Below are 72,089 nucleotides of genomic sequence, written 5' to 3' on the forward strand. Positions count from 1 at the left end.
GTAGCTTAAGAATAGTTTGGGAAATAGGAGTGACAAGTAGTGTTGACACACCATCAAAGTGAGACTGATTGCTTGAATAATTGGTTTGTACCAAATTATATTAGAGTGCCCTCTCGGGTGTGTGCAGGATTATGTGTGTGTCTCGCTTACGGTGGGATAAAGACTGGCCAGGGGAGCTTTGCTGCAAGGGAACTGGCAGATTTGTTTCCTAGCGGGGGATTCGATCTGATTCAGAGAGCAATTCTCCACATCCGCAATTAAATTTTGTAACTTTACAATCACGTTAGAGAAGTGAAGAGAATGAGGGAAGCGCTGAAAGGGGCCAAGAGGTTTTGTTCTGAGCTTGTGATAAGAGGGCTTAAGCTAAGTGAGTTAAATCAGAAATAGCATTGGCACAGCTGTTGTTCCATTAAAAGCCCCCCAAGGAGGCTTGAAAAGGGTGGTCTGAGAGGATCCAGTTTGGGCAATCGGCCAGCAGGCATCCCTGGGTCCTTTACTGCTACTCCAAAGCTCCTACTAAACATGCAACCACCCAACACCTTCATCGTCAATCACCAGCGTGTGTATCTGCTTGTTTAACCTATCATGATATTAACTCCTTCAATACCAAATGTATGTATTTGAACATCTTTTAAGTTTTTCAGAGCACTTTTAAGCCATAAAAATAGCCATTGAAATGCATCTTTTTTCTTTTCTCCCATTTTTACTTAGGAACTGATATTTTCCTGAAACATACTCATGTTCTACTACAGTTTACTAAAGAACATTAAAAAGAAGCAACAAATTTTTTATTTCTGATGAAAGACGGGTGTCTAATCTTTCTGTTGGTACATTCCATGTTTATATACTGTAGCCATAGAACACAATTTTGTATGTGACTTGAAAAAAATCACAAAATGTCAAAAATGACGGTACTGAAGGGGTTGTCTTTTGTTGTCATGCATGTTTTTCAAATGTAGGAGGAAACCATCAAGATTAGAGGTCCAAGTTGAGATTCAAACCCAAAACCTGTTGGTTTAGGATCCATTTATTTTCAAATATCAATGTTCAGTACAATGTAAAAGGCCTTGGGCCACCACTGCCTGTGTTAAATATTGTTTGACATCATAAAAACAATAAATAGAAGGACGGAGGGTAGTTGGTGTGAAAGTTCATGGAGGCGGTTGTTTCCCTGAAGGGGAAAGATGAAAGAAAAAGAAGAAGAAGACAATAAGAAAAATTATGAATAGTTGCGACAAAATCCTGTAATATGTGGTAAATGTTGTCATACAGACCTACCCCCCCATCCCCAAATTGTAATAGCACCACCTATCTGTTCATTGTCCATAATCACAAACTTACTTTCTAACTATCAAATAGACGACCAAACTATATAAACTGTATTGTATAAATACAAACCTCCATTTTTATTTGCTGTTTTTAACAGCCGTGACCGAGTTTTGCAAGTGCCATTAAATGGTCATTATAGCATTGCTATGAAATCTAATGGTGTTTATGACTTTTGCAGCAAACTGTATGTGTGGACATAATACAAAATACAAACTTCATGAAGGTTTTGTAGGAGAGAGGGTGGTAAAGTTACTCACTGGTAATAATAGAATAAGTAATGTAATTTAATTAATCAAGACAATGATTAGAGTTGTAAAAGTCACACATTCACATTTCGGCAGTGATCAACCCTCATGAACAAGAAAGGGAGAAATAAATACATAATTGAACTATGGGGGTGCGGGCTTACTGGAGTTGTCCCCCAAAGAAACTGATTTCACATTTATGCAGTAACTATGTGTATTAGGCATAATAACCAGAATGAGAAAAACATAGTTGTTTGACCTTTCTCTTTTTGAAAATGTCCTCTACATTATATTGGTTATTACACCCAAATTAGCAGACAAGAAAAGTAATAGATATTTGTCCAAGCAATAAAAAACAAATACAAGTGTGATATTTCTATCAGGTATTGCATTAGATTACAAGTGGATCTTGTCGCCTTGCCATAGATCCGATATAAGTGCAAAGTCCTGCAGGAAGATGGGGAGCTTTGCATTGCTTAGGTGAGAGTTACACAGCTGCCGTACATGTCCTGAATGTTTATTATGGAATTTATCTCACCTTTACTGTATGCTGTACTCCATACTAAATCCTTTCTAACCTCACTGCACGGCTCTTCAGTTCTTTTCAGCCACATTGAGCAATTTAGAAAAACAAGCTCATTATGAGCTACACCATTGCGAGTTTACGCTTACTGCTTTTTTCAGTTATAGCAAATGGGAAGAAAATAAATCCATGATTAAACATCCCAGGTAAAGGCAAGAATCTCAAAGGTTTGTGAGCATTTGGCAACCAAGAAAGTTATGTGAAAACTAAAGAACACGGAGAGCGCAGACCCCTGCCAATACAGTAATGTCTTCTTTATCACGGCCATTTGCTGCCAGATCCGTCTGTGATAAGTACATTTCTGTGAAGTAGGATTCCTTATTTACTTTACTTTACTTTATTTAAGAAAATATTTTTGGAGTTTATGTTACTTGTTTATGACCTTCTAAATATATATATATATTTTTTGTTAGAGCACTCTAGACATGAAATAACACCCCTATAGTCAGTTTTACACTTAAATTACCCAATATAGTAGATATAATCAGAGAAAACATGAATTAAATTACCCAATATAGTACTTAAATGACCCAATATAGTAGATATAACCAGAGAAAACAAGCCATTTAAAAACAACAAAACTTGTGCTTTTGTGTGTTGCAATAAATTATGATTGTTATGATTGTGCCTGTTGTGACATCATTCAAACTTGCAATAATGTAACATTTGTTTAATATGCCTGTTGTTTACCAGTACGCCATATTCAACTATGAGACAGGACGATTTATTTCTTAGTATATCATTTAAGAAACTGCAAAAATTCAAACCAAGATGTGATCAGGGACTTATTTGAAATCTATCATTATATGGCGTCCACTCAGCAACACATCTTTGCATGCTATAGCCGTAAAAAGTTAGAACTTCAAAATAAAAGCACAACCGTAAAATAAGGATAATAGAATAAGCGGCAGTCAAATACTAGAATTTATTTTCCAGACATCTTTATTTTCAAATACGAATGTTGACAGTGATGACTCGACATTCCCCTGAGACAATCTTCCTCTTCATGAGCTAGCCGCTCCTTGTAAGGAAAAAGAAATGAAAGATAATATGCAGATTTTGTCCCATAAAATTAAAAATACAACCCCATCTTTGTGGGGTGATCAATAATAAGCCTTATAAAAACACTGCAGCCTGGTGAATTAACATATCGTCCACCCGCTCCACTTGTGCGGGTCAAGTCTCAGCATCTGCGACACATTGAAATGGTGTGAACAGGCCGCAAAAAGTCTGTGATCCAGACGGTGTTTGTCTTTGAAAAGTTAGTCCTCCTACTTTTGTTCTTTGCTCATGCACATGCAGCCTCCCCTGGGGTCAACTCCACTCGGAGAGCCTTAAATCCTGGCTCTCGCACAGACGGCTGAAGATATCTATGTCAGGAGACACATTTATTTCTCCGCATACACGTTCGTATCTTGAGCCCCTGAAACCATAAAAATGCTGTGGCATGTAACGGGAATCTCTCCTTATGAGTAATTTCTTTGTTGGCTACTTATCTTGATTTCCTCTCATGTCGGAATTGGACACTGAGCCTTTAGTATGGAATATATCCCAACTGTAAAAATGATATCTGACTTTGCAGCCTCCCTCTTATCCTTAAGCCATTTCTTGAGAGCGATAAGACTATACTACATTATATAAATATATATAGCTATTTCCTCTATTTCTGTTTCACTTTCATTACTTACATTTTGCTTTCCTTAATTCAAACTCCCCATTGCTTTTGACAACGCTACTGCATGCTGACCAAATACTTTACACAGCCTTTCATTTGCAGGCTTATTTTCAGCCTCGGCAAGTCAACGCTTCTTCTGAACTCCATCTCTGCGTTCCCATTCTCTTCTTCCAAAGAAATATCCATTTAGATGTCTGCAAAAAGGAGTCAGGCTGACATGAAGTGTGCTTTCTAGCATCAGTGCCTCCTCCCTCCTGCTATTCTTATCCCGCCCTGCCCATAACACAATAACTTTTACTTTCAAGATAATCATGCTTTGCTCCCATCCACACGGAGCATCTGGTCCGGCACGTGGAGTGGAGTCCCATTGTTTCTGTGAAGCAAACTGAGCCCGTCTGTTTTTGCGAGAATGGAGGATGTAACCCCAGGCCTTGTGGGGAGAAATGGCAGGAAAAAGAAGGCGTACTCTCAAATATTCGATACAAAGGGATATTTGCATGGGGCTCAGTAGAAATTAAATTACTCAGTCTAGCCATAATGTCTCTGTGAGCACCGAGGGTAGAGCGAGTGCACGGCTGGGGATTAGAGTCTATAATGGGGTTTTGAGGATTGTTGGGATTTCAGATCTGGAGCGATATGGTGCCAGGGGTAAACACCAGGCTGGGGACCGAGGGATTTAGCCAGCAAGAATCCTCCTCCGTGTGGACCTTGTATCACTGTGTTGTAAAGTACATCCATTTCCCACGGTCATTTACTCAAGCATCTCCTGTGGGGATTTGGTTATCCTATCTGAAAGGGCACAGTGGTGTTCTAGTACTGGTCCTGTGCAGGCTGGGTGAGACAGAGGCAGATAGATAATGATTCATTGGTAAGGACAAATATAGGAAGTGACAAAGAGGATAGGATGAGGGGGGGAAAGCAATGGAGTCCTCATGTGACTTGTGTGGATTAAAGGAAAGCGCCAGTGACATTTTTCCTTCCCTCACACGTTAATTCATCAACATCAATTTGCATGGTTTAAACATGCAAAATTAGCTGATTCCAAAAGGGTCATTGTGATGATGTCATCACCATACCATGTCCTGGGGGGTTTGTTTATTCGTGTATTATGATATTTGTCATATATGTCTTTTATCATCGGTATAATGTAATGTGAGCTGCACGGCAAACGAGTGGTTAGCACGCAGGCCTCACAGCTAGGAGACCCGAGTTCAATTCCACCCTTAGACATCTCTGTGTGTTTGTTGGTTTTCCCTGTGTACTCTGGTTTCCTCCCACATTCCAAAAACATTCCAAATTGTCCATAGGTATGAATGTGAGTGTGAATGGTTGTTTGTCTATATGTGCCCTGTGATTGGCTGTCGACCAGTCCAGGGTGTACCCCGCCGACAGCTGGGATCGGCTCCATCACTCCTGCGACCCTCGTGAGGAAAAAGCGGTAGAAAATGACTGAATGAATAATGTAATGCGGGCTGCACGGCAAACGAGTGGTTAGCACGCAGGCCTTACAGCTAAGAGACCCGAGTTCAAATCCACCCTCGGCCATCTCTGTGTGTTTGCATGTTCTCCTTGTGCATGCGTGGGTTTTCCCTGTGTACTCTGGTTTCCTCCCACATTCCAAAAACATGCTAGGTTAATTGGTGACTCCAAATTGCCCATAGGTATGAATGTGAGTGTGAAACTGAAACTGAAAACTAGAAAACGAATGAATGAATAATGTAATGCAGCACTGTTGAAATCCCGTTTGTGGAGAGTTTATAATGCTTGATGTGATTTGTAGACCAACCTATGGGATTTAAATAGGGCATTCTGGGAGTAGCCCAGTTGGGGTTTGATAGCGGGGCTCTTGTGTTGATGCAGGGGGATGACGGGAAGATGCGCTGCTACATTTCAGTAAAAATTGTTACAGGCACAATGAGCATAAAAACCAAGTAAGGCGTCTTTCTGGTTCAAGAAAAATCACTCGGTAACATGCACCATTTTGGTGCGTCTTCCGATAACTTGCATTGCATATTGCAGTATTTGTCTTATTTTGCATAAAAAGCGTTTATTTGTGAAAGCTTACAGTAGAAAAAGCATTTTGTGTTCATTACCCCCCATTAGTTTGAGGGAAGAGCTGTTGTCGAGATCGGTATGATATATACTATAGTATATATAATGAAGCCCTGGACAATATAGAAAATCTATAATGCCCATTATTTCCTATGGGAAATCGTTTAATAATCCCACCTTACATTTTAATTTCACATTGGCATTCATTCGCATTCCCCTGTTGTCCCCCTCTTGATGAACTTAATATTGGCATTTTCAATCCAGAATGGCCATTGGTCACTTCAATTTCCTTCAGCAGGGAGCCTCCGCCTATCCTTTGCTCTGAGGTGGCGATCCTGAGACTTAGCCTTTGATTGGCTCAAGATCACTAAAACCAGAGGCCGCTCTTCCAGTAAGATACTTCCAGCAGACGTTTTTGAAGACAGATGGAGTCAGCGAGCGTGTCAGGACTGCCGGGGAAGAGCTTCACATCTGCCGCTTACAAGGAATCAGGCCACAGACGGTCAGGGATTACACAGTGGAAAAGAGTGAGTCAGTAAGAGTCTAAATTCAACTTCCACCTCTTTGACCCGAAGGTAGCAGCGAGACAAGCGGCAGGGCAGAAAAACCACAGAGGCGGACTGAGCTTGTGAAATTAACAAATTCAACCATGCGGGAAAGGTGGGATTCAACTAGGTCGGGTGCGGATAGCATCTGCACGTGTCTCTCATACGCATGTATTTAGTTAATTAAATCAATGAAAACACACTCAACCATTTAAAATTACATATTTTCTAAACTCATTGAATTATTTTTAATGAACACACTGCACTCGATTAATTGTCAAGTGTGGTGCTCAGAAAGGCATTCAAGCAAACATACTTAGCATTTTTTTTAAAATATAATTTATTGTGTTCATTAAACAAACAGCTTTCTTCCTCTGAGCTTTGACTCCGTGTCCAAATGTCACCCATATTGGCACACAACACATTCAGATGTTTCAGTGAGCGCTAATTTGGATAAGGGTGACTCTAATTAGCAAATAAAGCTTCACTTATTTTGCCATTGCTTTGTGAAGTGCCTAATGTTGTAAAATTTAAGAAGAGATTATTTACACATATTTAGCACAAGAATGTGCTAATTGCAACAGCAGTTCACTAAAATGTCCCACTGGCAAAAATTATGAGCACAAGGTGTCAACATGACAATATAATTAGAATGGAGAAGAAAAGTGTAACTCCAGTTTGAAAAATTACAAACTTTGAGGAACTGCTAAAACACAAAAACATGTTTTATTAAATTAAAGCATACCTATCAACATTTGCATTTTAAAAGGATTTTTTTCCACCAGAACTCTGGTGGAAGACCCGATGCGTATGGTGGCGCTACCTTATTTCACAGCTGTGATTCTTTTCATTTGAATCCCTGACCTGACTTTTTTCCCCAGAAAGTTGATACGGGAAATAATAAAAATGAAAAAGAAAGGACAAAATGTGACGTTTATTTTTGTATCCATGAGGAAATTTGGTATAAAGGCAATCGCCACCATTCCAAAAGTCTTTCTCGTCAGTCTTGCTGAGGTTCACATTTTGAAAACGTTAGAATACATTTTTTTCCTAGGCCTGAAGCAACTTAAAGGGGACCTATTATGCTAATTTATGGCCCTTTGTATTAAGATATGGACTCCGACAGAGCAGCTACACACAATAACCCGCACAATCTTTCTAGATCTTCTAGAATCTGCACTTATTCCAGGTGTATTTTCTTGGATTTCCATAATAGGAAGGAGGAATACAGATTTACACGGTACACAACTTGATATTTGTGGAATATTTTAGGTAGTACAGTAAACCTCGGATATATCGGACTCGGATATATCGGAAATTCGCTCACAACGGACAGATAAAAAAGAACCGATTTTTCTGTAATGCATTTCCAATAAAAATTCATTGCATATATCAGATTTTTTATAACGGATTTCGCCTATTTCTGACGAAATCTCCAGTCCCGTTCCAATGCATTTCCATTAAATTTCCCTCGCATATATCGGATGGCCGCATCGTTATGCTAATCTTGTTGATGTCACTGGCTATTGTCTTTCTCCTGGCTCCAGATTTAGGACAAATATAAAAGTGAGTGACGTCAATAATACTAGCACAGCAGTGAATGAGATCTTAACCTCACTATTGGAAATAACGTAGGCCTGACGGGCGTAACAGGGCCTAGCTTAATTAACAATTTGTTATGCTCAGAGTCCAATAAAGTTAAATTCTCATTACCTTACGTCTCTTTTCATTGCCCAGTCCAGGTACATTGGAAACATACATAGTCAAGGAAGTGCCTTTTTATAACGGATAAAATCCGATTTACGCATATACCGGATATAAATCCGATATATGCGTAAAACGGACATTTTCCGGTATACGCATATAACGGATTTTGCTTCTATCGGACAAAACCAGTGGGAACAATTGAATCCGATATATCCCAGGTTTACTGTATAAGAATATAAGAAACTTTGTATAGTGTCCCACTAGTATACAATCTAGTTTTGAAAGCCTTTGGAATGAGCATGAAAGGGCCCCTTTGAAGACATCACACATAATCAGATCATGGACTTGATCTCAGGGAACCGAGAGAGAACCTTTGAATGTTGAGTAATGGCCACAAGGTCCCAAACTCAGAATGAGTCGCGTGGTTGGGCACAAAGCCAGAAGAACAAGCTCAGAACAGCTACACTGTGACCTCCCCCTCATCACCCCATAGCTCCCTGACCAGAGACCTCTAATTGGCCCGCTTTTGTCCCTCAGACTGTGTGACCCATACCAATTACAGCCCAGTGTTTACATGCTGCTGAGCACACTGGAGAGCCTCACACAGATCAGGCAGAAGTGGAGGTATGGAATTTGGTGATGCAGAGCTCCCTTGCCCTGTACAGTTTTCAAGTATCATTTTATTTCAGGCCACAGTGGTAATTAAGAGTTTGATAGTAATAAACCTACATTTGAGCCAATCTTAAGTCTTGAAATAAACATTTCTCTTGCTGTCAATATGTGATTGGTGGAACGGATGTCATATTGATGCATATACTGTGGGCTTTTATCTGATGCTAGCACTCTTGACTCTCATTCTGCAGACCCTTGTCAAGCCTGGGCGGAACACGGGGGCTGGCTCAACCAAACAGGTTACAAACATTCACACTAATGGACCAATTTAGTACCTGGTGAAAACCCAGGAATGGAAAATATACCAGGAAAATATGCAAACTCCACAGAGATGTCAATTAGAGATTCAAACCTTCGATCTCCTGACTGTGAGGCCGACATGATAACCACTCGACCTCCAAGCTATTTCAAGCACCTTCCGTGACCACATGCATCTACAGTGAGCAGTACATAAAAGCAGTCCATTAATTCCAATAACTAAATAGCTATAATATTTACACAGTGCATGCACATTATTGTACCAGTAATTATATTCAGTGCTAAATATTATGCTTGATGAGATGACATAAAAAGGTTAATTCTTGCATACAACTTTGTACAATTGTCTTGATTTACAAGTCACACATGAGTATTGAAAGTGTCTGATAAATATACAATGCAAAAAAATATGACCCAAAACAGGAAAAGCAGTAGAAAAATGATGGATGATCATAATGGCGGATTTTCTAATGAATAATCTGATTAATCACAACTTTCAAATGAATTAATCACCATGACTTATGCCCTTTTTTGCTGTATTTTATTGAAAGAAAAATAAGTGACAAGCAGGATTATATATATCTGTATGTGTTAATGGCTACAAACTGAAAAATGTAACCAAGTTAAGAGACGGCACACTGGTTTCTTCAATAGGAGACAATATTTCCTGTCTTCAGTTGCTCTTGAACCTGAGCCTCTTCAGTCCTCCTGCTAGCAACATCCTTGCAGACAGAGATTCCGCTACCCATTTTTCTTTGCAGTGAGCGAGGCAAATGACAAATGAGAGAATGGAATGAAACACAGGAAAACACTAAGGGTCAGAAACAGGTCAAAGCTGGCCAACATCTGCACTGAAGAAAAACAACAACCATCGACGAGGGGAGGAATAATGGTAGATCAGAGGGAAGTTGAACAAAAAGACAGAAACAAGGGAGCGGGGTGCACATCGGAAATCTTTACACAAAAGAGACATGGACGTGAAAATGAATAAGCGCAGGCAATCTGTGAGTTGTCTGATCAAGAGGACCGGCGGCCATCTCGCACATGCTGTCAGTGCATGGGAAGAGGACAAGCCTGATGGAGCCTATGATAGATGTGTGGACGTGTGAAGCTGCGGCCTCAGCTGCTGGGCTTAATGAAATGTGTCCCACTACAAGATCAAGCATTCTGATTTAAACACATCCTGCCACGCTATTCCTCTTTTCCCTAATACAGCCAACGCCACCGCCAGGCACCTCTGTTTGTCTTTCCATTTGGGAGGCAGCTCTTTATTCATTTGCAACCAATTCACCATTGCCCGCCTCATCGATGAATGAATCATCACTATTCTGTAAAGGTCTGCACCTAAAAACATGTTGCGTTAGCCGTTTTGTTTTTCCTTGCCATTGTGTTTCTTTTTTAGTTAACAGGATTATCGACTGTACTTCAGCATAACTTTTGCAGGACCATGGAAATATCCTTTAAATATTGGCATGAATAAGGTGTGGATTCTAGGATTTTTGCCCTTTTTGTCAAAATGGGCACATTTTTTTTAATCATGTATCAAGTGATACCTCAAACAGGTGATATGACAAAAATGGCAAAAATCCTAGAATGTCAATATAGTGATATATATAGCACATCAAGTCTTGAACCAGTCATGATAAGTTACGATGGTACCCATTATGTCATTGTATGGTCATATCACCTCGTACTTCGGTACGAGGTACATTATTAAAAAAACACACAAAAAAACCTTAAACTGTATTATGGAAAGCAGGAAGTGAACAAATGTAACAGTTACTGATTGTAAAAGTACCAGATGGAGGGGTAGGATTTAATAAGCTTTGTTTCTTCCTACTCCTTTTGGACATGTGGAACTGGAAACTGATTATGGGATGCACTCAATTGTAATCTGATGCATGTTCAAATGAAATAAAACCATTACCATTGCCATTGCCATTATCATTGCCATTACCATTACCAATACCATTACCATTAAATCCTTCTCATAACAAAATGACTACGAAGGAGCGGCTCTCTGTTTGGTCTGTGAAGACATGCGCATGTTTTATGGTTACTCATTTTTAGCAGTCTTTCTCAACAGCCTTTTGTCCAGATGAAAACAAGAAGTAACAAAACAAATACACATTGATGTGAGGAACTCTACTTTGAGTTATTTTTTCCGGATTACTGAGCTCCTCACACTCTCACTTACGAGGAGACGGAGGAAAATCATTCTGATCGTTTGAATCTATGATCTTGCTTTTTCGTTCACAAACCCAAAGCTCACGACCACAGGTGATTGTAGGAATATAGATCAACTAGTAAATCCAGAACTTTGGCTTCCGGATCGGCTTTCTCTTTACTACCACAGTCAGGTACATGACTGCAGATGCTGCATCGATTTGCCTGTCAATCTCACGCTGCCGCCTTCCCTTACTTGTGAACAAGATCCCAAAATACTTGAACTTCTCCACTTGGGTTAAGATCTCAATCCCAACCCGAAGGGTACAATCCACACTTTTCCGGCTGAGAATCATGTCAAGTTGTTGAAATACTTTGCAGGTTGCTTAAAGACTTATCCTTTGTACTTTATATTTGATCGACTAAATTAACTGTAATTGTAGTTGACTAAGCCTATCCCTGCTGGACTGGTCGCCAGCCAATCACAGGGCACATATAGACAAACAACCATTCACACTCACATTCATACCTATGGACAATTTGGAGTCACCAATTAACCTAGCATGTTTTTGGAATGTGGAACCCGGAGAAAACCCACACATGCACAGGGAGAACATGCAAACTCCACACAGAGATGTCCGAGGGTGGAATCAAACTTGGGTCTCCTAGCTGTGTGACCGCTGTGCAGCCCTTATAAAACCGGAGTACCTGGAGAAAACCCAAGAACACACAAGGAGAACACGCAAACGCAAAGAGATGCCCAAGAGATTGGGAGTTGGAACCCGGGCCTTTCCTATTTCCTAACTGTGTGGCCATCACACTAACCACTCTGCAACTGTGCCGAAGTGTCAACATTAAGATATTAAAATAAAAGCAGAAACAGACTTCTTCACACGTCCATTTATATGATAGTGGATCTTACAGTATTTGTACACGTCAGGTCCAGTTGAAAATATTCCGATATCTGTACTCTGCTTGAACCTTACACCTCATGATCTCCACCAATGCATTTTCTCGCAAGTGTCATGTTTGATGCTAAATGCGCATTTTAATACCCCGAAAGATAAAATGCAAGTCAGTATGACAGGCGTTATGTAGATGTGACAAGCGAATGAGGCAGTTTTCCTATGGTTTTATCATCAGCTCTCATTCCTTGTCGCCTGTGGCATCCACCTTTTGCCGCCTGTCTTTGCCTGCTCACGTTCATCTTTAACACCCCTCCATATCTCCACCTGCCTCCTTTTCTTTGTGCATCTTCCTCCCTCGGGGCTCAATAGTTCTGTTTTTCTGCAGGAGTTTAGGGCATGAGGCCAAGGAGAGTCCTCGTCAGCCAAGCGTTTACAAAAGCTTGCTGCCATGTCAACAAGGACAAACTGCTATTCTCTCTCTCTCGCTCGCTTCTCTCCTTCCCAAATCTCCAAATTCCAACATCATTGTTCACACTTCTACTTGCAGGCACAATTTGCTTTTCTACCTTATTTCTGTGAACATGTAATTTATGTGATTTGTGTGTGCGTGTGTGTGTGTGTGTGCTTGTGGGGTTGGGCTGACAGAAAGCCCAGCTTCCTATCCGGAATAATTGATTTAACAAATTGCCGGCCATGTTTCATTCTGAGGGAGTGACAAGAGCAAAACGGGGAGATGGAGCCAGGAGATTAATTAGGAAACAAAGTCATCTTTATGGAAATTAAATGCGTCCTCTGATGATAGCCTTCCTTTTCCATCAGTCTGCAGGGGTTTGTCCCTTGTGCATGATAAAGGACTGGGAGGCCTCCAAAACATCACAGTGATGACTGTCAACTCCAAAGCTGAGCGCCCAGCCTGCACCCTACGGCACTGCCAGCGCCAGCCCCCATTTTCATGGGTGATGTGTTTTTCGGCTACATCATTGGAAAGCAATGAACCCAAAAAATACAGCTGCTCCTGCAAACAATGCTGGATCCTCTTTTGGAAAAAAAAAAAAGATTGTAACATCGGGGTCTGCATCAAAATTTACTTTATATGATGCAGAGTTGTTAACAGCTTTTGTAAAGAGCATTTTGGAGGGAAGCATTTTGAATTTGATCATGAACAACATCCATCAATTTTATTTTGCATCCATTCATAGTGTTCAGGAACCAATTTTACTTGAACTCTTCAACTAACTACTAACTGTTTAATTCAGTGATTTCCAAATATGCCAAACACTGGTACGCTGAGAACATATTGGATTAAATTGGAGATAAAAGAGAGAAACTAACATGTGCAAATGAAAGTCTAGAGGAAAAAAAAACATACTCATTGACCCACTTATGTTAACTTTTCGACCCTTTGTATTGAGTTGTGGACTCCCATAGAGTAGATTCCCTAGATTTTCCAGAATCTGCGCCTATTCCAGATGTATTTTCTCAGATTTGTGCTTCGCATCAAAACTATTCTATTCTGTGATTGGTCACATTCCCAAATTGCTTCCTAACTACGAACAAACCTTCCCAAGATAGTGGGTTTAAGAGTTGATAATAAAGGAATCAAGTTATTGGAGAAATAATTCAAAAGTGTTTAGGAGCTACTGTCAGCTCATGAGCTACTGGCTGGAGACCCCTAACTTACTCAGAGTAACTCCAACCTCGCCTGCCAAAGGATGAGCACTCACTGTCGCATAAACTTTGTCAGAATCATTGCTGGTGCTGTGGAGCTCGGGAGAACTGGGATGCAATGATGCTCTATTCACCTTGCCTACCCACAGAGCACAACCATTGTCGTTTGTAAGAGACACTGCTGGTGCCGTGGAGCCGGGCGTGAAGGCGCGACATTTATGACCTGCAGACAATCTTGGCACAACATCGGTAGTGGTCATTACACATTTTTTTGCGGCACTACCGTGTTCGAGACAGTGAGCGCTGTGGTTTTCTCCACCTCTGTGGAAGCACAGTGTGTCAGACATTAATGCATCTTTCCCGGTGAGAGCACACTTCTTCTGGCTTCAGCAACAGTTTGGCGGATATTTAATGTTCACAAAAACAGTCCTGTGTGAAATGCTGTTGACAGATGGAAATTTTCTCTTGCTCCACTAACTTCTGCCTGAGCTTGCCTCGTAAACAGAGAAGCAGAGCTTGGGGGAGGGCAGAGAGCCACACCCACAGGGAAGGCCCCTCCTCTGTGACATCACAAAGGAACAGCTTTGCAACGCCCTCTGAAACCATCCCAAACTTCTTTCAGGGCTCACTTCCAAATTTGTCCTCAATTTTCATACACTGTTTTCCTTGTTTATAGAAACTATTATAATATTTATAGAAAAGCAGATAGAAAATGAATGAATGAAGCAATGTCCAACATCAGTTTGATATTAGCTGGCTACTTTGTCTGAATGATGTATGAAATGGTATATATGTATAATATATGTATTTGCCATTTTAACTGGAATTTTGCTAAATTTACAGTATATATTATACTGGAGAAGCACCCAGAGAGCGCAGACCTGTGCCATAGTACCCCCCAAAAGCAATTTCCCTTGTGGATCAATAAAGTCTGTCTAAGTCTAATACTGTGATTCCCACCAACATAAAAAAAATCAACATATTTTGTGTCAGTCTTTGATATCTTGTAGAACCTATGTGAAACTGTATTTTCTGACAATTTATGTGGCATTATGTGCATTAATGTCAAAAAATTGTCCCATCTCACAATGTTAAAGAATCCTTTAAAACTTCCTTGATCCAGACGGTGATTTGGAGCACCCCACAAATTCAATCAGTTCTTCCATGACCAAGTTCTGACAATTCCAGAAAATTTCATCCAAATCCATTAAGAACTTTTCAAGTTATTTTGAACACAAACAGATAAAAAAACTTAACCTCTGCACTGTGTTTTACGTCTCGATTAGAGGAAGTAATAATGGCTTAGTGGTTAGCATATTACACGGCGGTCGAGTGGTTAGCACACAGACACACACAGTTTGCATGTTCTCGCCGTGCATGCGTGGGTTTTCTCCGGGTACTCCGGTTTCCTCCCACATTCCAAAAACATGCTAGGTTAATTGGCGACTCCAAATTGTCCATAGGTATGAATGTGAGTGTGAATGGTTGTTTGTCTATATGTGCCCTGTGATTGGCTGACGACCAGTCCAGGGTGTACTCCGCCTCTCGCCCGAAGACAGCTGGGATAGACTCCAGCACCACTGTGAGGATGCGGTAGCGGTAGAAAATGAATGAATGAATGGTTAGCATGGTGGCCCTCCAATCTCCATTTGGGCATAGCATGGCTTTTCTCCGGGTACTCCGGTTTCCTCCCACATTCCAAAAAATCTACGTTAGGTTTGTTGAAAACCTTATAGGTATGAATGTGAGTGTAAATACCCCTGTGACCCTATGAAGGACAAGCGGCATAGAAAATGGATGAATGGATAATATAATATAATGCTAGCAACCAAATGCTGACCTCCCTCGAAGCAGTTCATATTCCATTGTGTAATGATCCTCACAATCACTACACGTCCTCAATCTCAACTGCCATGCAAGCTGTACAAACATGCACATCTGGCAGACTTTGGCAGCTGTTATTTACAGGTCAGTGTAACATGAAGGTTCCTTGAGTTGATGCGTGGATGGGGCACAAACCTCTGGGCTGTTCACTTGGGAACCAACTGACACGTCAATAAATCAGTTTTGAAAAAGAGTGGCCAGCAGGCAGATAGAAAGGAGCAGGTGATGTGATAGCCATATTCCATGAAACTGTCCTGGTCAAGTTTGTGTGTCTCATGAGGACAACACTCCATCTTTCTTTTGCATATTGTAGCTCTACTCAAAACCTAATTAATGGTAATGGTTTTATTTCATTTGAACATGCATTAGATTACAATTGAGTGCATCCCATAATCAGTTCACAGTTCCACATGTCCAAAAGGAGTAGGAAGAAGCAAAGCTTATTAAATCCTACCCCTCCATCTGGTACTTTTACAATCAGTAACTGTTACATTTGTTCACTTCCTGCTTTCCATAATACAGTTTTTTTTTTTAATAATGCACCTCGTACCGAAGTACGAGGTGATATGACCATCCAATGACATAATGTGTACCATAGTAAGTGTCAATATAGTGATATACGTATATAGCACATCATGACTGGTTCAAGACTCTTCATCCTTGTATTTAGCAAACATCAACTGCTTGTATTGTTTCTTGAATTGGCTCATCGTTGTGCATTGTTTGAGGTCCTTACTCAATCCATTCCATAGTTTGATTCCACATACTGAAATGCTATGGCTTTTTAACGTAGTCCTAGCATATAAGTGTTTCAAATGTACTTCTTCCCTGAGATCATATTTCTCCTCTCTTGTAGAGAAGTATTGGATTACATTTTTAGGTAATTGGTTGTTTTTAGCCTCATGCATTATTTTAGCTGTTTGAAAATTAACTATATCAGCAAGTTTAATTATTTGTGATTTTAGAATGAATTAAATTAAACCTCATCAAATGTGTAAAAGGTAAATTGTAGATATTTTTCAGTTGGTCTTAAGATTTTGATCCGGTCTGTATGTGTATGGTAATGTTGCTTGAGAATCACAGGGCCCATTAGTAAAATCATCATTACTCCCCAATCATCTGGGGTTGCACACCGAGAAATGAAAATGACGATGGTGTAGAGTTTACCAATCCCCAGGGGTCTTGGAGCATCTTCTGCCGCACTGCCTCCCAAGCTGTTAGTGTCTTGCTGTGCCATTTTTACTCCCGCTCCTCTTCCTTTCACTCGTTCCCCCTTGTTCTGTATCTATTTCAGTTTTTTTTAACAGCCCTCTTTATTGTCCCTGCCCACCCGTGAGCTGCACTGTGGTTTTGTTTTGGAAGATCTTTCAAATGCAATTTCTCCCCAGGTAAAGAAATGTTGTGACATCCAACGGGTTGGCGAGACACTTGAGCCCATTGGAGGAGAGAAATGCTTCCGATTTACTCCTGCAGCAGCGTCCCATGACAGCTCGTGTGTGTGGTTCTGACTTTTCCGACTAAAAGACCAATTAGAGACAAATGCAGTGTCCCCAATTCAAAATAAGCTGATTTTAGCTAGTCTGGGAAATGTTGGGGCATTATATTAAGCAAAAGCTGAATTTGGGAAAACAGAACTGCTGTGAATACAATAAAATAGGTCAAATGAATAATTTAAAAAGAGACATAACCTATATAGACTACAATCAGGTAAGCAAAAGTTCTTTGATGTAAAAAGTTATATAATATGCGATTTGAATTAGGCTTCTGCTTCAATTTGGTTCTCTATCAATGACATCAAAATCAATAACTTGATTTTTTGAATAACTTGAATTTGTCTATGATCAAATTGCAAATAGTTCAAAGCAAAAAAAAAAAAATGCCTGTTCTTGTGAAAGTGAAGATAACGGGGGTTAAATATTGTGAAATTTCCGCGATGATGGTGGTTATCAAAATAACAGCCCTGAGAAGGAAAATTGATTTCTTGGTGCAAATCTTGTTGATGTTTTTTAAACAAAGACATCGTTTTTCTCTGACAATATATAGTGGTTGGTTGTAAATTTAAATCCTTACTCAAATCCTCAGAAACAATTTGCCTCTAAATTCACATGAAACATGACACATTTCTATAAACCCACTCACCAAAGCAAAGTGTTTTGTTTTCATGTTTCAATCAGAGTATTTATTGTTTAATATATATTAATATGATTGAGTCCTGCCAACGTGTATGCATTTTTCATTCTCGGCACATATTCTTTTCAATACCTGGATTATGCTCCTGTGTCAATGCACCAGTTTACTCTACGCCGGCTCGCTCCTTCCCATCCAAACTTTATCGCCCTATTACCTCAAGTCTAGGCTTGTATTACATTATTTCCTAAAAAAAAAAAAAAAAAAAAAGCTGTAGAACATTTTTCTTGCCTTTTTTTCATTTTTAAATTGTGTGTGTATGGATGTTGGATGATTTTTAACTAATTTTGGTTGTATCGTTCCTGTGTCAGAAAAGTGGAAAAAGCCAAATAAGTCAGATGTCATGATTATTGTTCTACAAGCTTAACGCCACTAACAATCTGATGTTTGTGATTTATTCCAGATTGTTTGTGCCCTTGTGTATTTAGGTCTAAATACCACATTATCCAAGTACAAATAATTATTGACAAACATATGTCCTGTGGTAACTAAGAATTGTAAAATTAGCCTGCTGATTAAAGATGCTCCCTCCCACCAAACCAGAGCTTCTTGACGATTGGTGAACATTCAAAATGAGTCATCTTTTTGGCACAAGTTAAATCTGCTTCCCAAAGGCAGAGTGTGCGGTTTCATTTTGACTTTGAAGTCCAAAAGGAAAACATCTCAGCAGGGAGACACAGGCATTTCAGCAACAAGACATTTTCAGAACAAGACAGCCATGGAATAATAGAAAAGAAGCGAAATGAAAGGCAACCTTTAGTGAATAGCGGCCGCTCCAATGCACACACTCAAACATGCAAGCACGCCCTGGGAGGGAGATGAAGAGACGGGGGGAGACGGACAGATGCTGAATCAGAAACAAACTAAATAAGTCATGAAATGGAATGCTCGTAGAAGAGATGGGAAAAATGTGCACGGCTGCTGACTTCATACGCTACCAAACAACAATAAATGGCCTGCTCAGTACGCTTTCATTTAATGACAGCTAATGAAGTCCTCTGCTGGTTAGCTTGTGTACACAGCCTGCATATACATACGCTGCCATTCATCAATCATCAAAAGGGTAACCATTTTTTTGTAGTAACAGGTATAGTGGAATCCTAGTTGGCGCCCCCGGTTGACATGTTTGTACGTTGAAAATTTACACCCAAATTTAGTCTTTTCATGTTGTGTGGAACCAACTTAATCCTTTTGAGTGCCAGAATCGTAAAATTGCGACAAGCAACATTTCTGCAAATATGGTTCCTCATCGAGTTAATACTTTGCAATATGTTGTATCTGGAAATATAATCAGAGCAAAATTTGTGGGCATTTCTATGCAAAGTTTATAACTTTATAGAGTTTGAAGCCCCTGGCGCGCCAGTGCTTTGTCAGGAGTGGCATGAGGGGACGTGGTGGGTTGTCAAACACTGCCAATGGAATGTAAAAAAAAAGGAATATTTAAAAAACGCAGAAATAACAGCATACGCGGTACATTGAAATAACACGAGAATTCAATGACCTGGATGAATGAGAATATTCACAGGCATAAGAGATTGGTACTTTATATCTCTTTCTGTAATAATAGCATTAATCATAGATGTTGAGGCAGCAGTGGTGTTCAAAATCCCACTATAAATGATGGTGATGGCTGGGTTTGCTTGAGAGATGAGGAAGAGTATCAAAAGTGGATGAGACGTTTTGATGAGACAGTATCATCACAACCATCTTCCTGTTTTGTCATGTATTATTTCTTGAATTCAATAGAGTTCTATAAGAATCATGTTTTGTGTTAACATCTTTGGATTTCCGGAACGGATTAATTGCATTTGCATTATTTGTTTTACGAAAAATTTATTTGGTGTATTAATGTAGTATTAATGATGCTAAACAAGGTTCCACTGTACTGTCAGTAAATAAGTTGGGAACATAACATCAGGGGCCATGTGATACCCAAGGTCAAGCAGCAAAATAACCCAACATGGAGCCAAACAAGGTTGTAGGTGGCACCATTTTGATAAAGAAAGTGAGAAACACTATTGAATATAAGAAATAACTCATGACAACTCACAAAGGTGTTGTCTCTGCTCCCTTCTTTTCACCTCGTCCATGTCTCGTCACCATCTTTGTCAAAAAGTCTCTACTAATTTGAATGGTTTTCAGCATGTAAAACTATAATTGCTCTAAATTGGAAGACAAAAGACAACATTTATGGGTGTCTTTAATTCATTGTAATTGTCATTGCTTAAAATTGGAAGAACATTTTTTTGATGGACCCCATCGAACGGACACATCACCAATACAAAGCTTCCACTGCAATTGATGATTAAATATCTTATGGTTGTAGTATTAGATTGTAGAGTAGTTAAACCTCAAAATGTACATTAAAAAAGGATTTTGACAGTTTGCAAATGAAAATTATTCTGGACACATCAGTGAAAAGGAATTCTATCTAATAATTTAATCCTGGTCCCTCTTTATTGGTCCACCCACAGAACCAAATGCAATAAGTGTCAAGTCTAATTATGGAAGGACATTGCTCTCCCAGCACAAAAGGACACACACCTGTATGTTACTAAGCTATGCAAAGTAATAAAGATGTATGGGTGGTATTTCTGCAACACTTCATTGCATTAAAGCTTAATTTGGAGTGAATGCTGTGAATACCAAAAGGATTTGAAATATCAAAGTATTGATTAAGACTCGGCATCGAATAAATAATTAAACTGCAAGCATGGATTTGCGTAGCTGTGCAAAAATATTCAGACTAGTTGTCGTTGGTTTTATTTTTTTATCTGTTCACTTCAAAAATAAATGGTGAAATAAGCTTAGTGGAACTTAATGGATATTTATTTATGTTAGTGTTTCATTGAGGATAACTGCATTAATTTAATAGTGAATGTGTCTTGAAAATCAAGTGTCCAAAAGCCATAAAATTGTGTTAATTAAAAATCATACATGTGTATTTAGTTAGTCAGTAGCTGGCAGAGCAGCTACAACCTCTAAGTTTGACACAATTAATCTCCTAAAATACCACATTTGTCGGTATCATATAATTAGAATTGGATTACTTACAGGCATGAGAAACAATTCAAAAGCTTACTTATGCTTTGTATCATTCAATTTGTCTGCCTAATTGCGTCATAAACTCAACTTAATGAATGATTGCAGCCACTGGTTATTGTAAAAAAAACAAAAAAAAAAACAACCTCCCTACTTTAACTTAAAAGGCATCACATGTTACTGTGAAGTACCTTTAGAATGAATGAGAGCTGCATCTTCCCATCTGTGAAGCTTCCACCATATTGTCAAAACATATGGAATTTAAAACGATCATGTTACATTCAGCAATTCCTTATGGTGTTATTATTGTGTTCACCCAGGCCTCTCCTTGTATTTGAATGACAAGAGGTGTGCAAGTCCGTGATTAGCCGAGTTATCATCACAATTAACATTGCAATTATCAAGAAGAGGCAGGATGCCTCATCCTCTCTATCTAGAATGAGGGCAGTCATTAATGTTAGCAAAGTGACACCGTCTTTTGTAAATCCCAGGAGTGGGTGCAAAGTCTCCTTTAGGCAGCTCAAGTGTGTTGCTGCGGCAGGGCAGACAGGAAGGTAAGTTTGAGAAGGAAACTAGGTCAGATGAGAGACCGAAAATGTTATTCTTCTCCTGTAGCACAATGATGTCAAATGATAGACTCCATTTATAACCCTGGATGGTTTGTTTGTTCCATGCACAATCTGTTCTCATGAGAGTTGTTTGGCCTAGAGACAGTGCCACTGAGGAAAAGACAGTAAGCAGAACTGGAGGTAGCAGAGATGAGGATGCTCAGGTTCTCATTGGGAGTGACCAGGATGGATAGGATCAGGAGTACACGAGTACATCAGAGTTACATTACATGTTAGAGGTCTTGGAGATAAAGTCAGAGAGGCCAGACTGAGATAATTCGGAGAGATAGTGAATATATTGGTAGAAGGATGCTGCGTTTAGAGCTGCCAGGTAGGAGGTGTAGAGGAGGACCAAAGTGGGGGTTTATGGATGTAGTGAAGGAGGATGACGAACTAATGAGTAGAGTAATTATTGGCTAGGTTGGTTTGCTCCTCATTTCCAACTACTGTAATTTTGTGGACCTTATTGTAAGGTTTTCATTTCCGTAGTCTTCCATGAAAGCAGGCCTATTATCTTTCTACTGCAATGTTTGCCAATGGTCAGCTGGCATAGGCTTCAGCTCACCCGTGACCCTGAGCAGGATAGGCTTTGTAGTAAAATATAATGTGTTACCACTTCTATTCAGAAGTTTGTCTGATGTGTTGACACCAGTGTTTAACCTGCCATTACATTCCTTTTGAACACAGAAGCCTGCAAGTTTTTGCTTTTCTGGCAGTTCCGCTCTTCTTTGACTCAGCATCTGTTTGACAGGCACTGTGCGACACTAGAGTCAAAGCTAGAACACGTGGCCCTGTTCGGGCTAGGGCTCCAAAAGGTCCATAAATGAATGCAACCTCAGGCTAAAATGTGCACTCCCTCATAAAATCTCATTAAAGATTGATTATCTGAAATTGCGTCCTCAAAGAGCCTTCAGCGGTCTTCCCTAAAATAACAGACTAGTAATCATTTTATCCCATTAATGATGAAAGCATCCTGGCTAGTCAGCCTCTCTGTGACACAGTTTTAGATATTTTTATTTATATCAATCATTCTTACTTTTGTTATCTATAGCTACCATGTATTGCATTTTTACTACTACGTATGTAGAAGACAGTATTTGTCCTGTACAATACCAGCACTTTACAAATACCGCCTGAATGGGTGTTGTATCAGAGTAGGGCAGAGCTTGTTTCTCTTTGTGTAGCTCTCCATGGTGCTGGAATGTTTAAGAGACTCTTGTGACGCTTGGCCCAGTTTCTCATTGTGCCTCTCTCCATGGTGCTTGCATGGTCAAATCCCCCCTCTCTGTGGGGTCTGCTTCATTTTGAGTGGAGATTAAATACTTGTAAATCACGAAATAAATATATATTGTATATAAAAGTAGGCTTTTGATCATTTTGGATTTGATATAATAATTATGCCAAAAATATCCATCACTTACTTTTTAGCAGTGCATATGAGAGGTGCAATTCACCTGCACTTGTGTCTCAAACAAATACTGCTCTGAACCTGATGTTTGTGCCATCATTCTTTCCCGTAATAGTATGTTTGGTGCATAAAAACCACAATCACGGTGAAGTATGGTGGTGGCAGCATCATGCTTTAGAAACCTTTTTCTTCAGTGGGAATAGAGTGGAATGATTTATCAACACTTTCAACTATAAATTTTTGCCCAAAGCTTGCGGGTATATGCTTGACATCTAAACGGTTGAAGGATTGCTGTTGCAAGTTGACACTGTATAAGTTGGAACCTAAAGCAGATGCAGACAATGATAAGGTAACAAAGAATTTATGAACAAAAACGCACAACAATGGTGTGATGCAAAAAAGGTACTTACACAAAATTATAAATCAAAAGCAAAAAAGTAGAGCTGAACTGAAAAAAAAAACTAAAGGAGGTGGACAGGGTCACTAAAGGTAAAGGCATGCCAAAAGAGTGAACCAGAAATATCAAGTACTGGATGAAAGGAACTAGATCAGAGAACTAAAAATACAGGAAGAGCTAAAAACATGGTGGTATGGCAAAAACATGGGAAATCTGTTGCTGCAATCAGATGCATGTAGGTGGCTCTGCACCCAAAAACTGCAAAAAATGAGGTAAAACAGGTTTTGAGCCAAAAAAAAAGCACAATAGGTCCCCTTTAAATAAACCTAATATTCAATAATGAAGCATTTAATGTTATTATGACAATGTACACACATTAATTCCAATCCCAGTCAGTGAATGAACTGATCACCAGTTAATCACAGGGTACATACTGTATAGACAAACAAACTGTTCCTAAAATGTTGGTGTGAATGGTTAACTTTTTGTTGGTGGTCTGTGCTCTGCTTGTTAGTTATGAAACTGCATCTAAACTCTGAATGTTTGCGATACTTTAATATGCATGTCTTGAACATCTTGGTGACCTTTCCCAGCCCTGCTAATGAGGAGTTTTCAGCACCGCCCAGTTAACCTCCAGGTGTCTTTTTCAAACTTGGATGACTTTTCGTTTTACATTCAGCTGTGTGCGACTGAAGTGCCACTTGTACCTTGATGAATAAATTCAGCAATCACTCAGCACAGACACGGGCGGAATTGCCCTGCCTGCCACTTTGAGTGCAGGGTGTAATTGACTTGCACTGAGTCAGCGTTGCTGAAAAGCATCCGAGTATGGATTTGGTCCCTGACCAGATGTGAGTGCTGCCACTTTTTCATAATGGACATTGGTATTGCCCTGAAACATTGTCGGCTAACATGCCTCTTAGCTTGGGCTAAAAGCAAAGAAGACATATCATAGCAACAGCTTGTTTGTTTACTACACCATGTACTGTAATTTCTTCTTGTAACTGACTGCACATCTCAGGCTAATGCTACGTGTACAACAACAACTCTATCCACATGAAAAAGCATTAGAAAGTTGAATAGTGCACAGTGGCATTATGAGTATAAATGGAATATTGTATTGTACATACTGTGCATATGGTATGTTTAAAACCATAGTCTTAAAATCAACAATGTTTTGCGGTTTCATATCAGTTGTATTCTTGATGAGTCCAAAAAACCCAATCTAGGTGGTACATGAAAACCTGATTTCGAAGGGAATGGAAATGTTTGGCATGACAGTGGACATTTTGTTTGACCATTTTTTCATGGCTGATTCTTTGATATCAGCTCCTCCTGTCATTGAGAGGTGTTGGATTGTCACCCACTAAAAAGGAACGTAAGCTGGGTTTAGGCAGCACGGTGAAACAGTGGCTAGCATGCAGGCCACACAGCTAGGAGTTCGATTCCACCCTCGGCCATCTCTGTGTGGAGTTTGCATGTTCTCCCCGTGCATGCGTGGGTTTTCTCCAGGTTTCCTCCCACATTCCAAAAACATGCTATGTTAATTGGCGACTCCAAAATTGTCCATATGTGAGTGTGAATGGTTGTTTGTCTATATGTGCCCTGTGATTGGCTGGCGACCAGTCCAGTGTGTACCCCGCCTCTCGCCCGAAGACAGCTGGGATACGCTCCAGCACAATGTGTTGTTGCAATCAGAATCACTGAATTTGGGTCTGTTACTCGTTTGGATTGAATGCATTACCTTTGGTTATTTTGGTTAGAGGCGACTGGGGAGCACACCTGTCTTTGATTTGTAATTAGGGTTCTATTTACTTTTTTGTGTGTTTCTTTCGGCTTTTTCCTGATTTCGGAGTTGCCACAGCGGATGTTTTGAGCCGCATACTGATTTTGGCCTGCAAATACCAATGATGCTTACTCGTGGGGATTTGAACCCAGAGCATTTTGCTCCAAAGGTCCAATGAAAAACAATGGAAACTAGAAAATAACTTTCTAAAAACAAAAAAAAAACAGGACCATGGAAAACAAGACTTTTAGTCACCCTATATTTTGTTCAGCTGGGACTTCTTTTCTTGGACTATAGCTGCCTGTGTGTTTGATGTATTCTGTTGCATCTCCTGTTTCCTTGTATTACTTTGCTTTTCCTGTGCATTCCAGGTTCCACCTCGCATGGTGAGTTTTATGTTTGTCTTACCTGTACCTCCTAGCCTTCATTGTTATTTTGGGACTTTGCCTTTGTGTGTGTTGTACTCTGTGTGAGCTTATCTTTTGTTAAATACTTTATTTACCCAACCTTCCACCATGTCCTTGCATTCTGGGATAGCGCTAACTAAGATCAAAGTGAAACATGACAAGTTAAGGTAAGGTCGATATAGTTATTGTTGTCCAAGTAAGTAACCAGTGTCAGTCATGAAAAGGATAAGACACGCAGCCTGAGAAACAAACATAATGCATAAACAAAGGGTGTGCTGTTGGAATGCAGGCAAACTAGGGCAGACAAATGAGGGCAGGATAATGGGACACAGGTGAAGCCTACGAGGGAGGGCCAGGTCATCACAATGGGGCCAAACCCAAGGGCAAGAAAGACCGGAACTATGTGGGAGAGCTGTAAGGGTGCAGCGATATACAGTCGAACTACGGTTCCAGAACGTCCAACAACAACTGAAACATAGAAAAACTAAGGCAAAAAGTGCGGAAAAGGGTGGAATGGACCCTTCAATTGAGAGTGAGGTCTTGCCCTGGGTGGATGAGTTCATCTCGGGGTCTTGTGGAAAGCTGTAGTGTGAGGTCGACAAATCTAATGAGGTTGCTGTACTGGATCGTTGTGATGAAGAAAGACTACGCAGGAAGGACGGCTTGTAGAAAAAATGTCTGACTGTTCATGCTAAAAGGGGAGGAGTGATCTCCTCCTCCCCAAAGTGATGCAGGGCAGGCTCACATGCCTACACCCACGATAAGCATGTGGAGGATTTTTTGTGGAGACAAGAGGCCTCCAGCCTCAAACAGATGTGTGTCCTAGCAGAAATATATACCAATGTTTCTGCATAGTTGTAGTTCATATTAGTCAAATCAAATGGAATATTGGACACAACATCAATTTGTCATGTCCCTCATTTTTTGCAGGATGTCGTAGTGAAGTGTGGACTAAGTATCGTGAGAGTTGTTGTTGGGCGTGCAATCCATGTTATCGACATAGAGTAACACAAAAAACACAACTGCACAGCTTGTGTGCGATTACATTTATGTCATCAGTTATTCTTTGCGTGCTTTGAACACATCACTGCGCGACTGTTTCATTCAGAAGGTTTAGTGATACAGGAGTTAATTTTTGGCTTAATTTGGAACTTACCAGCAATTGGCTCAACGGCCTTGGAGGAATTGTGCCTATGAACATATTTCATAATGATAAATAGTAATAATAATAATACATTTAAAAAGTAATTGGAAACATACAGTAGTTCACCTTGCTTCATCTAATATAATAATAATAACACAGATAACAATAATAATAATTATTATATTATAATATTATACTATTATTATAATTAAATTAAATAATAATAATAATTATTATTATTATTATAATTATAATATTATATTATAATTATGATTATTATAATATTATTCAAATAACCCAGCGTTGGTGTTGACCACATGCATTAGGATTTTAAATAATAGCTAACTATTGAACATGTTTTTGAGCTGATCAAAGAAAAAATAATCACCTTACACGACATGATAACGACACTTAACACCACAAGATAATCAGTCAGGATAATCCTTGGTTAGATAATTGGAGCTGTACTGACTGGCCTGATTATCTTTGTGCATTCTGGGCTTTGAGTAATACATATGTGTAAAGGTCCCCTATTATGCAAAATGATGTGCTTAATTATAACAGTAATACGTGGCCTTAGAACCTTTTTATGACCACCAAATATAAACTCATAACTCATCCCCCTTACTTGTTTACTTTAATGGGGCTCAAACGGTTGGTTTTGAAGTGCAGTGTGACAGTGTATATGTAAAAAAAGCAATGACGGCTGCTGGTCTTCGAAAACAGGGGAAGCTCGTTGGTGCTTGTTGATATGATTTTAGCAACATTGTCTGCTGCCATTGTGGATGAGCTAACTAGCAAGCTACTCCTCCCACGGATGCCATTTACTTATAAAGGGAGAAAATATCTGTCCAATCAAGGAGCACCCATGCTCCATCCACCGCTGTGAGCGTCAATGGAGATTTACCGGAGTATCTGCACTGCTGCTGAGGGACAAGAGATCCCGTCATAGAGCAAGTTCACTCAACAGCAGATTAATGGTCAACATACCCATAAAATTAAGCACATTCGAGTCCACTTTTAATGCAGTTTTAAGCCCAACAATGCATATTTGACCAATTATTTTATTCAATTTAAAGGGGAAGTTCAGCGACTTTGTAGTCAGTGACTTTATGTATAATGCAAATGACTAGTTTGTAGCTCCAAACACACAAAACCAGGGCTAAAAGCAATTTCAAACTGTTGAATCATTGAGGTACTTCCCAATTTCAAGGTCAATAACAAATTTGAGGTTGACTCATTCATTCTTAGCAACCATTATAACATCTATGAGTGATTTGAAGGATTAGTGTGAAATAAATCACATCTAAGGTTACGTGCCACTCATTAAAAGCCAGTCTTAAAACATCTCCTTTGTCATTAACATTGGTATGCTACTTTCTGACTCTTAAGATGAGAATTATTTTGCTGTTTCCGTGAACCTTCTTAAAAGTGCAGAGCGTTGCTTGTTGATGTTGAATGATAATAAAATAAAGCACCTTGAAAACCCTCACCAGAGAAGACACAACATAACGTGTCCATGAGTTTCAAATAGTCAAATAAGCCTGGCAGTAAAACTTGAGTTTTCCAACAAGGGTATTTGTTAATTCAGTGATGTGTTCATGTATTGGTCATACGGTTATTTCTTGAACAACCTGCAATAATAATCCCATAAGAATAAAGGAGGAGTTTGACAGCCCAGTCAAATGCCAAGCGGCCTTGTTGCCATTCATGAGTTATCCCGTGGATCAAAACGACATGTCTCGAGACTGTCGGTGCCATGATGACAGGTCAACAACCTTTGCAGCTATTCATGCAACTGGCCTTGTTGGTGACAGACAAAGAGATGAATACCTTCCATACTAAATGTCCTTTTAAAACTCTTGTTTTAAAAGGACAGTATGGTAACTTAGTATAGTGTGACTCATGTTTTATTTAGCTGGTGCATCAACCAAATCTGACATAATTGCAATTATACAATGCATTATCAACGTGTCTAGATGGAAGTCATTTAAATTCCGATATGATAATTAATTAGTCTCAAATGTGCCATAGAAAAACAAAATGAAATGATTAAAGTAGAAGGATTTTCTACTCTAATTGCTTTAAAATGACAGGAGACGATGTGCGTTCCCTATTAGCATAATGGCACAAACAATTTACATCTTTGAACATTGCAATTAGATCCTTGTGTCGTGGATACAGGCGTATGTGTGTGTGTGAAGATTGCTGAAATAACAGGGTAGTACAAAAATGTGGTATGTAAAGTCTATATGTAACAATTTGGCAGATACCAAATACATGATTTATATACTATCCATAATTGTGCAGTATATTTGCAATTCACCATTCGCAACCTTGCAAATATTACATAAAAAAAAACAACAACATGTTTTTCTTTTGCCAACCATTTTGTGCTTATAATCTCCATAATTAGACTGTTTACTGGCTGAAAAACCATCCAATTTCTTCAAGATTTAGTTGCACGTGGATTATTAAGGCTGGACGGTGTAGGAGTGGGTAGCACGCAGGCCACAAAGCTCGGAGACCAGGGTTCCATTCTCACCTCTGGCATTGCTGTGTGGAGTTTGCATGCGACTCCAAATTGTACATAGGTATGAATGTGAGTGTGAATGGTTGCTTGTTTATATGTGCCCTGTGATTGGCTGGCGACCAGTCCAGGGTGTTACCCCGCCTCTCGCCCGAAGACAACTGGGATAGGCTCCAGCACCCCTGGATAAGCGGTAAAAATGAATGAATGAAGTATTTAAAGGCAAACTCCAGCAAATCAGCTTGGTTTTTCCTTTTCCCACATCACAAACACAACAAGAGTTGGCATCGTTTAACAATATAATAAAACATTCTAACTACACTTTAAGAATACAACTATTTTGCAATGTTGTTTCAACTTTAAATGTTAAAAGTCATGAATGTTTTTTCAATGTTGCATCAATGTTGCATCAACGTTGCGTGCCTGCTGGGTAACTTTTGCATGAATAGTCACAATAGACACTCTGTAGAAGCCTTCTGTTCAGGTTTTATTGATTTGCTTCTTGCATGCAAGTTTTATTAAATTGTACCCTCTCATTATTCTCATCTATTTCGGAGCCACGAACAGATTTTCTCCTGACAAATACACAGTTATTTTTCTACCCACAATGGACTGATTAAAAAAATAAGGATAGTGCTGTATTGTAGTAGATTTTTTCTAAAAATCCTAATCTTTTGAGAATTTAAATCACTGGCACACATTAACTGTAAATGATTAAATACCATTAACATGGTAAATCATCTTTTTGCATAAGCTGATGATGTACTAGTTAGATAATCTCAAACCAAGAGTTCTTGTAGGTTTCTATTTTGTCATTTGTCTGCATCTACGTTAGAGATGTTTGTCAAAAAAGTGTGAGAATGCAAGACAAAACAATTGGGTAGGGTTGTGTAGTAGGACGGGTTAGAGTCTCTCCCGTCCCACGCTGTTGAGTGTCAGACATTAATGCCTCCAGATAGACGCCCTACTCTAGGGTATTAACTCAAACATGAGCGACTAATGCCACACGTTCAGCCTCACTTACAGGGGCACAGGCACTCCCACAGGATCATAGAGGCTGTGCGCCATGCAGTAAATTAACAAGGCACAGGCACACAGCTTGAAGTACTAAAACCAGCTTTGTCGCTTTTTCCCCTATTTTTTTTATTTATGAAAGGCAATTAAAAATGCAACATATCACTTGGTATCAAAAGAGATTTTTTGTGCAATTTGTTTTGCAGATTAAAACAGTACCAAGGTGTCGTAATAGCATATCCGTGACATGCTTCGGTCACAATACCCAGGGGATCACAAATTACTGCACTTTTTAAACAACCCCGTTCAGAGCAGCCTGTTTTGGAAAGGGAGAATGAAAATGAGCACTGCTCACCTCAATGCGAGTTGGTTTTGCATTACCACTTTGAATAGTGAGTGCTGTGAAATACACTAAAAGTAACACTGATTACACATAAGCCACATTCAAAGGATGGGTCACAGCATTTGGAAGCAAATGCAAACATTGGTGTTCTTACTAGGACTGTAATGTTAAAGCCTTAATGTGTTAATATAAATTTCCTCTGGTTTGGTCTCTCACAACAAGATCAAAGTTATTTACATCTACAGTTTGAGGTGAGTTGTCACGGAGTATGTTGACTCTCAGAGAGAAGTGAGAAAGTACTAGAGTACTGCTGATATATATTTTTTTATTGTCATTTAAACAGTATGGTACCTTGGCATTCGAATGTCCCAAGTAAAGTGTTTTTCTGATGCGATCCGTCTCTTGCCTGATTTTTTTGTTGAACTGCAAACAAAAATTTGGGTTACAAGCTACTCTTTACCGACAGGCATAGCAGAGGACGGCTATTTGGTGGCTTGAGTCAATGTGACCATGGCTGAAGATAAGAATGGTTGAAAATAGCATTAGCACGTGCTGGCTAGTCACCGGAAAAGATTTTCAACACATTAGCAAAATATAGCTATCTAATTGACACACACCTCTGCCCCTTCAGGAGGAAGTGAGTACTGCAAGTGCCTCCACATATGACATTTATCTGTATTGTCCAATTAGCAAGAATAATGACGTTATACTTGCATTACATTACACTAGCTGTAGGAAGTCATGGTGTATAATAAATATGCAACTGAGTGTTTGATCAGGGAATTTGCAAATTGGCCACACGGTGGATGAGTGGTTAGGTATGTTGGAGAACAGTAGATCGGGAAGACCCGTTTTACCCATCCATTCCAAAATTGGACTTGCAGACGACTCGTGTCTTTTTCCTCTCTGTGTATTTGTGCAACTCATTACATCAGCATTCTAAAACATTGCATTGAATTGTAGTGCCTCTTTTCTGATGGACCTTTGGTTCCCTCCCACCATGATTGATGACCAGTTCTCTTTGCATTTGCATATAAAACACTGGCGGCTCTCAGGGTTTCTAATTAAATCTTTAGAACATATATTCCACCACGACATCATCGGTATCTTCCCTCATGTCCTGATAGTCTGACTTTTCTTTTTCCACATGGAGTTTCACTAACACACTATAAATTTTCACAAGAATGCTGACAGCACGGTTATGTGTGCTTATAAAACTCAAGGCTCCAAGAACTGCACAAGGCTGAGAAAGTGCACTTATATAAAAATGAAACAAAAGGAATGAATGCTACATAATGTGGTGCAACAACATGAAAACAATTTAAAATGGGATGTTTCTTGTAAGAATTTACATTTTTTACTGTTGGATCTTAAAGGGTTTTGAATAAGTGTAAGTCAAGCAACTATTAAATACTAAAATAGGCTGTTCATCCTGGCTTTTAAAAGTCAAAACCTTGGGGCAAATGTGGATCCAATGTCATTTTCTGTTGGGTATTCACACTGTCATGATCTCTTGATGGCAAAGTCGGATTGTTGAGCTGCATAAGCAGCAGCCCATCGCAGCACGCCATCGCTGCTGAGGTTTGAAAAAGTAAGACATTTTTAACTTCTTAAAAGATCCTGAGTATTATGGAACAAAAAAAGTCATTTCACTGGCCCCGATGCCGAGTGCAGACCAATAACCATCAAAAAGCATCGTTGTCTTCTTCAATGCCACAATATTACCCATTTGGAATTTGCATGAGAACCAAATATGCATTGGAATGTGGAAGAATGAAATTAATAGCCTATTTCTGTTTAATGGTTATTAGCAAAATAATGCTTACGATAATAAATCTAAAGCTCTAAATATGAAGCTCTACTTGTTAAGATCCAACAATGCATAATGTAAATTCTTGCTATTTTTCAACTGGTCATAAAATCCTCCATCTTGACAGTCAAATTCACTCATTCATTTAATCATAAACATATCTTGTATTTGACCAGTTGCTCTCTAGTTGGTGCTGCACTGCTGCTGTAAAAGAAGATATAGTAGATTTTCCCCTCTATGCAAGGACGACACCGAGAAGCACCTTATCACTCATGCCCACCTCTGCTCTTTCAGGATGAAAGTGCCTCAGTGGATGCCATTTCTATGTAATACATTCTATGCAAATTAGCTATCTTAACAAATCCAACTTTAATAACTAAAGCTCTATGATGAAATAAAATATCTATATATTTTTTATTACAGTCACATGCAGCACAAGGCCTTAACACTGGGTAATTTAATGCCCCATCGAAAAACAATGGAACCAGAACACTGTCATAACCTTCTAAAAAAAAAACAAAAAACACAGAATGGTAAGGACATGTCCTGGGAAAACAGGATGTCTGGTCACCCCATTTGAATAGAGCTCCAAAGTGAGGCCAGTACCAATTAAGGTAGGTGGACAGAGATATAAGCTTTGATGTTATGCTCCCATGTGGCTTTCAGCAGTGGAATGTTCCTGGACCGTTTTCATCCTCATTTCTGCAACAGAAAAAAAAAAAAGCTATTGAGGCTTTGATGTACTACTCCCACAGCCAAAAGTCCTGCTAAATGCAGCAGAACCAGAACAACATCAATCACTTCATTGCATTAGGACTGTTTTATGTGAGCTGAAATTGACACAGAATGATGGGAAATGGAGTGTGCAGCAAAAGGGAGGATATGCGTTATACATACACAATAAATACATTCTTAATGCAACACATGTCCGCAGACTGAGCTTTTACTCCATGCCTTGAGTATACTGTATCACAAAAGGCATCTGCACCAGTTCTACACATCAAAAAGAGTTTATTTGGAACAAGAGAATGATGCCATAACGATGACAATTTTCCTGCTTTTAAAGTGATCACATGACAGTTCAATAGCTACAGAAGCCAAGGCAGACAAGCAAGATTTATGAATAAATAAATAACAATGAATCCCTAACGGCCCAACAGTGGGTAAATTCATGCTATCAACCGGTTTCACTACCTTCAAGGATATGGATTCCTGCAGGTGCTTGGAATCTTTAACATCTTTAACTTTTACTTTGAGTGTCAAGGACTGGAGAGGGACATGAAAAGAGAGTCACATTCACACTTTGCTGCAAGGTATGTGTGTTTATCACCTTCTTTATCAAAGTGCTGACACTTGCAACCGTCTTTGGCCCAATTGTGGGCTATTTTGCAGCCATGCTCCATCAAAAAAGACTGATGTAACCGTGTTGGTGAGGAAGAAACTACAGAGTGGACCTCTGATGACATCATAGAGGGGTGACGGAGCTGGGAGCAATGTTGAGATCAGTCCCTCAAGATTGAAAAACAATTTGTACGAGAACCGAGATAGAACAGGCAGAATTTGGGGGAAAATATGTAAAAAACAGAATCGTGCCACAACTGAGGAGTTCAAAAACCATGATTCCACTGTACCACCAAACCCAAAGAAGGTAAAATTATGCCTTGTTACTGACCTCAAATCCTGAAGCTGCACCATCATTTGTAAGTGATCAGGTTGGATTTGTTGCATGAAACATTTGTAAAGGCTCCGTACTGACTGACTAATGAGCATGAGTCACTGTGGCGTGGGGACGAAGACGCCAAAATATACAAAACCATGAACAGTAAAAAAAAAAAAATATGCAAATACGACACCTGTGCCATGAAAGTATTATGAAATGTCAAGTCGCTGTGTCTGTGCTCCATTGGAAGAGACTAATATAATAAGGGTGTGTTGAGACTCTGACAGCAGATGTCATCATGCAATGGGAGGTTGGGCGGCGACGTTGGTGGCTTGCTTTTTCAGTGTTGACACCGTCATTGTTGTCAGTGCTTCATACTTCATCACTAGTGTAATTGCACCAACCGTCGTGTCTGTACTGCAACCATTCGAGGGTCGCGGGCAGGCGTGCTGGAGCCTATCCCAGCTGTCTTCAGGCCAGAAGTGGTGTACACCCTGGACTGGTCGCCTGCCAATCACAGGGCACATATAGACAAACAACCATTCACGCTCACATTCATACCTATGGACAATTTGGAGTCGCCAATTAACCTAACATGTTTTGAGATGGCCAAGGGTGGAATCGAACTTGGGTCTCCTAGCTGTGTGGCCTGTGCGCTGACCACTTGTTCGCCGTGCAGCCAGGCTGCAACCATGATAACTGAAATTCTGCAAATTAGGATTCCATTTCTACATGGAAATTATACATATACATTTTCATAGTTAAGAGTATAGACAACATGTTTACGACCTCCTAGATATGCCTTTTAACATTATTAGAGCCCTCTAGCTATGAAAGAGAGATTTCTGTCCTGAATGATCACTATCAGAAACCCTGATCGGGGCATCCCTAGTCTTATCAACAATTGGGTTATTACTATCCATAAGCACTGTATGTGCTGCGATACGATGACAAATGTCCTCATTAGCACCAGGATAGAATTGGAACATGTTTACGTACATAAAGCCATTGATTGGTTTGTATTTGAGTAGAGCTCATTATAAAGTTTTCCACTGTGTATACGGTATGTACGCTCTACTAACAAACAGAATTTCTGCCCCGCAGCCGGAATGTGAAGCCAAGCATGCTATAAGCATCTTGACGCAGCCCCCTCAGAAGCCTTCAGAGATGTGATGGTGATTGACATTGTGAAAGTGACACTTTAAGGCTACTTGAGAAACACATTGTATCACTCTGACATTATAGTCATTCCACTTCACAGTTCTCTGGATGATATGTGAAACGGCTCTGCTCTCATTTATTCAGTGCAAAAAGGAGAATAAAAGAAAGAAAATCTGGAATCAAACAGTGATGTGAAGTCAGGGCCACCATGGCCTTCTCTGCTGGCCTAAACACGATCAGACGTACTGACCCACATTTACAGCTTCAGATCTAGTATTTGTTCCATTAATTTATTCTCAACTTTCTATTACCTTCATTTTGTAGCGTGTTTCATAGCTGCAATGTTTCCAGTAGTGAATGTTAGATTTTTTTGTCCAATCAAATTTCAGCTTCTATGTGATGTCATATGAAGGTTACCTGCCCAGGACCGTCAGCTCTTAAATACTATGAGCAATGAGACTGTTTCTTTAAGTCAGCATTTTCCCTGTCCTCTGATTGGTTAATCAGAGCAAAACTGTTCAACAAGTCAACTTACGCTCACACTGGCTGCTTGAGAAGGAGAAATTGACTTTTCCGGTCAGTAGATTTTACTGACCACGTATAATGACCATATTACACATTACCGATGCTGTAGAAACGCTAAAATGCTAAAGCTACTGACCATTGAGAGACGTCTTGAAGTAACCTCTTTTCTTGAGAAACTTCAGACTGTCCAGTCTCTACTTCCGAATCGGATTCGGGATATTATCAACTCCTATGTTTGTGTGCGGCAACGAGCAACACAACACTGGATGTCCTCCTATGTAACCTTGCCTGGTAGTGGGCTAGGGGTGGAATAAATTAAAACAGACCAAAATCCAAATAAATACAGCTGGAATAGGTGCAGATTCTGAAAGATCTAGAAAGTTTTCTGCAGGTAGCTGCTCTATAGAAGCAATACAAATTTAAAAAATTTGCATAACAGTTGCATAATATTTGCATATTTCCTGTTGAATTTTATTTTTAGAATTTGCAGAGGGCCTTTGTGGGCAGCAAATGCTCCCCCAGGCCGCACGTTGGACACCACTGCAATTGACATTTTTGCCTCTTTTTGATATCTTGCAAATCAAGCTACTTTACAGATGTGTTTAAAAACATTCCCATGCAAAGTATGGGATTTATCCACTTGTTCTTGTGCGTAGGAAACAACTTACCATGTATACACACAAAACCTAGTGGTAGAACAACGGAACTACCAATCGCTACCGCTGTGCCCGTCCAGCACAGGCTATATCATCTTGCTAGGTGCTTTACAACTTGACCATCAAGCAAGGCACCAACACTTTCCCCCAGAGCAGACAAGCCAATGCCAAAAGCAAAACCTGCCCCTTAAGTTCATTTTTTGGTATTTTCTTTTTTACAGTATTTCTTTATTAGTGATGCACATGTACCTGTCTGTACCAGTGACTCCTTGATTTGCAGTAGTGTTTTTGCTGTTTGTTACTTGATTGTTTATATTTCTCTACTTCAATTTTGGTGTCGGAGAAATTCCTCTTCCTCCAATTACAGTATGTAAACTGTTTATAACAGTACCTAGTTGTCAAATTATCTGCTGAGAACAATTTTGTCTGGTTAAGACTGAAAGCCCAGGTAACAAATGCACCGCCTACCCATTCTATTTAGGCATTTTCAATGACTTTTTAGGACGAACACAAGCCTTCCAGTCTTCTTCCTTCTTTTTTTTCCCCCTTGTGTTCTTGAGTTGAATGATGGTACTTTAGGTTGTACAAGAGTGCATCTTCAACACAATAACCCCGAGTATGAGCCTAACATCAAGAGGGAAGAACGTTCCTGAGCTCTTGTCCATCATGATTCCCCTGGTGGCCTGATGATTCACTTTCTGAAAGTGACACTTTAATGCCACTTGACAAGCCTTTCCATTTCCTGCCTCGTTATTATTCAGCCCCTCTGCCTCACCCTGTGGCTGACGTCTGAAATGACCATCATCATTGGACTGAGATCGCCTCATGTCTGAGCTGGCGTGAGCTCAACCTACAAGATGCCTATGTGGAACAATAACAGAATATTGTTATGAGGTAATCTTTAATTCATTTTGGCTATGACATTGGTGTCAGATTCACACATGTTCTCTTTCTTTATGCCACAGAACACATTTGAGCGCTCCAGGCAGATAAATAGGACTGATATTAATGACTTATCTATTTACATATCAACATTATTCCTTTTCGGAATTAAATGAACATAAACAAAAGACAGACAAATCACTTTGTTCTACTTCAATGAAAATAATTGCTTTTTCTAATGGTCACATGTGATACAAAAAACATATTTCTGTTAAATCTGTGTCATTCATCCGATTCCCTATTTTGACTGAATCTTTATTAGTTTAGTTATAATTAAATGGTTCACTGTTCCCTTTTCCATGCAGGTACGATTTTTTCTTTCTTTCATTTATCCACGCAGCCATCATTGGCACCAGGAATTTCAGATATTTTTGAATGTGCAGAATTGGTTTAAAAATAGTGACGTATGTAATTAAAATAAAAGAAAATTATTGTTAAGAAAAAATGGTAATGTTGGAAAAAGTTAGAATTTTTGGAATGTGGAAAATCCTGGATGTGTGGAATGTTATGTTGGAAAAGTTGGAATTGGCTGAGAAATGTTCGTATGGTGGACGTTTGAAAAGTAGCCCATTCATTGTCAATGGAAAAAATGCCATGAGACGTGCAGTCCCCCCCCCCCCCCAAAAAAAAAATAAATCATCATGAAATCTTGAAACAAAAAAGGATATACAAAAAAAATCACATTTTAGCAATATTTTTGAAAGCTATTAGAAATTGGAGGTTGTTGCTGGGTTATTTTTTAATACTGCATATTAGTCATTTAGGAATACGCTTTTAAGTATCCTACAAAAACCCAATGTATTTCTTGTAAGAACACTTCATTACCAAAATATATTAAATTATTGTGAGTGAAAGCTCAATTAAGACACTTTTTTATGTGGAAAATGAAATTATATTCATGTCTCCCTGGTAATGAATATTCTGTGCCCAGTGAATTTCCCTTGGTATCAATATGAAGTGATTGTATGAAGCTTTGTTGGGTAAAGTCAGGTTATAGAGTGGATGTATAATCATGGGTTCAGCTCAGTTCCTTGACTGGATAGACAGGAAAACGGTCCAGCCAGCCAGTTTTATTTGTACAGCATTTTTTTAAAAACAGCAACAACTGACTTAATAATTGCTTAACAAGACGAAAATGACTAAAAAAGTACAAAATAAAACATGCATAAAAAAAAGAATATTTGTATAACTTGTTACAACTATACCCCAAAATGCTGTTTACAGGATGTCATTTAACTTCTTCTCATGCAGATGTCACATCAACAAAAGTAAAATGAACATGTGTTTTCCCATACTGCAAATGAGTGTCTGAGTGATCCTATGATTGCAGACCCCATCACTCATCACCACTGGCAACATTCCTTCAGCATGGGAAACTGTTCCGATTGGGATGAAGACATCTGTGGCCCAAACAACCGCTGCCTGGAAGCACTGGTCACAAATGTTTCATGTTCTGGTTTGTGATGGCAATCAACGATTATTTTCTTGAAACATGTTGTTGATTAATCGTGTCATCATTTGGACCCTAGACCAGGGATGTCTTAACCTTTTTTCCCCACTGAGGTCAACATAATGAAAAATGAAATTATGCATGGGCCACTTTGATATTTTGTAAAGCAACATGCATCTTAGGTATGTTATTTTTTATTAATGTAAAATGACTGCTGCTCTTTCCATTTAAAAAAACAATTAATTGTCTTAATCTCAGCCAACCAGCAGCAAAACAGAACAAGTATTTGCAAAAAATGGCAAGATTTTACAGCACTTTAAGTGTGTCCCTTACATTGTACAAAATGTAAGCAGAAATTAATAGTTTGCCAGAATACACGATTCTGGCAACCGTTACAATGGTTGACTGGTTAATCCTACATGCAAAATCCATCTATATACATCTTCCTCCATCCATCCGCATTCATGCATGGTGGGGTCGTGGGGGTAGCAGCCAAAGCAGAAAAGCCCAGACCTCTTTCTCCCCGGCTGTTTCACCCAGCTGCTCCCGCCAGATCCAGAGGAGTTCCCAGGCCAGTTGAGAGACATAATGTAGACTCCCCAATGTGTCCTTGGTCTTCCCTGAGGTCTCCTACCGGTCAGACATGCCCTGAACACCGCCCCAAGGAGGCGTCCGGGAGGCATTTTCAGCAAATTCTCAAGCCACCTCATCTAGCTACTCTCAATGTGGAGGAGCAGCTGTACTCCCATATTATAGGGAGACCCCAACCACTACATAAGAAACTAATTTCAGCGTCTTGTACCTGTGATCTCATCCTTTTGGTCACTACTCAAAGCTCATGAGCAAAGAGGAGGGTAAGCACGTAAATCAACGGATAAATTGAGAGCTTTGCCTTTTGGCTCGGCTCCCTCTTCACCACGACAGACCAATGCAGAGTCTGCATCACTGCCGATGTGAACAACCTCCTTGTGAACAAGCCAAACAGCCCACTTGTGAACTCCTCCATTTGGGGACTTGGATCTGATCCCCAACCTGCTGATGGCACGTGTTGCAGGTAGCTGAATCCGCAGCTTTTTAGGGGGTTACAAACAACGTTGCAATGTTTCAGCCTCAGCATTTTACGTGAAAAGGTTACGTCAAATGTTCCACCGTCACAACAGTTTACTCACTTGTAAGGGATACCTCATTTCAGTGCACCAAAATGAGGTACTGATATGTACCTAGTTTTTCAATATGGTTACTACTGGAGTTTTAGTCCGCATCCCTAGTCAAAGACGGCACACCGGAGATACCCAGTGGAACACAAACCTTGCAAGTCTGATACAAGACCAAGCTCCACCTTGTCATGCAGAGCGTAGCTACTGTGAGTCTGACACATATTCAGGTTCTCCTTCTGAGGGGCTGAAGCCTGTCTTCTCTCCCGAGCGCAACCATTTGGGCTACAGCATAAATCATCTCTAAGTCGCCTTAAGTCCAAATCCTCATGAGCTTTGAATGGCATCTAGCAGTAGGAGTGTGGGATTGTTGAAAATTGAATTTTAGTTCCTGCGGATTTGCTTATTGTTGGGGGTAATCACTCACGGATTTGGTTTAGTCTCAGTTGCTTTCTTATTTGCAATAGCGATAGAGGGATTTAATGTAGACTGCATGGACGCCATTAGAGGGCTAAAAACGGGCCACTGTGGGCAGGTTTTGCAAACTGGATGCAGATTACAATGGTGCAGCATATCTTTTCAGGCAGTAAATGGCTAGTTCATGTTAGGATTATGAATAATTCTGCAGGCCACATGATGATATGTTGATAATATATGGCTAAGTTTTATCGCATCATCAAACATCCACCACAAAGCGTGTAATGGTGGCATTGCTTTTGCTGCAAAACAGCACATCACAAGAAAACAAATTGTTATCAGCGCAATAATTCAGTGACGTGTCATGCAGTAGACATTGTGCTGGCAGGCATCTGTCCATTGGCTGCTTTGTGCCCATTGGCAAAGCCTTTAAACTGACTGGGTCAGGGCATCCATCAATAATTCATTGAGCATGCCAGCATAAAGGTAAACAATGGCTGTAATTAAGGGAGGTCTGCAGTGTGGACAGCAAGATTAATGAAAGTGCAGTCACTTCCACTGGTGCCCAGAGACTAGAGGTCTTTCACAATGACAGAGGTGCTGCCAAAGCTGAGCCCCGCTGTGTGTGTGTGTGTGTGTTGGCACATTTAACTGCATGGGCTCATGTGTCATTTTCTCAGTTTGCACCTTGACGCAAGAAAAGGAGACTCAAAGAGTGGGGGGAGAAATGTCTGCAGTTCTCAGTCTACATCAATGGAAATACATTAAATAAGCAAATGAAGACAAGCAAATACTTATATCTCTTCATCAAATCCTGACTCGTAACAACACCACATTGTGTTGCCATAATGGTGTTCAAGCCATAGAGTCCCATGGGAATAATAGAATGTCACATTATTTTGATGCATGCATTTTTGTTGTGTGAACAGGAGGCAATCTTGCAGGTTCCCAAAGAAATAAAAATACGGCTAATGCAACGCACAAGTAATAAGCTGTGTTGGAGTTAGACACCCTTGTGGTTTCACCATTAGGAAGCACTTTTAAATGTATTAATGTATAGTGATTTGGGTGGTGTTGGTTTTTTTTTTTTCAATTTTCCAGCAACCAGCGATGGTTCAGTGGAAGATACAAAAAAGAAAGTTTAACACTATTAACTTTGGTCAGCGCATACTTTATTGGGGATGTATTTATATGCAAATAATTCAGCTTTCATTTTTATATTGTACAGGTATATCTCCAAGTTCCATTCCTAGACTGCGATGTAAGTCAAATTTTGGTGTAATTCCGATCTTAGGCCTAAGACATAGTTAATCACCCACCACCTTGTCATCCTTACAACATTACTGGTGTTATCCTTAATTATGGTTGCCACAGTCAAGCAATTGAGACAGTTTGACCAAGTCCCATGATTACAGTGAAATCTTGTGCCTACAGTGTAACCTCCAACTTCTGAAGGCTTTGTTATGTACTGCTTCCTCTTCTTTTTCTTCCCAATGCCCTTTCTTGGAGTTGTGGGGCACAGCCACCTGTGTGCACTCGTGCACCATTTGGCCTTCTTAATGTCTTGCTGCCACGCACACAAGACGGCAGACTATTTTTCCGCCTACATTATTTTGCAAGCACATGCTTGTTTGTACCTTTTGGCCTTGTCATTCATTTTATGACTTTTGTTAGTAATTCCTTGTCTGCATTTGGCATATTTTCCTCTGTAGCTTCTTTGACTTTGACAGTTTTTGTTGTTTTATATTTTTCCAATCCTTTTGAGTGTGATTTTTGTTATTTACTGTACGCGTCGTGTCTGTCTCTGCTTTGGGGTCCCACTTCTGTCTTACAGCCATTCCTAACAGGCTTTATTGAAATATTTAGAAGACAAACAAGAAGACAATATAATTGCAGCTGGTGGTAGCAGTCTGTGGTACTTCCACATCTGATCTGCATCCATAATCTTCCAGATGATGGACAAAATAAACACACAGTACAGACGGAGGGAGGACTATGTCCGTAGCCATTTGCGTTCAACATAGAGCATTCATAAGCCTTTATTATTCATATGCATGTTGCCCTTGTTTGTTCTCCTTTCTTTTCCCCCGTTAAATCTGTGCGTGGGAACATCCTCCACACGACCTTGCATCTTTTCACAAAAATCTTTTAGAAACTAAAATCGTGGTTGACCAAGCAGCCACTTCAGAATCAGTTCACTGCGGCAAAACATCTATTGGGACATTAATGAAGAGCAATATCACCAAAAAAGCAAATAAAAAAGAAGGCACTGATGCAAAGCGGTTCTAATGAAACAATCATCTGGAATATTTGTAAAGACAAAATCAACAATTGACAAAATGCAGATAGTGTTGTGTGGTATTTATTTGTGTGATTTGGTCTATAGTAATATAACATATTGGCAGGTGTTATCTAAATTGCAACCTCATCATCCATCCATTTGTCCTCATGCTGTTTAGGATCAGTGCTTCACCCACCATGAAACACACCCAACGTCACCGCTATTTAGGTATAATCCACCACACGATGCATGCTTGACGACATTGAGGTGAAGGGACGTTAGCATGGCTAATTTGGACCATTTGTGACAGGCTTTAAATTTCATTCATACATTCATTTTCTACCGCTTTTTCCTCACGAGGGTCGCGGGGGTGCTGGAGCTTATCCCAGCTGTCTTTGGGCGAGAGGCGGGGTACACCCTGGACTGGTCGCCAGCCACACTCACATTCATACCTATGGACAATTTGGAGTCGCCAATTAACCTAGCATGTTTTTGGAATGTGGGAGGAAACCGGAGTACCCACGCATGCACGGGGAGAACATACAAACTTCACACAGAGATGGCCAAGGGTGGAATTGAACCCTGTTCTCCTAGCTGTGAGGTCTGCGCGCTAACCAAGCCGTGCCGCCTGGCTTTAAATTTGAAAAAAGTATATCGAGCTTTGCCAAACTGCACTCGTGTGTGTGCCTTGAAAGGTCATCAAACTGTCACCGCTGAACTGATACCTGTGAAACATCACTGGAGGGACGCCTCAAATCCGCCTTTCTTCCTAAAAGGCCTTGTGGTCCAGCTCCCAGCCACGGGGGCATGCAGAAAGACTCTAAATGGAAATAGACTTGTGAGCAGAGCCAGCACATGTACAGTACATCCCATGACTCCCTCATGTCAGACCTGCCCTGGCTACATTTTCTCTGCTCTCCACTGGTGATCATTCATCATGCCGTCAGACAAGAGGGAGAGGGAAGGGGGAGCCCGGCTCATGTATCTCCTCTGTGCAGCTGCCTCCTGGAACGAGCACAGGGGCCACTGCATAATCAGCTGGTTCTTTTATGCCCAAAAATATCTCATCTGCATGAAGTTCATTGCATCTGATTTATCTTATCGCCACCGAATTGATTTACTGTGAATCACTTGGATTGTGCCACAGATAATATTCAGGTTCCTTACGCAATAGGCGGAGGACACAATGCTTACTGTGAAACCAGCACTCACTGCTGTACTGGTGGAGTATATTGAAATTATGGTTGTCTTCCCACTAATTGTGTTTGTTCGCACAATCTTGTTTTTCATGTTGTAATCTTAATATTGAGGTCATTTGTACGGAGAGCATTTAAACCCGGGTGCCTTTTGCACAACCACTTACTGCTACAATTAACCAAGTGCTCTAAATAATGCATAATCCGTTATCTTAATAGTGTGGGTGTGTACGTTTTACATTTTAAATTGAGTCACTGCGGCTGGGAACAGGGTGCTTAATGAAACCCACAGGGTCTAGTTTACAAGGAATAAAAGCTATTTCTAAATAGAATTATATATGCAACGGAGTAGAGTCTAAATACAGAGCCTCGGAGACACTATCTCAAGATGACTTTTTTGGACAGATCTTGTTTGTATTTGCTGGAGCTATGGAGTTATTTGTAGCTACACTGATCTGCCTCTGCACCCCTCCAAGGGAAGATACACCACTGACACCACTTTGTGCTTTTTTTTTTCCAGCTTTTACTGTTTATCAGCCGGCACACTTTTTTGCCACATTTAGACCAGTGGGTTGCTTGAAGCATAACTTCAAGATTTATCTCTGCTATCTGTCCATTTCTCTGCCATGTTGTTGCTATTTTTAAGCCCCCTCCCTGTCTTAAGTTGTTCCTGCTAACACTTTCTGTCAACTCTTATTCCCACACACCCAGCAGGTTGTTGTTCTTCTTGATAGCTCACCAACAGGCATATTACACAGACTGACTTATTGTCACTGATGTGCAGGCCCCCAAGACATTGCCTTCTTCTGTTCACAGTTCCTCGGAGTGCTATGAGTCACGTAACAAGACTGTGCACCTTTTGTCCAAACAGGGTCAGCAGGGACCCTGAAGCTAAAGGGTGAAGGAGGTGACATGCGATTGAAGCAGCACATCTGGTCAATGTCCCAAGGAAATGAATAGGAAGCATTGCCCCTTATGTCGCCAGACATCCTCGGATGTTACTGGACTTCATGTGGCTAGAAGAAGAAACTGACAGGCCCAAGAGAAACAAAGTCATAGCGTGATTAATCACCACACATGCTGTTGCAAACAGCTCAGCTCGTGCTGGCCCCCTGCCGAGTAAGAATCTCTCTAAAACATGGCCTTGAGATTGACAAAGATTTGTTGATGCCAGCATGGTGAATGTGAAATTCAACAAGTTAACGAAACAAACATTTATTAATTTGGTTGTATTATTTTTTTGTTAGTACCTTGACAAATAGAGTAATGCCTCATTTATTTATTTAAAATTAATTGGTTTCAGTCATGACTGTGACATGGGGATTTCTGCAAAGTAGGATTCCTTATTTATTCATTCATTTTCTACTGCTTATCCTCACGAGGGTCGCGGGCATAATGGAGCCTATCCCAGCTGTTTTCGGGTGAGAGGCGGGGTACACCCTGGACTGGTCACCAGCCAATCACAGGGCACATATAGACAAACAACCATTAACACTAACATTCATACCTATGGATAATTTGGAGTCGCCAATTAACCTAGCAACCCTTTTGGAATGTGGGAGGAAACCGGAGTACCCGGAGAAAACCCATGCATGAACGGGGAGAACATGCAAACTCCACACAGAGATGGCCGAGGGTGGAATTGAACTCTGTCTCCTAGCTGTGAGACCTGCGTGCTAACCACTCGGTTGCCGTTCAGCCTCCATCTGAATACATTATTAGAGCCCCCTGTAGTCACATTTACATTAGTACTGCCCAATATAGTATACATAAGACAAAATAAGTAATTCAAGTCATATGGACTCGTTTGCTAGGGGACCTGAGTGGGGGGGAGACAGTAAGTGACGTTTTGGGGTTCAGAGTAGAATTTTATCTTGGTGTGGGTGATGGCTGTAAAAGTAGCCCATGTTTTTATTATGATTTTGTGCCTGTTGTGAGATTCTTCAAACCTGCAATAAAACCCTTGTGTTACTGCAAACAAGTCTAATGCTGGTGTGTCCCATCGAACATTGCACAATCAATGTGAATGATTCTTTCTGACATTTGTCACACAAGATAAACATGGGAAAGAGGAATAGAAATTATATAGTCTTAATTGGTCATTCCAACACACTTGGCGACCAAACCGGCAAAGATGCAAAAATTATGTTGCAAAAGTAATAAAGAAAAAGGCACAAAAAAAGGCTAACAAAAGAAACACAAATGAAGGTAATAAAGTCAACAAGCAATAGGTAACTCAAAGACAACAGGAAGAAGTCAGCAGGCAAAAGATTCAACAGATGAAGCGCATGGGGGTGCATCCATATAGAACAAGCAAACGAAACACTCCTGCCGCCACAGGTGAGCCTAAATAGGTGATGATGATGCAAGATGGAAGACACCTGTGGCTGGCCTGGTAGCTCCTCCCATCAGAGCAGACGGTGGTCTGAGGAAAGAGAACGAAACCATGAGCAAGGAGGAAACAAAAAAACAAAACAGCCAAGGATAAACGAATAGGCAGCTCACCTGGAGGAGGAGGGTGGTGTCACAGCAGGGTGTGACACATTTAGCCATTTTTCATGCTAGGAAATGCTCTATTTAGGTAAAAATTACACTTGCCTAAATATGCATACATACATTTTCTATACCGCTTATCTTCATTAGGGTCTTTAGGGTCATTAGGGGGTATGCTGGAGCCTATTCCAGCTGACTTCAGCTGAGTGGCGAGGTACACCCTGGGCTGGTCGCCAGCCAATCACAGGGCACATATAGACAAACAACCATTCACACTCACATTCATACCTATGGACAATTTGGAGTGGCCAATTAATCGAGCATGTTTTTGGAATGTGGGAGGAAACCGGAGTACCTGGAGAAAACCCACTCACAGGAAGAGCATATAAACGCCACACACAGAGATGCCCCAAATGGGGGATCCGAGCTGTGTGGCCTCCACACTCGATCACCGTGTGGCCCCACATCCACTCGTATCTGACAAACCAGAGCTGCCTTAAGTTCATCCAGTCCAGTTCATGGTTAGAATTTGTGATGGTCTTGTTCCCCACCTTGAACGAAAGCAATTGGTACACTGAGGAGAGGAGGCCGCCTGAGCTTGTACATTTTTGGTTCCATCAATCACACTGTTAAATAAATCTAAAGCAGTCAATCTAAAATTGACAGCCGCTTGGTGACTCTTTATTAGACATAAACAAACACAATGAGAAGTGTGATTCTCTGCCTTCCAGGATCACCCTCATGTTTCTCCATTCAAGAGCCAATAAAACATAACTAACACCAACTAGTCACTAATATTTAGGAGAAATAAAGGGTTTCTTTATTGGCTTCAATTTCCTTAGAAAAATAATCTTTTTGGAGGTTGACGTACATGTTTAGTCAATCAAAGGCTGATGCTTCAAATTTTAAATGTAGGTAAAGCCCATACATCATTTAAAGGTTCAGATCAAGTAAAAAATAAAAATAAAAAATGTGTGGGGTTTTGCAGAGTTGGGCGCCATCAGTGCAGAAAGTGATGAAAATGGCAGGGTCACAGCTGATGTTCACCCATTTGCAAGGAGAGCACCTGTCACCAGGTATCACATACTGTACATCAGGGGTGTCCAAACTTTTTCCTCCAAGGGCCACACCATGAAAAATGAAAGGATGCATGGGATGCTTTGATATTTTATAAACGGACACATGTATACATACTAAGTAGTTATATATATTTCAAGAAAAAAACATGTCAGCTTAATGATATAGGTGACAAAGCAGTAATATGAACTTCGGTCTTTGCTAATTTGTACACATTTTGGTTGTTTTTTTTTTCAAAATATTTTAACCTGTTCTTAAATAATCTTCGTAAATAATATTCTTGTAATATTTATGACTTTATTTCAATCACTCTGCATTTAAACATTCCAAATCAAATTTATTCAGTGAACACAAACTGCGAGCGGTAATATAAAATGTGACCTGACAACACCTTCAAAGTAAGAACTGTTTGAACTTTATGAAGCATTTCTAACATCTCATTAAACGTGTGTGGGCTATTTAAGAAGTTATTGCATTTCGTCTGGCAGTTTGAAGTCATAGAATCGTGAGCGAATCATTTAGGAAGCCTCCCAATGTGTGTGTGCACATGCATGGTTTGATCCTGCTCCTCTACTTTGCTGGACAATTATTAGATTTCATTAAGCTAATGAGCTTCTTCTGGCTTAATGAACTTTGCTTGAACCTTGAGCAATACTGAAGTTTAGTATGAGGAGCAGCAGAAATACCAGAATCAACGTTATGTGTTGAAAACCAATGCTGGTGAAGCTGCTTTAGAATGGACAGACAATACGAAACCAAAACAACAGTTTCAGGGTCATACTCTTGTGTCTTGGGGGATGAGCGGTGGTATGCAGCCCCTGACCAGTCATGTGACGATTGGGTGAATTCCAGCATGTCAAGCAAAGTTACAGCCAGATTTCCCTAAATTACTGTGCTTGCACAAAGTTAAGTGTGTCTTTGTTTGTGTCCAAAACAAGACACAACGAATCAGGGTTGTTGTTTTTTTTGCATGTTTGTTCCAAGTACACAAAATCTGTTCTTGATGGAACAAGTGAGTAACCAACATCCTGTTTTTTAGACAACCTGCTCTACCTCCTAAATCTTGGTTGTTGAACGGCCACACAGTGCCCAAATAAAACATCCCTGCATTGATGATTGAATCTATGTGAAGAATGAATAGTGGTTATTTTATGTGTGTGTGTATTCTTTGTTCATATAACAACAAGTATTCCATTTGACAAAACAAGAAAGTTACATTGAAGGAGGAGGTGAAGAAGCGTGTGCAGGCAGGACGGAACGGGTGGAGAAAAGTGTCAGGTTTGATGTGTGACAGAAAAGTTTCAGCTAAAATGAAAGGAAAGATATTAAAGGAAAGGTATACAAAGCTGTGGTGAGACCAGCCATGTTGTTTGGTCTAGAGACAGTGCCACTGAGGAAAAGACAGGAAGAAGAACTGAAGGTAGCAGAGATGAGGATGCTGAGGTTATCATTGGAAGTGACCAGGATGGATAGGATCAGCAATGAGTACATCAAAGGTACATTACATATTGACTGATGACTGAGATGTCTCAGACATCATCTCAGACAGAGATAGTGAATATATTGGTAAAAGGATGCTGCCAAGTAGAAGGCACAGAGGAAGACCAAAGAGGAGGTTTATGAATGTACTGAAGGAGGACATGAGGGTAGTTGGTGTGAGAGAGACAGGGTTGGATGGAGGGGGTTCATTTGCTGTGGCGACCCCTGAAGGGAAAAGCCGAAAAAGGAAGAAGAAGAAGTAAGTTACAGTGAAGTTGGGTGATTGCTCGGTGAATAACTGTGTGGAAGTTGGGTTAATAGTTCTATAATTTCTTTCGCCATTTAGCCTGTTGGCTCAGTAAGTTTTACTCTTATGTCTTCTCAGGCTCATTTCACAGTGCTGCATTTAAAGGGAAGAACCCTGATGATCCAAATTAGACATGGAATTAAAAAGAAAGACATATTTTGCTTTTATAACAAGTGTATATGTAATGTTTTGACTATTTACATCCAAGTCAAACAGAAAGACATGGGGATTCATCTTAATGCGTGAATGTTCTCTGCGTTGTTTAGGTCAACCCACTTACCCTTGTAGTATTTTTATTTTTTTGCATGGCTCAGCATCAAAGCACAGCCACAAATAAAAGGATGATGACAGTCGCATCTAAACATAAAGTGGTTTCTGTGTGACTCCACTTACGTGATGCAGATAAAAAAAGGGTAGACCAAATGTAGCCTGTGCGATGAAAGGAAAGTGCCGGGCTGCACAAAATGTATTCCGTCCTGTCAGGTCACTTCAGTTGTGTGTTCGACGGATAAGAGGTCAACGTGACCCAGTTCGTGCTTTGGATGAGTGACTGGAGGAAGCACAGAGAACACTGGGTGAAAAAAAGTGTCAAGTGAAATAAAGAGAGGCAAAGGCAAAGAAGTACTGGTGTCCACATTCCAAACATATTAAGACACACAAACTTGTATTTTTATTGCTTTTATTTTTAGAAGGATGGCTTGCCAGACTTTGGGACTTCCTGAAATTGAAAGCTTGAGTTCAATCAGAATGTGGACATAAGGGTAATGCTCTGTAAGTTTCCCGTTTTGCAGTTCAATTTGTAAAGCTTCAGGCCCATGCCATGTTTCTTGAAACTATTTTTATTGGATTTCCAAAGTTCCTGTACTTTGTCAATACTATTTGTGTAACAGAAATTGTGTGCGTATTTTGCAAACAGCACATTAATAATAACTGCCACTGCAAATCATTTTACAGGATGCAATTACAGTTAATATCAGAGCTACTCCATAAAACTGATATTCCTGTCAGGTTTATGTGTCCTTTTCCCCCCAATATCCAGGATCAAATCAGGTAATAAAAAAAGACCAAACATCATCCAAGACGCATTTCAGTAATGTAGCAATTACAAACGATGGAATTTCAACTTCACTCCCAAATAACAATTTCAAATTATACATAGAATAGAAGATTCTTGAAAAGATCGCGTTGTCTACTGTATGCTGCTTGGAAAGTGTACTACTACATGAAGTGTATGCTGGCAGGCAAGACACACCTGGAAAGAGTCACAACCAGGTGTACTGGACCATGTGTACCAAATATGGAGCAGAGATCTCAGAGTCAAGATGACAGACACCACCGAGGGTGGTTTAGAACAACCAGGTTGTTCTCAAATCCTGTGGGACTGACAAACTGGTGATGGCCAACCAGTCGGACATCGTGGTGGTGGATGATAAACATCAGAAGACAGCCATGGTGATAGATGTAGCAATCCTGAGTGACAACAACATCCAGAAAGGAACATAAAAATAATGAAGGAAGAGCTAGAGAAATGGGTGTGAAGGCAACAGTGGTTTCAGTAGTGAACGGGACACTGGGGGGCACTAAACCCCAAACTGGGTGGATGGCTCCAATTGATAGCTGCAGTAACATCTGACACATTTTCAGAAAACCCAAGAACAGCCAAAGATCCAGCAGTATAAGAATCCTAAAGCTCCCATAAGTAAGGCTTTGTCCACCGCATGATTTTTCTCTTCTATAACCCTGAGGATCTGTTAAGAAACCACTGCGCCCAATCATGGGCTTGTGAAGTTCAACAATCTTGTCACGTTCAAAGACAAAAAGCTTTTTTGCCTTTGTCGTCAGAGCATGACAGTTTGAATGTTGACAGATAATGTTTACTTTTTAGTGCCGTAGTCTAAACTTTTGATGACACTCTTAATTAAAAAGTTAATTTTACAAGCGGTTGTTTTCTCTTGTTCCTCTTTCTGTTTTTGACATTTTGATGCTCAATTTACAATCCACCAGTGTAAAGTGTAAATAGCTGGCATTCTGTCCTGGTGTTATGATTTGTTCACAAGTGTCTTCTTTGTTTTTATGATTTTACCGCTGGTGCGTGTCTTTGGATCAATTATTAGAGCAGTTAGACCAGAGTTCATTTTAAAATGAATGAAACTGTGAGTCTAAAAGACCACAAGAATTGCAGTTCTTCTGAACACCAACCTACTTGACGTGATATTGGGATGCAGATGAGCACTCTGAGGAACAGGAAAACTGACAACTGATTGATTCATAGTAATCCTTCAATTAAAAACTGAATACCACTGATACTGATTATTTCAGCCATCTTGCAATGAATTTCATTCATCTGCTTACAATTTGTTACATATTCCGAATGATGATCAATGAAAATATTTTCTTTCTTTTTTTGGAAATGGATGGTTTATCTTGAAGGCCCTCTGGTCACATATTGGAACCAAGTATCACTCAAACTGTGTCATCTGTGATCCATCACTCACCTCTTGTATTCACACTGTGTGCAGGAGACAGGAGGCAAGCATACTGTTTGTTCCATTCTTTTCTGGCATAGTCGAATTTAATGGAATCGGAGGGATGACTCGTTTGAAGACACAGATGATGGAATTTTGGTTTCACGTTCTATTCCTCTTTCGTATTTCAGGGACCATTTTTGTCTTTGTTTCATTTTTTGTGTCTTGATATCTGTTATGTTCGCTCACAGACCCTCAAAGGTGAAACAAAGTGCATAGAAATGTGTGTTAAACAAATCATACGCTGATGAGTATGCCGTAATCAGTTCCACTTAGCTGCACTAATTGACAAAGCATGTTTCCAGTGTTTCACAGCTCACAAGCTCCAGTCCCCAAATTTGTCCAGCTTCGCACTGCAGATTAACTGCTATCATGAATTAAGCCCGAGTGTATTACATGGAAGAAATTATTTCACTAGTGCTTGGTTTGCTTAATGCATTTTCAACACCACTCATCTGTGGATGCTGTTTATTTCCTCATCATTTGCATTATTTTTCTTGCTTACAGTAGCTAACGTGACAAATATTACAAATGACACAATAATATGAATTAACACAATTACCGACCAACTCTCAGAAGACACTAACAAACGATAACTTCTTGAAAATTGTACATGTAGTGTTAAGTCATGCAACCGATGGACTTTATTTTCACAGCTTTTGGTATTCCGATGCAGGACCTCATCTTTTATAACTCTAATTTATAGCATTTACTGGCTCTCGCCCCAGGTCAGCAGGGATAGGCTCCTGCATACCCCTGCGACCCTAATGAGGATAAGTGGTAAATAAAATAGATGGATAGGCTGCTAACAAGGACGTATTGCTACAAAAATCCATTAAGAACACAATTGGGACTTTAGAAGTGTGCTACATTTCACGTTACCTGCTAAACTAATGCAAACCAAAGCAAATTTATGACATGAATCAAAAAAATATATCGCTAACCGGGGTATATCTTAACAGAGTTTCCACAGCAATTGAATAAGTAATGGAATTATTCCTTTTGAATGTAATTATATGGAAATAAATCGTGTTGCTTTTTTGAAAAACCTTCAAATAAATATTTAGCTTTGTGTACCATTAATGAGATTAAAGTTACAAACAAAGAACATGGACAACAACATTTTCCTGTGTAATTTACATGCAGGCTATTGCCTTTTACATCAATGTCGTTGAAGTAGTGCCTGTATTTCCATCCAAAAATGTCTCAGGACCTCTCTGGTCCTGAGACATTTTTGGATGTCTCTGGCTTGCCACTGTTGCACCAAGTTCTTTTGCGTGGCTTAGAAATGAGAATGTGGGTAATGAGTCAAGTCTCTTGAATGACTCTTTTATGTGAATAACTACAACCAAATCCTAGTTGTCTACCAGAACGGCTTGTTCTTATATTGTTATATTCGTATTGTTCACTAAAAGGATCTGTCCAAATGCATTGTCAGTGTAATAGCATCCCATAGAGGCCTTCACAATACACGCACACTCACATCAGATTTGCACAACTCTAACTAGGAGACACAATAGATGCATGGTTCTCACTCATACAAGTTTAATTCTCACTTCTACACAAATGTAACTATCCCTTTCTAGAGGGGTAACTTCTATGTAGACTGTGTAGTTTTATTCTGGGCTCTTCATCAATCTTCCTCACTCATGAGCCCAGCACTGAAGCCAAATATACTGCTATTATTTTTCAATACAGTTTGAAAACTACTACTTTTCCAATAACAATGCGGTCCAATGAACCAGGGAGAAAGACTATGGAGAAGCAATAGCCTTTATACCAGCCAAAATGCAACTTTGCAAAAAAAAATTAAAAAATAAGAAATAATTATGAGCTGAATTCACAACAAATAGAGTCAAATATATATTTAAAAATACTTTTTTAAGTTTCAAATTGATTGATGACTGTTATTAACAGTCAATGCACATGTACATATACTTTAGAACACTTTATGGACTGTCACTTTCAATGTAAGTGTCTGCAGGCCTTATTCAGCAAAATAAAAAGTACAAGGTAATTAATCACAATAAAATCTGGAATGAGTAGATGCTCTGTCAGGCTTTGGGCTTGTTTTGGATGATTAGCTGTAATAAACATTTACACAGAAACACATTAATGGAAATATATCACGGTTGTCTGCAACCTGAATGGGAGTGTAATATAAAAACATATTGAATAACCCACACTAACTCTGAACAACTCCGAAATAAAATCTTTAAAGGCATTTTGCAAATTAAATAAAGAAAAGAAGAACCGAGACATGAATAGAACATATCAAGATAAATCTCATTAATTTACTGCGGGTTCAATATTATGTGATTATCTGATGTACTGTATATCACTGACAGCAGTCTGAATTATTCTGTATTAATATTTGATTCATATAGAACACATTTTTTGAATGGGTTGCACCACAATGGAAGGGAAAAAAGTCCCACAATGAAATCAATGACAACTTCTTCCAGCATGAATGTAGCACAGTTTTCAATTAAGATGTGTTCAGTGATTGCTGATACACTACTTCCTTTGAGAAGCTCCTCGAAGACTCATCTCTGTTTCAGTTCTTTCCCGTTTTTGCCCTTTCATAAATACTGCAACTTCAGTGACAATCTCCTGTATGGAAAAATAAAACCTACAGGGGTACTTTTGAAGTGAGCCACTAAAAAAAAAAGCATTTTCCTTGAGCTTGTTGAAGAGGTGAGCTTGGGGAGTGTGCGGCGACATGTGAGATATTATTTGAAATGGAGCAACTTGAGGGGAGAAAAGGACAACAGGGGACAAATTTCATTTGTCGAAAGAGAACAAAGAGCGGTATCTGAGCGGGGAATCAATAGGATAAGAGGTTATTAGCTGAGAAATGTCACTAGAAACATTGATCATCATCTACATCGACTGCATGAACATGTGGACACCCGGGGTCAAAGCTATCAGACTGGTGGTGAAGGGATTGATGAAGATGAGATGTTCAATTTATCACAAGGAGATTCGGTTGAGAAGTGTTTCTTTACATGGTTGGGAGATCTATTTTTATGTGGTGTCGTGAAAATCAACGTAAAGACATATCCATCCATTTTCGATGCTGCTTTTTAGCATTTTTTAGTATTAGCATTATTTTGAAGGGGCAAAATGAATTTGGGTCGAGTGGTTCGCACGCAGGCCTCACAGCTAGGAGCCCTGAGTTCGATTCCACCCTCGGCCATCTCTGTGTGGAGTTTGCATGTTCTCCCCGTGCATGCGTGTGTTTTCTCCAGGTACTCCGGTTTCCTCCCACATTCCAAAAACACGCTAGGTTAATTGGCGACTCCAAATTGTCCATAGGTATGAATGTGAGTGTGAATGGTTGTTTGCCTATATGTGCCCTGTGATTGGCTGGCCACCAGTCCAGGGTGTACCACGCTTCTTTCCAGAAGACAGCTGGGATAGGCTCCAACACCCCCAAGACCCTTGTGAGGATAAGCGGTAGAAAATGAATGAATGAATATGAATCAAAATGAATTTGGTTAGAGTATGTTTCACGTTTCAGGTGACCATACCTAACCAAAGTTCCCTAATACCATTATTCATGCACGGCTGCATTACTGATTTTTATTTACAGGGATGTTGCTAGTCAGCTGCCTGAACGTCAGTTATGTGAACAACTCCACTACGTTAACCTCAAACCATATTCACTAGAGTAAAGTAAATGTTGTGAAGCACGGGCTATAAAATGTGATACGACCCCCAGAGCCATAAGAATTGTATTACTCATCCCTGAGAGACTAATGCCAATACGTTCAATACTGTTACCTTAGTAAATATACATTGTATCAGTATCATATCAGTTGCGATAATGATGTCTGTGGAATATCATGTTTTGGAGACAACAAATGTTGCAGTAATTCTTTAAGGCAGAGATGTATTGAGGTCAGAGTTGTTGTGGGAGACATATCTATTTTTCTCTTAAATGTAAAAGAGGAACAAACTAGTGTCTCCAGTGTATTGGAATTGCTTATGATTAATGTGATTCTAATTTTAAAGTCACAAAACATGTCAGATGAAAGGTAAAGTATGTTAAGAGGAGATGGGTCAACAAAAATAATAAGTGCAGTCTTAGAACTGCAGAAATTGAACAACAGGTTTTTTGTGTTCAGCTTTGGGGTTCTGGTTGTGTCTTGGTGTGTTAATCTGTTAATCTTCATGTCAATATAAACATTCATTCATTCATTTTCTACCGCTTTTCCTCACAAGGGTTGCGGGGGTGCTGGAGCCTATCCCAGCTGTCTTTGGGCGAGAGGCGGGGTCGCCAGCCAATCACAGGGCACATATAGACAAACAAACGTTCACACTCACATTCATACCTATGGACAATTTGGAGTCGCCAATTAACCTAGCATGTTTTTGGAATGTGGGAGGAAACCGGAGTACCCGGAGAATTCCAAAAACATTATAGGTTAATTGGAATTGCCTCTCTTTCAAAAACAGCTGGGATAGGCTCCAGCATGCTCGCGACCCTCGTGATAAGCGGTACAAAAAATGGATGGATGGACTTCGGACCATGTGTTTTAGGCCATTGACTTTGAACCATGAGGAGCACACTCACACTCCACTGTCACACTGGTTTGGTTTCTATGTTACTTTTGTTTATTCTTTTCTGCTTGCTCCTTCTTTGCCCTTTTTTTGACTTTGTGCTTCTTGTAGATTCTGGCGACTCCCAAAAGGGATTGTCTAAGCTCACCTGTGGAAACTGCATGGGACTCGTTTTTTCCTCATGCTGGAGATGCCAAGCTATTCTTCCTAGTTAGTTTGCTGTTGGCCTTCTAGGGTGCCATCCAGTCTCTCTAGTTTATACTGCCCATCTTGTAGCTGCGTCAGGCTGCCCTTTTGTGTTGTGTTCATGACCTTTTTGTGCTGCAGTGACTATTAAAAGACAATTTGTGCACATACCGCTGTTCTCTACATATTGGGATCCACAGGCACAGAGAGCCGTGAAAGCCGCATACTTTCAAATTTTATTTCTGACAGCCATATAAATATTTTATAGAATTATAAATATATTTTTAAATAAATATATTTTATAAATATTATTTATAATATTTATATATTGATAAATATTTTTTAGAATTATACATATGTTTTCACATTGAATACAACAAGTGTGCATTTTAAAGCAAGACCAAAAATTTTACAATATGAAGACACTCTTACAATGACGAAATCCAATCCAATCAAGTTTTGGCATTGGCTGTGGCCAGTCAAAAAGAATTGGACGGATTAAAATATATTTTTAACATTATTTTGAGACAGTGAAGTAATGTCTGACAGCCAGATGCCGTCGTCAAAAGAGCCATATCTGACTCCCGAGACATACTAGGTTCCCTACCCCTGCTTTAGACTTTAAGCCCATCACGGGCTGCACGGCCGCCGTGTGGTTAGCACGCAGGCCTCACAGCTAGGAGACCCGAGTTTAATTCCATCCCTATGTGGAGTTTGTTCTCCCCATGCATGCATGGGTTTTTTCTGGGTACTCCAGTTTCCTCCCACATTCCAAAAACATGCTAGGTTAATTGGCGACTCCAAATTGTCCATAGGTATGAATGTGAGTGTGAATGGTTGTTTGTCTGTATGTGCCCTGTGATTGGCTGGCGACCAGTCCAGGGTGTACCCCGCCTCTCGCCTGAAGACAGCCGGGATAGGTTCCAGCACCCACCGTGACCCTCGTGAGGATAAGCGGTAGAAAATGAATGAATGAATAAATTTCTCCATCACCCGTGTGTCTGCCTCTTGCTGATGCCGGCGACCAAACCAAGCACTCAGTGAAATGAAAACAAACATGAATATGCTTTCCCGTTCCTCCTTTCATATACTTTCTTTTCAACACCCTTACATATCCCTTTGAGAAGCGCTACATTTCAGTTCACTGGTACCATGGCAACAATGAACGTAAACTGATGATGCAACAGCCCTGCTTTTAAAGACGACAATTTGCCCCATCTAAGCAATAATTGAATTAATCATGTAATTTTCCATGGCACCTTTTGAACATTCAGTGAATTAATGATCTGCTCATATTGTGTTGAACAGTGTGGCCTGTATTAATTGTATAAGACTATGAAAATTGTACAATGTACAGCAGTGAAAGACAGACTTTGAACCGTAAGCACACACTTGGAAGCATTGCCTTTGGCTCAGTCACTGGAGACAACACACTTGGGACTATAGGCTTTGGCGCATTGTTTTTGCCTCACACATTATACTGTAGAACATACACAACATGATTGAAATTGTTCAAACACAGTGCGCTCTTTGGTAAGTATGTTTAGCTGCTGTTTCTTTCCACCAGTGGTGTGCAAAGCCTTCTCTGCTAGATATCATCAGAAGCATTGACCGAAATTTACAACTTAAATTATATAAAATATTTTTTCCATGAAATTGTATTAATTCACAACATCCAAAGAAATGCTGCAGTGTCCATCGCCAATATATTGTATGAAATGCCTCTCTCTGTCATGTAATGACACACCATGTTATATTGCAATTAATCTTGATGAATGGTATAACTGTAATATAAGTCACCACTGAAGGCCCACTGCAGCACCAGCTGCTGCTTTTCACAGTACCATAACAAATGGTAATTTAGTGGCGAGCCACCAAGAACACGGGTAGCGTGTGACTCAGCAGTTAACCAATCAGCTGCAACCCAGCTGAAGCTGAGGTGAGTAGGTGAATGTTGAAGCCGCACGTTTAAACTGGCCTCCAGACCTGCAGTGGCAAGTAATGGGCGCCACACACGGGAGGCGACGTCGCCTCTACTCCATTCATTTTCAATGGAGCTTGGACAATAGGTCGTTTAGCAAAGCGAAAGTTTGTGTATGTGCGTGTTCATACACATGATGGTTACTAGAAAAATTAAAAAATGTTAACCTTTTCATCGCTTACGAGGACCAATCAGTAGGCGTTTCATTGATCGACCAATGAGAGGCTATATGCTATACTTGCCTTGTCAGATTTTCTGGAGTCATTTGACATTTCTAAAAGAGAATATAGAGAATATAGTGTATACATGGGAACTCGTTGGTGTCAGAATAAACATAGTCTGTAAGTTTCAATTCATTTACATCGACATTTATGTATATATTAAGTTTATCTTCAATACTAGCGAGGTCTCGTACTAGCAAGACAGCCAATCAGAACCATGGGAGACTCTGGATGTGTCATTCATACATGTCACTGGTTTGCGACACAAAATCACAATCGTTTTTTTTTTTTTTCCCTACCAACAACATTTGAATATAATATGTAATGGATTTCAATCTGACACCCTTTCTAGTCTCCAATTGTTTGTCTGTTGTTAGTCAGGATACTAAAATCAATATGCACTAGCAAAGCAGCAAGTGGCAGCCTCTAATGAACTCTAAACCTCAGGTACATCGTTGGCAGTTTTCTCACATTCCTCCCTCTGCATTTGGTGCAGAAAAATCCATAACTCATCCCGTAAATGGAACTGGCGTGTACAATACAGTTTAGTGTAGGAGTTTAGCACCGTCCTGCGGGTGTTCAGCTCATCCATTCAATCACAAGTACGGAAGAGAGCAAAGAAAAAAAAAAGGCAGGGAGATAAGGAGAACATGGTGGGATGAAAATGTTGCAGGCATATCATTTATCTGTTACTTATACGAAAGGCTGTGTTCTGTAAATGAAAGGAGCATGGGAGATAGTGATAAGAGGGATACAAGAGGGATCATTAGAGAGAAGAAATTGTGCAGAGATTCATTAGCATGAAGCAAGTAGAGAGTCTTGATAAATGGCTGTAAGGAGCCAGCAAGAGAACAACCTGTTTTACAAGTGATGGAAGATGATACTGAAACAAAACTTGCATTCTGCAGACAATTAAAAGTTTGGGGCATTTGTTCACTTGCGGACACAGCGGTAGAGTCACAGTAGACTGCGAGAAGTCATTTTCCGAGGCCCGGTCAATCCATCAGAGGAAAAAGTGTGCCATGGGACTGCACGATGCCAGTCACCTTGGACACTGGGTGGAGGTTGGTTTCACGGCACACTGGACATTAATGCTCCTCCCCAGCTATAGGTCAATAACTCAAAACACTCCATCACACAGACATGCAGTACGCTTGGACGTGCACACACTGTGTATCACAACCGTCATCGCATTCTCTTTTACAAAAGGGGTGATCTGGTTGGTCAGAGGGGGGAAATCACTTCTTAATGGCAGCAGAGTGTTCCTGTATACGATCCACATTTAATCACACAGTGTGGAGGTTCCATCCCTCTGCAATGTGTTCTACCAGCATGCGGAGCTGTGCATGTGCCTTCAATGTTGCTAAATATTGTGACCCACATTACTGCAGTGTAATCCATTCTTAGATTATGATGTGCAAAGCCAGCCAAGCGGGGCGCTTTAATCAAAGCAAGTGATCCATTCCCTGCACCATATATCAGACGCACAGGCAAATCAGGCTTCATCAATTTCCCTGCGAAAAACACACCAAGTATGTTCAATGGGAAGATAAAAAGGAAGTAAACCGGGAATTCACATAGGGCTTGCCATTAAATTGTGGCTGTTGCAAAAGATTACAAAGTAAATTGATTTCAGTGTATGAAGTCGAAATTGTGACTCCCTACCAACATCACTTTGGGAATGATTCAAGAATAGTAAAGGTGGTTAATACATCGCAACGTACCAACCCAATCCTGAGATACCATGAAAATATGCTTGGGCATTATCGAGACATTGGTAGCAATCTAAATGAACATTTAAGTTCAGTTATGAGGCAGTTTGTCTGAAATGTCACTTTTGATATTTAAAAAAAAACCCAACAAAACAAAGTAATTTGGTGACAGATAAAACAGCCTGAATTGAGCGGATGCAGTAGTAGGTGCATGTACAAAACAATGTATATGTAATGATATTTCAGCAACCTGTAGCAATTTGTTACAGGAAATTCAGCCCTTTTAACAACAAAAAAATTCTAAAACACAAAATGAAAGACACAAGTCAATTAGACAAATACTGTTGGTCCAATCTGTTTGTGTATTATCTGTTAATCTCTAAATATTTACAGTCAAACAACAAAGCAAACAAAAATAACGAGATATAAATTAAAATGTGCAAAACAGAAAAAAAACACAAAAAAGTTACAGTTTGTGCTATCTTTAGTTAATATTGGTATTGGCAAGATTGGCAAGTGCCTCAGCTTTTCTTTCCTACTGTTAATTTTCGTCACCTTTCACTAAAACTAACCATTTGAAGGAATAAACATTATTTTTTATTTTTATTAGATTTTTTATTAGATTTTTATTAGATTTATTTACTTTTTTACAAATATTTAAATGTTCTTCTTTTTTAAGATTACGACTTAATTTTCAGATTTTGCCTTTTCCCATTTGAATTTCCCCAAAATTGACAAATTTTTTAATATTCATTATTATTATTATTATTATTATGGCTCAGTTTTTACTGTTATTTTTGGGGTTTTTTTTTATTAATTGTATTTTTAGAATGTAAAAAGCCCGCTGGCCGCATTGGACACCCTTGGTATAACTCATCCCTCCAGCTTTCTGCTTCGTGTCAACACACACGGCACCACACATTTCGACCAATCACATTTAGCAGTTTTAACAGAAAAAAATGAGGAAAAAAACAACCTGTCCACTTTTGTTTACAAACAACCCATCACTGGTATCTGCAAGCTGCATATCTCTGAAACCTGATCATTCCTGCTACTAAACAAAACATCGTGAACATATACAGTAAGTCAACAATATAAATCAGTCAGTCTGCTGGCTTTAGCATGTTACATGTCCCTTAAGTCACTCAATAACACGAGCCCTTCACTTATCTGCTGTCGTCTTCAATAACCAGCTGTAATTCATTAGCCCGGTAGGCTGGATGTCGGAAAGATGCCATCCGGAGACGGATTATTTGGGGCTAACCAAATCGGCCTTGGTGGATGAAAGGAAAACAATAATGAAAAGGGCCTTGCTATTGATCGTGCTGCTTTCAAACAGGCAGGGTTTTTTTATTTTGTCTTTTGTTACATCCTAAGCGCTTGTTGCAGATATTCAGGTATCAGAAAAGTGCTAGCAAATGTTACCTTCCTTTGAGAATGGGTTTTAAACTTGAGCAATAAAAATAAATGATTTAAGCATACAATAAGATACTGTATAGTATTTTGCGAGTTGATAACTTAAAGGGGACCTATTATTCTCATTTTTCGGTCCTTTGTATTGAGTTGTGGATTCCTATAGAGCAGCTACACACGTTAACCAGCACACAAAGCTTTATGGTCCTTCTGCACCAATACCAGTAGAGACTGGACAGTCTGAAGTTTCTCAAGAAAATAGGTTACTTCAAGACGTCATGCAAGCGCTTTTGTTCCATGACTTACACAAAATAAACACAGTTAAGACACTGATAAATTGTTACTTACTGCTGGCTGAGTCCACAAGACCAATTAAGTTGGAAAGACTTCAGCTAGTCCAGCTGCATAGTGGCCATGTTCACAAGGGTATGAAGAAGTCCAACCACTTAAAAAAAAAAAAATGTACTAATGTGCTTAAATGTGCATATTTTGATTAATAATAAGGGCTATTCAACCATGAAATAGCAATACCAATTGATTGTGTTTTTTTAAACATGATAGAATAAATCTGCAAAATTCGAAGTGAAAAATGGCGAGGTATTACTGCACAAGTAAAGTGGGTCCTTAATAAATTAGTGTGTATTATATATGTGACAGAGGTGTCACTCCACTGGATCTTAACAAGTGTCGTTTTGCATTACAAACCATTCTTGGTTGGGGGATTGCTTCGACCTTACTTGTATTCTACACCATTCACTCAGACCAGAGCTGTCCTATCTGGTCTTGAGCATGAACTGATGAAGCCTGCTCAGATGACAGCCGAAACGTCTTCTAAGTTAACCCGAACAGTCCAATTCGGATCAATTCAATGCTCTGAGAGTACACTACATAGAGTACAATACATATCTCTTTCTGACCATAACTATCCATGAGGAAGTAGTTGTGCTGTTCAATAATATCCCACTCATGCAGCATTTGCACTGAAAGTGTCAGCTTCTGCTAATGAGCATGTCTACAAGGTCCTTTTCGAAACATCACGTGTGCTTCCAACCTGACTGTGGTGTAAAACGTCTTCAAACGTTTTTTCCTTACACCAATTGAAAGTTCAGATGTGGTACAGATCCACCTACAGGTTCAACATGCTTTAAGTTTAACTTCTAAGTCTAGCCTGGAGGAAAGTGTGGTTCCTGCCAGGATCAAAAGCCCACAAAAGTGTAATCCTAATTTTTTTCACCAACCATCCATTACAGAACTTGGAGCTCACGTTGGTGAGAGTTTAAACAATTCCAAAAACTATTCATCTTGAGACCAAATGCATAAATACTGCAAGTCGGGTGAATAAGTTATTTTGAGATTTTTAAATTACTTGCCATACAATAAAGTTAGTTCAACACAATTCTTCAGTCTTTTGGACATTCTTCGTTCAACATAAAAAAAATTGGTTTCCTTTTCACAAATTATGCAAATCAGTGTTTAAATGCCACAGCAACTTTATTTAGTTAATTTCATAAGCTATCATCTTAGCTTTAGTCATTAAGCCAGGCGGAAAGCTATTTTGTCTATTTCTGTTGCTTTTGGCAAACATCCCTCCCTAATCGACACAATGCACAAAACAAGTTGTCACTCAGGCCAGCAGTCCCAGCTAATTAGATAGATTTAACATGCAGGATGCTTTGTAGATTTACATTTAAATTCCCACCATATTCGACTGAGGTGTTGAACCTAGAAAGAAAACTAAAACACTTTCAACTGCTCATGTTTACAAAGACTGTACACCTGGGGGTGATTACCATATAATCAGTGGATGAATTAAAGGAACAAAAAGGTAGAAAAAGTTTTACAAAGACAACCAGACTCAGCCATCACTTTTCTATGCAAGGAGCAGAGATTAAACGGGGGCCAAATTATGTGCATAATAATAATACTAAAACCTAAAAATTTCTTCCCGTTCATCAATTCTCGGGAACACACCTACAGTCACCATTACACTCATATTATCCAATATAGTAGACTTAAATAAGACATAACAAACTTGTGCTGCTTTGAGTTGCTATAAATGTGTTCCCTGTGGGGGCTGGGAGGAAGTGACTTTAACTTGCCATAGGTTGCTGCAGTAACAGTAGCCCATGTTTTTATTGGGATTATTGTGCCTGAGATCATTCCAAACTGCAGTAAAAGTCTATTGTTCTGGCGATCAAGTCTGGCATTTGTATCTGAACAAACATTCCAGTGACTTTATTGTCACCTCGTGATCGGTGCTCTGTTGAATGTGTCTGTTATTGTATTTGCTACTGCTACCAGTAGAGGGTGTTGTATCTTCATTTGAGGGTTGAAAACGTGTGCGACTGGAGTAAAGATGTCGTCCCTCAAACCTTGCCTGTGCAAGTATATTAGGAACCCAGAGTATGGAGGCGAAATATAGAGAGAAAACTGTCCTGATTGTCTAAGGCAGGGGTCAGCAACCCGCGGCTCCAGAGCTACATGTGGCTCTTCGGCCTCTTTGTTGTGGCTCCCTTTGCAATGCTTGAATATTTTTTAACACCCGAGTGGGGAAAATGCACGTCTTTTGTACTGAGTTTTAAAAAAATCCAACTTTGTGTGAGACCATAAATGCATCCTGACTGAGTTGGTTGCTATTCATGGTAAACATGAAGTAAAATAAGTAATACTTTCCCAGAGCTATTTGACAATTCTAAAAAATAAATTAGAGATCATTTAAAAACAGCAGCATGGGAACTTGTTTGCGCCAGAGTAAACAAATCCGGTAAGTTTACAGTAGTTTACACATACATTTATGTAAGTTTATCTCCAATACTAACAAGAGTACTCCAACTCGTCTTTTCTTATCTGAACTACTTTGATACTCCATATTGTTATCGACATTGATGCAACTTGAAGGCACATTTTTGTGCCACAGGTATAAGTTCACATGTCTTCCTAGGTTTTTTTTCATTGCAGAATAATATACAGTAGCCATTATTATGATATGGCTAATACAACTAATATAATGGCCAGATCAAAGTTTAACAAACATACGTAATTCTATCAACTTTGACAGTGTTAAAACCAAAAAGAAATGTAAGAAAATGTTAATGCCTGTCTGTGATAAGGTTATAAAGTGTACGGTGAGGGGTTTTACAGCCTTAAAAATATTTTGTAAATGCATTGTCAAAAAAATAAATAAACGACATCACGGCTTTCACTTAGTGAGGGCTATTTCGGGCACCTAACGTGCATGCATGTTCAAAATAAATGAAACCATTACCATTACAACATCAATCGGCTGAAAGATGCAGGGTAGCCAGGGTCTACCATAGCAATATACAGAAAAAAACAAGGGCTGAAGGAAGACCTTGAGAAAATTGGGCACCGAGGGCAGCAATTTTCAAAGTGGGTGGATTGCTCCAGCAGACACCAGAAACAACATCAGACATATTTGTCTAGAAAAGCAGCTAAGATTCTGATCCGAACCCTCAAGATTCCACACATTCTGGTAGAGGGCCCGAACTTGAAGGAGACATTGTGCCCGTGGGCGAGAAAACAATTACTGAAAATGCTATTATGCACTTTTTACAATGACTGTATATGCGAGTCAACATCCTTGTGAGACTATCTTGGAAATTCGGGTTAATATATCAAAACGCTATCTATTCTCAGGGGGTATGCTGGAGCCTTTAAAGAATATCAAAACTGTAGATGGTAAAGTCAGTGAGCAAATAAAACCTAAACAGATGAAAACAAAGTCCTTGGGGGAGGTATCTGTAACTTTGTTATGCATATCATACGCTACATTGAGGCACGCTTCAGTATTTGGCCCACTTGAGACCTCTTAGAGAAAAGTGTCTGTCAAGCCGCTGAGCAAAAGTGATGTTTGATGCCTTCCATTTTCTGCAGGCGTCCCCACAAAGTTGGAAGGCCTTTCTACCACCAGTTTCTTTATTTATATTTGGCAGAGAGAGGAGACAGGTCAAGGTGTTCCATTAAATGGTAGCAATTTAGAAAAGTGGTTTTGAGCTAGGCTTTCTCGTGGCCCGCGCACCAAGAAAAAGTTGCGCGGAAAAAAGCGGTTCAGACTGAGATACCTTCTCTACAAGGGTCACCTTCAGCTCTGCAGCTTTTTGTAGGAAATGAATAGCCGCACCTGAAGAAAGCTTAATACACTTTATTGATTTCAGCCACCATTTCTGAACAATACATGGTCATTGTAAAAATAAGTGTGGAAAAGTCTGCTTAGATTGTGGTTTCGTCATGAATACTTAATTTGAAGTTCCTCTCATCAACTGAACAATTATTTGGGATCCAATTCTGATTTCTTTAAACATCTCCTATAGGCTATATTCCCACACTCCCTGTTTCTGGCTTGTCTTATTTTCATCATCTTTCACATGCAACTGAAAGGTGGAGAAGGGTACTCCGATGCAAAAACTTTCTGTCACCTCCTATTTTGTTGCAGATGAAGAGTCACAGCAAAGGTGTACTGGAGAAAGGAGCAAAAGCACTAAAGGGCAATCAGCAACTTATAAACAGCGCCTGTCTTGGGAGGGTCAAAGCATAAAGATCTCCCAATGAAACTGAAGCAATTTTAGATTGAACCTTCACCTTCATACAGACAAAAATCTGTATTGCTCCAATGTGGTCCTGTGCTCCCTGGATATGTTTTTTTCCCCCCAGTAAAACATAATTAGAACACTTGGTTGGTCCAGGCTGACCTTTGAGAGTTTGAGAGGACAGAACAGAAAGTGAATGTTTTCCTTTAACACATTGAAAATGAAGAAAAAAAAAGGATGGGAAATGTCATGGTTTTCTCAGAGAGATTGTTTACTTTTGCTGTCGTGAAAGGCCAGATCTCATAGTGATCCATCAATGCTACGTATGTCTCGCTCATAAAGAAGGCTATTTCTGAATTCCTGCTGTTTGAATGTGTGCCTTATTCAATTGATTGAGGCCTGTCAATGGAGACTCAATTAATCACTGCTGTTCTGCCTCAGTGGAAGAGTGAAGATAAATCTAATTGTATAAGTGGGATTATGGAAGTCTAGGTAATATTAAAATCAATACATGAGGGGGAGAAAAAACACTACCACAGCAAAATAGCCTGATGTTCTGGCTGTATGGCTTTGCATCGCTTCCAAGAAAATCCATTTAAAAAGGGACCTTCCGACACATAATAATTCAAAACTGCAAGGATTATTTCCTATATGCTGGATTGCCTGATATATACAGTCCTGAGGCCCCACATGGGTCAACACTTTTTTCCTTTAACCCCCATCTTGGATGCAGGTGTAAGCCGTGCAAAACCTACTAGGCAGTCATTTTCACCCCTCTCATTGAGGCTGGTGTAATTTACTGATAGCAGCTGCCAGTTTGGGGATAAGAACAGCAAAATATTCCTGAAAATATTGTGGGGGAACGAGACAAATATATTAAACATGAATACATACAGGCTCATTCAAAAAAAGTAAAATGCCTGAGGTAAATGAATGCAAAATAACCACGGATTGACTGGTTGAGTAATATTTGCATGGCTGCATAGGCAGTGGATGAAAACTGGTCAGTTTCATGATTAACTGTGTGGTAACGCTTGCGGTTAATCATGACTCTGAATTAATGTAGAGGTAGAGGCGTGTGATAAATTGTGTAAGTACGGCTTGCTTGCATATATTGGGTTTCAGAACTTGTAGGGATAAATTAGGCTACGGTGAATTGTCAAGCGGAGAGGATGCTGGCGTTGTAGCAGCAGTGAATCCTCCTACTCAGAGGAGACACCTACAATCTGTCTGATTTAATAGAGGCTGACGGATCAAAGAGGGAGGCAGGGAAAAATAAAAAACAGAGGGGAAATTCGTATTCATATAAAAGAGTGAGGGGAGGTGGTGGATAGGCAGAAAGTCAAAGGAGTACTGAGTGAAAGATGGCTGACATCCTTCTTGGAAAGGAGAAGGAAGCAAAACAGCCTAAGTGCTGTCTTGCCTTGCCTCTCAGAAAAGTCACACTTTTTTTTCCCTTAACCACCTTCATAGTAGTACTTTACTCATTGGGCATGGGCATGGTACACAGGACGAATCTTTGAATGATTGGATTTGATAGAACATGTCCAGTTTTGACCTTTGTCAGATTTCAATGGCAATCAACATAATTCTTACTCCACAATGACACAACAATACATCAAAATTGAACTACTGGCAAAAATCACAATCAGCAGACCACAGATGAATAATATGTACCAACTGATCTTTTATATTACCCTTGCAATCTGGAACATTATACTGTATGATAGACATGACTCACATTTAATTGGTTAAGACTTTATCTATTGCTATTTACCATTTAAATGTCAAATACAGGAATAGCCACCACATTGAAAATCAACAAGACTTGGGCTTTGACAGTAAGTTACATCCAGGTCTATGTGCTCCTGCAAACAGTTTGTGCATATCAACAGCTGGTCTTCCTCCATAGCCCCTTTATCACAAAGTGTTCCCCAAGGTTCAATGCTTGGTCCTCTCCATTTCATCCTCTCTCTTGGTAACATCTTCTTTCATCATGGCCTCGGTTTTCACAGTTTTGCTGACAACATGCAACTATACATTTGCACCACCTCCATCAGCTCCAATATCTACTCCACCTTGACCAACTGCCTAACTGACATCAAAGCCTGGATGAAACACAACTTTCTCAAACTTAACGGTGACAAAACAGATGTAATTTAGAATAGACTACTGCAATAAGATTCGCTATGGCACACGATCCAAAATCCTCAACAGACTACAATATATTCAAAACTCTGCTGCCCGCCTCCTCACCTCTACCCGCTCCTGTGAACACATAACCCCTGTCCTTCAAAACCTTCACTGGCTCCCGGTCCCTCAACACATCCATTTCAAAGTCCTTCTGATTACTTTCAAAGCTCACCAAAATCTGACCCCCCCATACCTCAGAGACCTGCTCCATCCACACAATCCCTCATGTCCTGTTTGCTTCTCAGACTCCAACCTCCTGGCACTTCACAGTTGTAGGACCAAGCTCCGAACCTGGGGAGACACAGCCTTTTTCCCCCATTGTCTACCTGAAAGTGCCGTCTCCCAGATGATGGCCCTGGTGTGCTGCTCCAGCTCAGATTTTTGGTGTCTGCTGTTCCCCCTCCCATCTATTGCATCTACCGTTGGAATTTCACCATGGTTTTTTTTGGTGTCAGGTCAGACCATTTATTTCTCACTTCCTCTATTGTGCCTCTTTCTCCCGATACAGCATTCACTGCAAGTGTGACAGCCGACCATGATTGCTTGTCATGGGTGTTGGTGTAACCTGCATTAAAGCTACTGAATAGAATCTTTTTCCTGTGGCAGATTTCCTGCAGAGGGACACATGGTGGCCTAGTAGCTAGCATTTTGGCCACAAAGTCAGGAGATCGGGAAGATCTGGATTCAATTCTCCGTTTGGGCGTCTCTGTGTGGAGTTTGAATGGTCTCCCTGTGCGTGGGTATCTACGGGTACTGTCGTTTCCTCCCGTTGATATGAATGTGAGCGTGAATTGTTGTTTGTCTATATGTGTCTGGTTGACCATTCCAGGGTGTACCCCTCCTCTTGGCCGAAAGTTCGCTAGGATGCGTTCCAGCATACCCCCGTGACCCTAGTGAGGACATAGAAATTGGATGGATATTTCCTGCAACAGTCCCGGCTGTGCTCCAATTAATTTAACTTTTGCTTTCTGCACACGACCCTACAGTCTCATGCCCTTTTATTGGCATTGATGGGCTGTTACCTATGCTAATCACAGTAATTGGACTCACCTTGCACGCGGTTTTAGTATAAAAGGAGATGAGATTCATCAATTTAAGAACACAGCTGCGAGCAATTATGTGGTTTAAGAACACGTGAATTAATCTGACATGGAGTTTCCTTAAAAACCCTCTCAAGAACGGCTAACGAGAAGATTCTTAGGAATGAGGCCCACAGTCATTGATTGATTGAATAAGCAATGTTATAGGACACAGCTGGGAAACAAAACACACCTGTCAGTCACGTTCCAATACTTTTGCTCACATGATACGTAAATGGGTGGGTTCTAATAAACTGTGCTATCTTCTCATTTAGTTGCAATCCAGATTTAAATACCTGGAAATAAAAAATGAAATGTTGCTCACTGGACTTGTATTTGTCGTTTGATGTCAAACCCAAATGTTTTTATCCATCCATTTCCTATACCACTTATACTCACGACGGTCACGGGCATGCTGGAGCCTATCCCAGCTGTCTTCAGGGTACACCCTGGACTGACATGGGGAGAACATGCAAACTCCACACAAAGATGCCCGAACGGGGAATCGAATGCCTCAGTGTTCCAATACCGTGCCTTGTATTTTTACTGCATAGTCAAACATATTAAAACCTCACGTCAGCTATTTGTGTGTGAAGGACATTGAACGGGAATCCTGTTCTATGCAAAATTTATGACCTTCTCACCATAAACCTTCTTTCAGTATGTTTGCACCCAATACTCAAATAGAATGCTGAACATCTTTTTCAACGTTGTCTTCCAGCTTGACTCTAGAGCCTCCCGTCTAGACTTGGTCCAGATGTTCTGGTACACTATTCCTGCTATCTGGTTATGTATACATTGATTGCTGGTATCTTACACCAGTGATGTGCTGTACTGTCTCTGGGGTTTCTTTGCACAGTCTGCACCTGCGGTCCTGTCAAATGTGGTAGACCCGGCCTCTATTGATCTGGTGCTGCCATGATTAGTGCTTCCATGCTGTCTATGGTTTCCCAATGTCAGCCAACTCTTCAATTTGTCTGTGTTGCATGCCATGCAAGGGTTTGCCTTTCCCATGACATCCCATCTGACTCCTCCTCTTTACTCTGCTTCAGTTGTCTTACGCATTCACTTAGCAATTTGTCCTTGAGTGTTATCTTCTTGATGTATTCTTGGAGGACTGTTGTTTACTGCTGGACAGTTCCTGTGACAGTCACTAGTCCTCGGCTCCCCTTTTTCACTTTATGTACAGCCTCATAATGCTTGACTTGGGGCTGAACCTTCCATGCATTGTAAGGAGCTTTTTTGTATTGATATCATTGGCTTCCATTTTTTTCAAGTGGCCAGCAAGGGATCTGAATACTGGTAAGGGCTTTGGTGTTAATGGCCTCGGAAATATTCTTGCTGTTCAGCTGACTCTTCCGGATCTGCCTCATCCTCTGTAGGTACTTGGCTGTGGCTGCCATTTAAGCTGCTTCCTCATGGTGACCATTTTCCTGTGGAATAAAATGTTATGTTACCGTCAGGTAATTCAACCACTTCAATTGTGATCATTGTGCCTTGTCTAGGTATCATTTGGCCAAAGTTATCTACAGTTGTCCAAATGACATTCTGGAACCAATACCAAAGCCACTTTTTGGTTATAATGTAGCTGAGGGGGTTTCAGGCATTGCAGCAGTTGGGGGCACAACATCTAATATGACAACAGAAATATTTCAAGTTAGATGTTGCATTAAATTCTTACATTTATATATTCTTGTGTGTTTAACGTGCTGCATGGCTGTTTAGATGATCTATTCCCCATCTTAATTTATTGTAGATGTTTACAATATTGCAACATTTTTTGCGAGTTATTGTACAATTTCCACTTCTAGATTAAAGAGTCAGTATGGAGTCATCCTAAAGTAATCATGGCATTTTGAGATTGTAAAAACACTGAAATGAAAAATGCAGCAATGGCACAGAGATGAAATCCAGCAGCTGAGGGCTGTTCCTGTAAATGTGCTGCTGATGTTGTATTTAGCCACAGCAAAGAGTTCCAGCATCTTTGGTTTCTCACGTTCGCATGAGTTGAAAAAGCTGTTTTGGCCTGTCAGCCTACACCATCCTCTCTTCCTGCCATCTTCCCAAGCGTGCAGAGGGCGCTGGAGCATGAAGGCAAGCACCGCTTCTGTCCTCACTGAAGATGCCGGTTGTCTCCTCTGGTGTCCTGCAGGCACTGTGGCAGCCAATTGATGCCAGAGAGAACAGAATAGAGGGAGACATTGAACCAAGACAACAAAAGCGGCAGCAAATGCATGGCGTGGGGAATGTAAGGGCCCATGGGGTTCTTGCCATCGCTCATCTTAACATATTAACAAAGTCTGTATACATTTCCAAATGAGAAGGGGGAAAAGCCAGAGCCAAAAATAAGGAAATCTTTGTTATGAAATATAAAAAAAGAAAAGGATTTTAGATTTGGTGCCAGTTTCCACTGAGGACTTGAGATTCCAATATTTCTACCATCCTTTTTATCATACGGCTTCCCCCTAAGAGAGCAGGAATGACTAACAGAATTAGGCAT

The sequence above is a fragment of the Doryrhamphus excisus genome, chromosome 2, assembly GCF_030265055.1.
Source record: "Doryrhamphus excisus isolate RoL2022-K1 chromosome 2, RoL_Dexc_1.0, whole genome shotgun sequence".
NCBI lineage: Eukaryota > Metazoa > Chordata > Actinopteri > Syngnathiformes > Syngnathidae > Doryrhamphus > Doryrhamphus excisus.